Source organism: Patagioenas fasciata, chromosome 14 (assembly GCF_037038585.1).
Source record: "Patagioenas fasciata isolate bPatFas1 chromosome 14, bPatFas1.hap1, whole genome shotgun sequence".
Taxonomy (NCBI): Eukaryota; Metazoa; Chordata; class Aves; order Columbiformes; family Columbidae; genus Patagioenas; species Patagioenas fasciata.
The window spans coordinates 17,641,288-17,709,634 of NC_092533.1; the positions used below are offsets into that span (position 1 = coordinate 17,641,288).

The window sequence follows — 68,347 nt, forward strand, 5'->3', positions numbered from 1 at the left end:
TCCCTGTCATTCAAGATACCAGCTTCAACAACTATCAATCCAGTGTTTTCTTTGGACCTCCTCTTGCTATTAGTGTACTTTAAAAACCCTTTCTTGTTGTCTGAGACACCACTGGCCAGTTTCATCTCTACTGATCTCTGGCCTTTCATGTCTTCTCCCTGCATATAGGAACAAAAGCTCTGCAATCTTTCTGCAAAGCCTGACTTTGCTTCCAGAGATGATACAATTTGTTTTTCCTCATGAACTCTCTGAGGAGTTCCCTGTTTTGCCAAGCTTGTCTTCTGTCCCACTTGTTAAACTTCGATGCTGTGGAATTGCCTGCTAAAAGGTGGTAACTGTACAGAGTTCTGAAAACACATTCATAGTCTTTGAACACATTGTAAGGGAACTCCAAAAGTTGCTTCAAAGGATTTTGTCTGAAGGCAGAATCAAGTTGAACTTGAAAAGGGGCCATTGATTTTGGTCTTATCATTGTTGCTCCCAAATTGTCGAGGGTTTTGATTGCGGGGTGACAGTCAAACCCTGGCAGATGTATTGTTAACCTACTCTCCTCCCCCCCTTCCCCCTTTTGCCCATCTCCCTCTACCCCCTTCCCACTCAGGACAAGCGATCGGGAGGGAAAGAAGAACAGAGAGAAGAGAGTTGGAAAAAATTAAAAATGTTTTACTAATGCTACTACTAATACTAGAGAAAATAATACAAAATATACAAAACCAATCTTGAAAGTCTCAGCAGCTGCAGATTCGGCACCGAAAGTCCTGGACTGGACCCTGCAGCCAACCAGAGCTGGATTCAGTCTGTCACTGGCCTCAGTTCGCAGGGATGACTAGCAAGGTCCTCTCCTAATGTTGGCCATAAGCAAAAGGGAAAAAGGGATGAGATCCTCGTGATCTCCCACTTTTATATTAAGTAATCATGTGAATGGAATGTAATACACAGTTGGTCAGTTTCTTGGTCACCTGTCTTCTATCTACACACAGGAACCAAAGCTCTGCAATCTTCCTGCAAAGCCTGACTTTGCTTCCAGAGATGATACAATTTCTTTTTCCTCATGAACTCTATGAGGAGTTCCCTGTTTTGCCAAGCTGCTCTTCTCTCCCACTTGTTAAATTTCAGTGCAGTGGAATTGCCTGCTAAAAGGTGATAAGTGTACAGAGTTGTGAAAACACATTCATTGTCTTTGAGCGCATTGTAAAGAAACTGCAGAAGTTGCTTCAAAGGATTTTGTTGGAAGGCAGAATTGAGATGAACTTGGAAATTGGCCATTGATTTTGTTCTTATCGTTGTTGTTCCCAAATTCAGTGAGGTCTTGATGGGAGTGGAAAACTGTCCTGAGATGATTTTCTGGGTTTGTAGCAGAGCATTTGCATTCTCATTTTTGCCTGTTCTCCTTCTACTTTAAGAACCATCCTTGAGCATTGTCATACATATTTCTCTTAAGAATGACTCTCACCCGTGGATAATAACAGATTATTTGAATGAAGGCAGTGTAGCACAGATCTGGAAACCCTTATGCTGTGCTGTGCTGCAGTCATAAACTATGCCCTTCTGAACTGCAATAGAGTTATGTGTAAAAGTGAAATAAGAAGAATGCCCATTTGTGTTGAGAGAGTAGTCTTTGTAGAGATGTTCTTATTGGAAAACCTCTGTCAAAGTTTTCAAGAGGCTGGGAGTTTTTTCTCGTTTGGTCCCCTGACTGAGGAAGGTGGAGTGGTTACATTTCTGCAGCCAATAGAGCATTGAGGAAAATTTTGGGGAGGAGGGAATTGTTGGCAGGCCTCTATGGCTTTCCTAAACCCCGAGTTTCTGGCTGTGACACGGAGGTGTAAGTGATAGACTATCCAGTTAACGTGAGTAGGGGTTATAGACAGAGTTGTGAATGAGACTTAATCAGCATGTGTCATTTAGTTAGATGTCAAGGAACCAACCCCTCCTGGTGTAAAACTGCTGCCTCTTGGGTTGTTCCAGCTTGATGGTTCGTGTGTCTCATGTAGTTCATAACTAGATGGCTTATTACTATCTTTACCCTATGAGAGCGAGAGACTATTTTGTGCCTGAACAAGCTGCTGAGGTTTCCCGAGGTGTTCGTCGGAAGTGCCGTTTAGGAAGCAATGGGAATGGCAGGACTTGTCAGAGAGACTCTCCTGAACGCACGCATGTCCCTGACGGTGTAAGCACTTTTGTCAGGGATGCTGGCAAGCGCGGGGCTGCAGCAAGCGATGTTGGCTGAGCAGGCGGCGATGCAGTGGCCTCTGCCCAACGCCAGAGCGCTGCAGTTGCTATCGGCAGATGAGTGTTTCCACCGTTCCATCTAGAGAAGTCCTTCGCGTACCATAATCGTGTGGTGACGGTGAGAGAGCTGTATCGGGAGGAACTTTCGGGGAACAACGTGACGGTGAGGACGGCGGGTCGCCGGCGCTGTGGAGCAGCGCGGTGCTGTGGCTGCGGGTGCTGGACGCGAACGACAACGCGCCAGTGTTCGCGGAGGCGCGCTACAGCGCCCGGCTGCCCGAGAACAACGAGGCGGGCGCGCTGGTGCTGAGAGTGCGGGTGTGGGACGCGGACTGGGGGCAGAACACGCGCGTGCGGTACCGGCTGGGGGAGGGGCGTGTGCGGGGCGCGCCGCTGTCGTCGTACGTGTCGGTGGAGGCGGAGACGGGCGCGCTGTACGCGCTGCGCTCGTTCGACTACGAGGAGGTGCGCGAGGTGGGGCTGTGGGTGCGTGCGGAGGACGACGGCGCTGAGCAGCAACGTGTCGGTGTGGCTGGTGATCGTGGACAAGAATGACAACGCGCTGCAGGTGCTGTAGCCACCGGCGGCGTCGGTTGCGCAGGTGCGAGAGCGCGGGCAGTAGCCGCGTTCCGAGACTGCTTCTCAGGCATCACGCTGCTCTCTCCAGCTTAGATACACTCCTGAGCAGAGAACGAAGCAGTCACCGCTGGCGTCTACCGCTGAGTCGGGGCGGCCAAAGACGAAGAATCGCTGTACAGGTCGCACCCCGCTGGTGACAGGGAAAACGACCCAGGGAGCTCAGCCCCTCCTCCGTCTCAGCCGCTTGAATAGCCGGCCGGCAGGCATGTCCACGCCTAAGCCTTGCTGTGACCCGCCTCACTTCCCGTTCCTCAGGCTGAGATTCCTGAGTCCATGTCTCGTCGAGCCATTTTGTTCCCCGCTTGCTGCCTCGGCTGTGACCCTTGCCTGGTTTCCCCAGACGGGGAAGGCGGCTCCGTCCTTCCGGGCTCAGCCTTCGTCGTAGTGTAGGAAACACCTCGTGTTTGTCGGGCAGAAAGGCACGGATTTGCCGGGCGCTGCATAGAGCAGGGGAAGACGTGACGTAGGCGCCGGCGTTGCGGTGCGCTCGGGCTGACCCGGCGGCCCCATATGGCTCCCACCTCTCCGTCCCTGCGCTTCCCTCCGCGGCGCAGTGTGCGCGCGTCCTGCCGCGGGACCCCAGGCGGGCGAGCGGCCGAAGCCTCGCGTGTGCGCGCGGTTCCGTGTGCTGGTGCGAGGCGGCAGCGCGGACAGCGGGAGGCGGCGGGAGCAGTCTGGCGGTGGGCCGCAGGGTGGCGCTCCCGGCCAAGGCATCGCCGAGAGGTTGCGAGATGGGAGGCGGCCGAGCTCGGTCTGGCCCTGCCAAGCCCAGGTCGGCAGGGCAGCACCGGTGGCGACGAACGGAGGCGAGCGGTGGCCCGTGACATCCGCTGCCAGACCGCGGCAGCCGCCCTCCGAACTCCGCAGCCGGACTCGGCGAGACGCAGGAGGGAGACAAGAAAGGAGACCGCATCCCCCCCCCCCGCCTCCACGCTGCTGCCGGGCGCCGGTTTCCGCGGAGGACTGCGCGGGCGATCCACGAGACGGAAGCTGTACCGCGTCGGGCCAACATGGCTATCGCAAGGCAAGTGCTTTGTGTCTCTGCTTTCCTGTCTCTGTCGCACGCTCGCTCCCAGCCCTTGCGCTACTCCGTAGCCGAGGAGGGGGAGAGCGGCTCGGTGGTAGCCAACGTGGCGGAGGACGCGGGGCTGGCCCCGGCGCAGCTCTCGGCTCGCCGCGCCCGCCTGGCCTCGGAGGACGGCCGGCAGCACTTTCGCTTAGAGCGCGGCACCGGCCGCCTGGTCGTGGCGGAGAGGCTGGACCGAGAGGAGCTGTGCGGGCAGGCTGCTACCTGCACGCTGCCCTTCGAGCTGGTGCTGGCCAACCCCCTGCAGTTCTTTCGGGTCGAGGTGGCCGTGCAGGACATTAATGACCATGCGCCTGTTTTCCCAGAGGAACAAGTCACTTTTAAGATCCCAGAAACCAGCAACCCGGGCTCGCGTTTCCCACTGGAGGGAGCCCAGGACCTGGATGCTGGCAACAACAGCATCCAGGCTTACAGCATCTCTCCCGAGAACGAGTACTTTAGTGTCTCCTTTGGGGCTCGGCGTAATGGTGACAAATATGTGGAACTGGTCTTGCAAAAGCCACTAGACAGAGAGGAACAGGCAGAGATGCATTTCACTGTCATTGCCATGGATGGAGGTGTTCTGCCCAGGAGTGGGACCACACAAATCCATATTGTAGTTCTAGATGCAAATGACAATGCACCAGTCTTCACACAGGATCGGTATGTTGGCCATATTTTGGAAAATGCACCAGAGGGTTCAGTGGTTCTCAGAGTGGTGGCAACCGATCAGGATGTGGGAGTTAATGGGGACATCTCCTATCAGTTCAGCCAAGCCGTGGGCCAGATTCCTTTGGGATTTGTGATTGACCCCATCAGTGGTGAAATTAAACTCACAAAGTCTTTGGACTTTGAGGCTGCACAGAAATACGAGCTCAGCGTACGAGCCACTGATGGTGGTGGCCTCTCAGCAATCTGCAAGGTGCTGGTACAAGTGGTGGATGTGAATGACAATGCTCCAGAACTGGTGGTCAGTTCCTTCAGCAGCCCCCTCCCTGAAAACACATTACCTGGGACAGTGGTCGCCCTCTTTAATGTCAAAGACAGAGATTCTGGAGCCAATGGGAAGATTTCCTGTGCCCTTGAGGACCAGCTGTCATTCTCCCTGCATCCGGCCTATAAGAATTACTATGAGTTGGTGACTGTGAGTGTGCTGGACCGGGAAGAGATTGCACAGTACATCCTGAGTGTCACAGCAGCAGACATGGGGTCACCTCCTCTCACAACCACCCAGACCTTCACAGTGGACATCTCTGATGTGAATGACAATGCTCCTGTCTTCAACCAGACATCATACACCATGTATGTGCGTGAGAACAATGTTCCCACGGTGCTTGTTGGAGCTGTCAGCGCTGCAGATGCTGACACAGGGTCAAATGCCAAGGTGACCTATTCCCTGTTACCAGCCCACCCCACAGAGCAGCCTCCCTGTTCCTGCATCTCTGTGAACTCTGAGAATGGGGATGTGTTTGTGCTGCGCCCTCTGGACTACGAGCAGCTGAAGCAGATCGAGGTCTTAGTGAGCGCTTCTGATGCAGGGTCTCCTACTCTCAGTGCCAACATCACTGTCCGCCTTGTTGTGGTGGATGAGAATGACAATGCACCACTGGTGCTGTACCCCTCACAGGACAGCAACCCACCGCCCAGTGAGCTGGTGCCCATGTCATCTGAGGCTGGGTACCTGGTCACCAAAGTGGTGGCTGTCGATGCTGACTCAGGACAGAACTCGTGGCTCTCGTACCACCTACTGAGGGCCACTGACCCTGGACTGTTTGTGGTGGGTGCCCAAAGTGGGGAGGTGCGGCTGAGGAGGCCCGTGACAGAGAGAGATGCTGTGAAGCAGAAGCTTGTTATCCTTGTGCGAGACAACGGGCAACCACCGCTGTCAGCCACAGCATCGCTGAGTGCACTCCTGCTCAGTGGCTTCTCAGACCTGCACCTACCGCACAGCAGCCTGACCACAGAGGATGATGGTGACTCGCTAACAATGTATTTAATAATTTCATTGGTCTTTGTCTCACTCCTCTTCCTCGCATCCATGGCAGCCTTTTTCACTCACAAGGTTTGCAAGAGAAAGGAGTTGAAGTGTGGGCATGTACTCTATGGTGCTGGCACCTTGCAGGGTGGCCTGGCTGATGCAGCTGCTATGGGGACTCTGCCCCACCCCTATTGCTATGAGATCAACCTCACAACAGGTTCAGGCAACAGCGAGTTCAAGTTCCTGAAACCCATCCTCCCCAGCCTGCCACCACAGCACTGCACCATGGGCAGGGGCACAGGTGAGGAGCAGGATTTCACATGTGACCCTGTTACCATGGAGGACATGGCACCAAACAATGCAGGGACCCTCTCTGCGGAGCAGTTCAATAGTCTTTCCTTTAACTAGTGTGGAGACAGCACAGGCAGAGGCTTCATGTCCTGTGACAGGAAGAGATATGTGCTACAATGTGTGACAATGATTCCTTCAGAGTTAATCTGCATTATCAATTGACAACATTGTTTCCCTTTAAATTTTTAGTTATGTGCAATCTTGTCTCCCCCTTGCAAAATGAACCTAAGGGCTTTGTCAGACAGTTCATAATGTCTGTCAGTTCTGTTGCAACCATTTATGAAATGCTTTAAGAGTCAGGTGAGTTCCAGGGCCCCCAGCAAAGTTCTTGTCACTCTTCCTGTTAGGCAAGACCATGGGCCTCTTATTCTGTAATGTAATGCAATGGCCTGGTCTGGCAGACAAATCAGTTGCTCTCTGAATTGCACGTACTCCTTGTCCTGTTCTGGAGAGCAAGGAAGTTGCGAGTATTGTGTTACAATGTGATGCAATCACGGGGCTTTTTCTGATCTGGGTTCTGGGTGTCTCTGTTTCTGACATGTGTGGGTTCTTTGTGTTTTGCCTTCTGGTCACTATCTGTACAGCCATTCTGTGTCTGCATATGCTGTCCTAGTGCTGCCCAATACAGGAGGGAGTTGCTCACATCCAACCTTTGTGTTTCATGCAATTCCAACTCATCAGGCAAGAAAGATATTTTGGCCCTTGGAGAACAACGTCATCTTCTGTAGGGGTGAACATCAAAATGCAGAATGAGATTTTCCTTTGCTGCATGAGAGAGAGGTGGGTGGAAGGGCTTTCTCCCTGGGATTACCTTGAAATTATAGCAGAACAAACACTGTTGGCATAGACTGTAACTGTACAGAGTTGTGAAAACACATTCTTTGTCTTTGAGTGCACAGTAAGGAAACTCCACAACTCACTTTAAAGCACCTTATCTCAAGGTAGATTCGAGATAAACTTGGAAAGAGCCATTAATTTGATCTCATCTTTGTTTTTCCTGGACTCAGTGTCTTCTTGATGGGAGTAAAAAGCTGTTCTGAGATGATTTTCTGGGTTTGTGTAGAGCTTTTGCATTCTCCTTTTTGTCCTCACCCCTTCTGCTCTGTGAACTGTCTTGAGCATTATCTTACCTATTCCTCTTAAGAATGACTGTCACCCCATGTATAATAGCAGATGATTTGAGTGAAGGCAGTGTGGCACAGAATATTTGGAAACCCTCTTACTGTCTTGTGCTTCATTTATAAACTCTAGTGTTGTGAATTGTGTTGCATTTGTGTGTAAAAGTGAAATAAAAAGGACACCCACTTGAGTTGAAAGAGTAGTCTTTGTAATGTTCTTTCTGGGCAAGCTCTGTCAAAGGTTTCAACAGGCCTGGAGGATTTTTTTTTTTCTTTTCTTTTCTTTTCTTTTTTTTTTTTTTTTTTTCCACTGAGGTGAGTATGAGTGGGTAATTTTCTGTAGTTTGGAGATACAAAAGTAGAGCACTCAGGAAAATTGTTGGGAGGAGGGAATTGGTGGCAGGCTTCTCTGGGTCTTCGAAGCACTGACCTTCTGGCTGGAAACTCAAGCAGTGAATGATCAATTGTCCAGTTAACCCGAGTACAATCATACAGTCATTTAGGTTGGAGAAAGTTAATGATATCATCAAGTCCAGCTGTTAACCTAGCACTACCAAGTCCACCACTAAACCATGTCCCTGAGCACCATGTCCTTGCATGGCAGCTCAAAGACTTCCCTGGAAAGCCTGTGTAACTGCTTGACAATACTTTCAGTGAATAATTTTTTGCTCAAATCCGATCTAAATCTCCCCTGGCACAACTCGAAGCCATTTTTTCTCATCCTATCACTTGTTACTTGGGAAAAGAGACTGACACCGAGCTAACTCCAATCTCCTTTCAGCACGTCTGTGCTCTCTCATGCTTGTTGTTCTGCAGAAATTTTGTAGCAGAGCAATAATCTCAAGTCTGAGGAATGTGCAGGCAACTCTGCTGTGGCAGAGGTGAGAAAGCCACATACGAGCAAAAAATCTGCATGCTAAGTTGTTGTAGTGTGACAGCAGAAATGATGAAGAGATTTGCTTTCCTGCAGGAAAGTTCTATAATAGCTTGAAAAACTGAAATGTGTGCATTCATTTTTCTCTATGACTGGGGTCCGCATGGCATGCTGCGTGATGCTCCTCTGCTCAGGGTTCTCCTCATCTGGTAGGAGGGAGGCTTATCTCTGCTCATTTCTTTCACGAGTGTGAGCTATGAGGGACTGAATTGTGAATGACACTTAAAGAGTTGCGTCTCTCTTACTACCATGAGGAGGAACAAGCAGCTCCTCGTGTACAACTGCTGCCTCTCAGGTTGTTGCAGCTCGAGAGTTTGTGTGTCGGTGGACGGCTGGGAGAGGGCGGGGCGCGCCGCTGTCGTCGTACGTGTCGGTGGAGGCGGAGACGGGCGCGCTGTACGCGCTGCGCTCGTTCGACTACTAGCAGATGCGCGAGGTGAAGCTGTGGGTGCGGGCGGAGGACGGCGGCGCGCCGGCGCTGAGCAGCAACGTGTCGGTGCGGCTGGTGATCGTGGACGAGAACAAAAATGCGCCGCAGGTGCTGTACCCGCCGGCGGCGGCGCTTGCGGCGGGCGCGGGCTGGGCGGGCGTGGAGCTGGCGCCGCGCTCGGCGGAGCCCGGGGCGCTGGTGGCCAAGGTGGTGGCGGTGGACGCGGACGCGGGGCAGAACGCGTGGCTGTCGTACGAGCTGGCCAAGGCGACGGAGCCGGGGTTGTTCCGCGTGGGGCTGCACAGCGGCGAGGTGCGAACGGGAAGAGCCGGGACGGACCTCGAGTCGCCCCGGCGAAATGTCTTTGTGCTGCTGCGAGACTGGGGGCAGCCGCCGCGCTCCGTCACTGGCACTCTCAGCATCGTCCTGGTGCGAGGTTGAATCTTACTCCAGCTCAACCACGCTCCTGAGGGGAGGAGGCAGCAGTAGTTGCAGGTGGCCAAGGGAACCTGCACACCCTCTATTTCATCGCCTTCCTTGGCTGTGACTCCGCGCTCTTAATCCTCTCCGTCGTCGGCTTTTCGGTGGCCAAGCAGAGTCAGGCTCTCTTCCAAGCACGACTTTCGCCGTCCTCTACTCCGCTGCAGCGTTCACGGCGACTTCCACACCGACGGCGTAGACGGGGTTGGCACGGACACTCTGTCTCCGGCTTACCCCTAAGAAGCGTTCCTGACCAGCGGCTGGAGTGGGAGCGAATTCCCGTTACTGAACACGGCTAAAGCAGGGACGGGCAGGGACGAAGAACCACTGCACAGCTTCAACACGCTGACGAGAAGGGAACAGACCGAGGGAACACAACGTTCCTCCCGCTCGGCCACCTGCCTCGCCGGCCGACAGAAGAATCACTCTCATCTCTCCGTCCCTGCGCTTCCCTCCCCAGCTCATGAGGGTCCGTCCTGCCGCGGGACCCCAGGCGGACGAGGGACCGCAGCCGTGCGAGTACGTGCGGGTCCGTGTGTTGGTGAGAGGCGGCACCGCGAGCAGCGGGCGGCGGCGGGTGCAGTCTGGCGGCGGGCCGCAGGGTGGCGCTCCCGGCCAAGACGTCGCCGAACGGCTACGAGCGGGGAGGTGGCCGAGCCCGGTCCGGCCCTGCCCAGCCCAGCCCGGCCGGGAAGCAGCGGTGGCGGCGAGCGGTGCTCCGTGCCTTCCGCCGCCGGGACAAGGCAGCCGCGTTTAGGACCCCCCAGTAGGACTCAGTGAGCAAGAAAGGAGGGAGGGCAGACGACCGCGTCTGCCGCGCCGCTACCGGGCGCCGCTTTCCGCGGAGGACTGCGCAGGCGATCCGCGAGACGGAGGCTGTCCCGGACCGGCCCGACATGGCGTTCGCAAGGCAAGTGCTTTGTCTCTCTGCTTTCCTGTCCCTCGTGCACGGTCGTTCTGAGCTCCTGCGCTACTCCGTAGCCGAGGAGAGGGAGAGCGGCTCGGTGGTAGCCAACGTGGCGGAGGACGCGGGGCTGGCCCCGGCGCAGCTCTCGGCTCGCCGCGCCCGCCTGGCCTCGGAGGACGGCCGGCAGCACTTTCGCTTAGAGCGCGGCACCGGCCGCCTGGTCGTGGCGGAGAGGCTGGACCGGGAGGAGCTGTGCGGGCAGGCTGCTACCTGCACGCTGCCCTTCGAGCTGGTGCTGGCCAACCCCCTGCAGTTCTTTCGGGTCGAGGTGGCCGTGCAGGATATTAATGACCATTCGCCCGTTTTCCCGGAGGAACAAGTCACTTTTAAGATCCTGGAAACCAGCAACCCGGGCTCGCGTTTCCCACTGGAGGGAGCTCAGGACCTGGATATTGGCAGCAACAGCATCCAGGCTTACAGCATCTCTCCCGAGAACGAGTACTTTAGCGTCTTCTTTGGGAGTCACAGTGATTATGAAAAGTACGTGGAACTGGTCTTGGAAAAGCCGCTGGACAGAGAGGAGCAGGCAGATATGCGTTTCAGTCTCATTGCTATGGATGGCGGCTCTCCTTCCAGGAGTGGGACCATGGAAATCCATATTGTTGTTCTAGACGTAAATGACAACACCCCACTCTTCACACAGAGAGTGTACATTGGGAAGGTTTTGGAAAATGCACCAGAGGGCTCTGTGGTTATCAGAGTGGTGGCAACAGATGTGGATGTTGGACCTAATGGGGACATCTCCTATCAGTTTAGCCAAGCAGTGAGCCAGAGTGACTCAACATTTGTGATTGACCCAGTGAGTGGTGAAATTAAACTTACAAAGCCTCTGGACTTTGAGGCTGCAGAGAAATATGAGCTTAGTGTGCGGGCCACAGATGGTGGTGGCCTGTCAGCAATCTGCAAGGTGTTGGTGGAGGTGGTAGATGTGAATGACAATGCACCAGAGCTGGTGGTCAGTTCCTTCAGCAGCCCCCTCCCTGAGAATGCATTACCCGGAATGGTGGTCGCCCTCTTTAATGTCAAGGACAGAGATTCTGGAGCCAATGGGAAGATCTCCTGTGCCCTTGAGGACCAGCTCGCATTCTCCCTGCATCCAGCCTATAAGAATTACTATGAGCTGGTGACTGTGAGTGTGCTGGACCGGGAAGAGACTGCACGGTACATCCTGAGTGTCACAGCAGCAGACGCGGGGTCACCTCCTCTCACAACCACCCACACCTTCACAGTGGACATCTCTGATGTGAATGACAATGCTCCTATCTTCAACCAGACATCGTACACCATGTATGTGCATGAGAACAATGTCCCCACAGTGCTTGTTGGAGCTGTCAGCGCTGCAGATACTGACACAGGGTCAAATGCCAAGGTGACCTATTCCCTGTTACCAGCCCACCCCACAGAGCAGCCTCCCTGTTCCTGCATCTCTGTGAACTCTGAGAATGGGGATGTGTTTGTGTTGCGGCCTCTGGACTATGAGCAGGTGAAGCAGATTGAAGTCTCTGTGCGTGCCTCTGATGCAGGGTCTCCTCCACTCAGTGCCAATGTCACTGTCCGCCTTGTCGTTGTGCATGAGAATGACAATGTGCCACTGGTGTTGTACCCCTCACAGGACAGCAGCCCACCATCCAGTGAACTGGTGCCCATGTCAGCTGAGGCTGGGTACCTTGTCACCAAAGTGGTGGCTGTTGATGCTGACTCGGGGCAGAACTCGTGGCTCTCGTACCACCTGCTGAGGGCCACCGATCCTGGACTGTTTGTGGTGGGTGCTCAAAGTGGCGAGGTGCGGCTGAGAAGGCCCGTGACAGAGAGAGACCCCATGAAGCAGAAGCTTGTTGTTCTGGTGCGAGACAACGGGCAGCCACCGCTGTCAGCCACAGCCTCATTGAGTGCACTCCTGCTCAGTGACTTCTCAGATGTGCGTCTACCACACAGCAGCCTGGCCACAGAGGATGATGGTGACTCCCTAACAATGTATTTAATAATTTCATTGGTCTTTGTCTCACTTCTCTTCCTCGCATCCATGGCAGCCTTTGTTCTCCGCAAGATGTGCAAGAGAAATGAGCTGAAGGGTGGGCATATGCTTTATGGTGCTGGAAACTTGCAGAGCGGCCTGGCTGATGCAGCTGCTGCAGGGACCCTGCCCCACCCCTATTGCTATGAGATCAGCCTCACAACAGGCTCAGGAAACAGCGAGTTCAAGTTCCTGAAGCCCATCCTCCCCAGCCTGCCACCACAGCACTGCACCACTGGTAGGGTCACTGATGATGAACAGGTTTTCCCCAGTGGCCCTATCACCCTGGAGGATGTGGCACCTGCCCATCCAGGGATGCTCTCTGCAGAGCAGTTCAATAGTCTTTAATTTAGTTAAATGTGGAGTCAGCTCAGCCAGGGGCTTCAGGCCTCATGATGGGAAAGGATGTGGGCTACAACATGTGACAATGGTTTCGTCAGAGTAAATCTTCATTTGCAATTGGCAACCTAGATTTCCCTCAAATCTTTATTCAGATTAAAGGTTTTCTTCCCCTCTAAAAAGAAAGAAAAGAAGCTAACAGCCCTGTTACCCTGGAAACAACATGTTCCATTTCTGTTACAGCTATTTTTGAAATTCTTCAAGAGTGGGGTTAGTTCCAGGGTCCTCCAGCTAAGTTCTTGTGTCGCTTGCTGTTAGGCAAGACCATGGCCCTCTTTTTCTGTGCTGTAACACAATGGCATGGGCAGACAAATCACCTGCTCACTGAAATGCACATAGCCCTTCTCCTGGTTCACAAGAGCAAAGTTTTGTGTACTGTATTGCAATGTGGCACAAACACAGGGCTCTTTCTGTTCCATGTTCTGGATGTTTCTGTGTCTGAGATGTGTTGGGTCTGTGTGTTTTGCATTTTGGTCACTATGTCTGTTCATACAGCCATTTTGTGGCTGCATATGCTGCTCTAGTGCTGTCTGGTGAAGCAGGGAGCTGCTGACATTCAACCTGTCATGATGCAATGTAGATATCTTTACCCTTGCAGAACAGCAATCTCGTCTTCTCTAGGGGAGAACAGCAGCATGCAGAATGAGACTTTGCTTTGGCATGTGTGATAAAGGTGCATAGACAGGCTGTCTGCTTGGGATTGGCTTGAAATTATAGCAACACCAACCATGTTGGTAGAGACTATAACTGTAAAGAGTTGTGAAAACACTTTCATTGGCTTTGAGTGCATTGTAAGGAAACTCCACAAGTTGCTTCAAAGGATTTTGTCTGAAGGTAGAATCAAGATGAACTTGGAAAGGGGCCACTGAATTTGGTGTTATCATTGTTGTTACCAAATTCAGAGGCTTCTTGATGGGAGTGGGAAACTGCCCCGAGATGACTTTCTGGGTTTGTGTCTCAGCATTTGCATTCTCCTTTTTGTCTGTACTTCCTCTACTCTAAGAACCATCTTTGAGCATGGTCTTAAATATTTCCCTTAAGAATGACTGTCACCCCATGTATAATAACAGATTTTTTGAATGAAGGCAGTGTGGCACAGGACATCTGAAACCCTCACGCTGTGCTGTGTTGCAGTCATAAACTGTGCCCTTCTGAACTGCAACAGAGTTGTGTGTAAAAGCAAAATAAAAAGAATGCCCACTTGAGTTCTGAGAGTAACCTTTATAGAGATGTTCTTATTGGAAACCTTTCTCAAAGCTTTCAAGAGGCCAGGAGTTTTTTTTTTCATTTGGTCTCCTGGCTGAGGAAGGTGGTTACCCTCGTTGTTACATTTCTGCAGTTTGGAGATGCAGCCAATAGAGTATTGAGAAAAATTGTGGAAAAAAGGGAATTGCTGGTGGGCATCTATGGGTCTCCTAAACCCTAAACGTCCGGCTCTGACGTTGAAGTGGAAATGATTGACTATCCAGTTAACCTGAGTAGAATCATAGAATCATTTCAGCTGGAAAAGGTCCCTGACATGACCAAATCCATCTGTTAAACTGAAGACTACCTAGTCCTCCAGTAAACCATATCGTTGAGCACCACGTCTTGGGGTGGCAACTTCCATGGGTAGCCTGTGCCAATGCTTGACAATACTTCATGGGAATTAAGTTTTCTTAGCATCCAAATTTAAACTTCCCCTGGTGCAACTTGAGGCTATTTCCTGTCATGCTGTCACCTGTTCCTTGGGAAGAGACTGACATCCAGCTCTTTACAATCTCCATTCAGCCACAGGTCTGAGGTGTCCTGTACTGTGTTGTGCTGCAGAAATTTTGTAGCAGAATGATAAACTCAGCTCATTGTAAACAAGGAACATGCAGGGAGCTCCCACCTGGTACAGGTGAGTCAGCCACCTGTGATAAAGAGATATGGGTTTTTTTTTACTGTGACACTCAAAATAATTAAGAGAATTGTTTTCTTGCAAAGAAGCATTGTACTGTCTTGAATGCCTGAAAAGTGGGTGCTGATTCGTTTCTATGACCAGGGTCTGCATGTCACATTGTTTGTGGCTGGAGTTCTGTGTCATGCTCCTCTGCTCAGGATTCTCCACATCTAAAAGGACGTAGGTTTATCTGTGCTAATCTCTCCCAACGGTGTGAGGTATAATCGACAGAGTTGTGAATGAGACTTAATCAGCATGTGTCTCTTAGTGAGATGACAAGGAACCAGCCCCTCCTGGTGTAAGACTGCTGCCTCTCGGAGTCTTCCAGCTCGACGGTTTGTATGTGTCACGTAATTCATAACGAGATGGCTTATTACTGTCTTTACCCTATGAGCGGGGGAGACTATTTTGTGCACTAGAGAGTCTGAACAAGCTGCTGAAGTTTCCCGAGCGGGTCGTCGGAGGTGCCGTTTAGGAAGCAATGCTGTTGACAGGACTTGTCAGAGAGACTCTCCTGGATGCACGCATGTCCCTGAATCTGCAAGCATTGTGGGATGCAGGCGAGCGCAGGGCTGCAGCAGGCGCTGTTGGCTGAGCAGGAGTGGGAGGGCGGCGAGGCAGAAGCCGCTGCCCAGTGCCAGATCGCAGCAGTTGCTGTTAGCGGAAACGAGTGTCCCTCCCGTTCCGTTTGCAGAAGTCCTTCGAGGAGTGTTATTGCTTGGTGATGGCGAGGAAACGGACCGGGAGGAACTGTCGGCCAACAACGTGACGGTGCGGGCGGCGGACGGCGAGTCGCCGGCACTGTGGAGCTGCACGGTGCTGTGTCTGCGGGTACTGGACGGGAACGACAACGCGTCGTTGGTCGCGGAGGCGCTGCACCGCCCGTCTGCCCGAGAACAACCCGGCGGGCGCCGGATGCGGACTGGGGGCAGAACGCGCGCGTGCGGTACCGGCTGGGGGAGGGGCGTGTGCGGGGCGCGCCGCTGTCGTCGTACGTGTCGGTGGAGACGGAGACGGGCGCGCTGTACGCGCTGCGCTCGTTCGACTACGAGCAGGTGCGCGAGGTGAAGCTGTGGGTGGGTGCGGAGGACGGCGGCGCGCCGGCGCTGTCGGTGCGGCTGGTGATCCTGGACGAGAATGAAAATGCGCTGCAGGTGCCTTACCTCCTGCCAACTCCGGTTATGCTGGTGCGAGAGCGCGGACAGCAGCTGCGTTCTGACACTGCTTCTCCGGCATCACACTGGTTTCTCCAGCTCGTTTACACTCCTGAGCAGAGGACGAAACAGTAACCGCTGGTGCCCAGCGCTGTGTCTGGGCGAAAAGTACGATGAATCGCTGTGTATGTCGCAGCCCGCTGTCGACAGGGAAACAGACCCACGGAGTTCAACCCGTCGCCCCACTTAGCCGTTTGTATAGCCGGCCGGCAGGCTCATTCACGCCTAAGTCTTGCCTCCCTTCCCGTTCCTCAGGCTGAGACCCTGAATCAATGTCTCGCTGATCCCTTCCGTTCCCTCCGTGCTGCCCCGGTGGAGGATCTTGCCTGGTTTCCCCAGCTGGGGAAGGCGGCTGCGTCCGTCCGGGCTCAGCCTTCGTCTTACCGACGGAAACACTTTGCGTTTGTCGTGCAGAAAGGATTGACCGGGTGCTGCATAGAGAGGGGGCTGACATAGGGCAGGTGCCGGCGCTGCCCATGCGCTCGGGCTGACGCGGCGGCCCCGCAGGGCTCTCGTGTCTCTGTCCTTGCGAGTGTGTAGAAAGACACGGATTGGCCGGGCGTGGCACAGGATGGGGAAAGACGGGGGGCAGGTACCGGCGCTGCCCGTGAGCTCTGGCCGACGCGGCGGCTCCGCAGGGCTCTTGTCTCTCCGTCCCTGCGCTTCCCTCCCCGGCGCTTTGCGGGCCCGTCTTCCCTCGGGACCCCAGGCGGGCGAAGGACCGCAGCCGCGCGAGTACACGCAGATCCGTGTGCTGGTGCCAGGCGGCAGCGCAGTCTGGCGGCGGGCCGCAGGGTGGCGCTCCCGGTTAAGGCGTCGCCGAGCGGCTGCGAACGGGGAGGCGGACGAGCCAGATCCAGCCCTGCCCAGCCCAGCCCGGCCGGGCAGCAGCGGCGGCGGCGAACGGAGGTGAGCGGCGCAACGTGCCACTCGCTTCCGGACCGTGGCAGCCGCTCTCCGGATCGCTAGCCTGACTCTGTGAGAAACAAGGAGGGAGAGAGTGAGAGAAAGTGACCGCGCACGCCACGCTGCTGCCGGGCGCCGCTTTCCGTGGAGGACTGCGCGGGCGATCCGCGAGACGGAGGCTGTCCCGGGCCGGCCCGATATGGCGATCGCAAGGCAAGTGCTTTGTGTCTCTGCTTTCCTGTCCCTGGTGCACGCTCGCTCCCAGCCCCTGCGCTACTCCGTAGCCGAGGAGGGGGAGAGCGGCTCGGTGGTAGCCAACGTGGCGGAGGACGCGGGGCTGGCCCCGGCGCAGCTCTCGACTCGCCGCGCCCGCCTGGCCTCGGAGGACGGCCGGCAGCACTTTCGCTTAGAGCGCGGCACCGGCCGCCTGGTCGTGGCGGAGAGGCTGGACCGGGAGGAGCTGTGCGGGCAGGCTGCTACCTGCACGCTGCTCTTCGAGCTGGTGCTGGTCAACCCCCTGCAGTTCTTGCGGGTCGAGGTGACCGTGAAGGACATCAATGACCATGCGCCCGTTTTCCCAGAGGAACAAGTCACTTTTAAGATCCCTGAAAGGAGCGACCCGGGCTCGCGTTTCCCACTGGTGGGGGCTCAGGACCTGGATATTGGCAGCAACAGCATCCAGGCTTACAGCATCTCTCCCGAGAATGAATACTTTAGTGTTTCCTTTGGAATTCAGAGTGGGGATGAAAAGTATATTGAACTGGTCTTGGAAAAGCCGTTAGATAGAGAGGAGCAGGCAGACATACATTTCACTGTCATTGCCATGGATGGGGGCTCTCCTCCCAGGAGTGGGACCGCTGAAATCCTCATTATTGTTCTGGATGTAAATGACAATTCTCCAGTCTTCACACAGAAAGTGTACATTGCAAAGGTTTTGGAAAACGCACCAGAGGGCTCTGTGGTTCTCAGTGTGGTGGCAACTGATCTGGATGCAGGACCTAATGGGGACATCTCATATCAGTTGATCTCAGCGCTGGGCCAGAGTGACTCGGTATTTGTGATTGACCCCACCAGTGGTGAAATTAGACTCTCAAAGCCTCTGGACTTCGAGGCAACAGAGAGTCATGAACTCACCGTGCAAGCCAGGGATAGTGGTGGCCTGTCAGCAATCTGCAAGGTGTTGGTGGAGGTGGTGGATGTGAATGACAATGCACCAGAGCTGGTGGTCAGTTCCTTCAGCAGCCCCCTCCCTGAGAACACATTACCTGGGACAGTGGTCGCCCTCTTTACTGTCAGGGACAGGGATTCTGGAGCCAATGGGAAGATCTCCTGTGCCCTTGAGGACCAGCTGTCATTCTCCCTGCGTCAAGCCTATAAGAATTACTATGAGCTGGTTACCGTGAGTGAGCTGGACCGCGAGGAGATTGCACAGTACATCCTGAGTGTCACAGCAGCAGACGCAGGGTCACCTCCTCTCACAACCACCCAGACCTTCACAGTGGACATCTCTGATGTGAATGACAATGCTCCTGTCTTCAGCCAGACATCGTACACCATGTATGTGCATGAGAACAATGTCCCCACGGTGCTTGTTGGAGCTGTCACTGCTGCAGATGCAGACACAGGGTCGAATGCCAAGGTGACCTATTCCCTGTTACCAGCCCGCCCCACAGAGCAGCCTCCCTGTTCCTGCATCTCTGTGAACTCTGAGAATGGGGATGTGTTTGTGTTGCGGCCTCTGGACTATGAGCAGGTGAAGCAGATTGAAGTCTTAGTGCGTGCTTCTGACATAGGGTCTCCCTCACTCAATTCCAATGTCACTGTCCGCCTTGTTGTGGTGGATGAGAATGACAATGCACCACTGGTGTTGTATCCCTCACAGGGCAGCAGCCCACCTTCCAGTGAACTGGTGCCCATGTCAGCTGATGCTGGATACCTTGTCACCAAAGTGGTGGCTGTTGATGCTGACTCGGGGCAGAACTCGTGGCTCTCGTACCACCTGTTGAGGGCCACTGACCCTGGACTGTTTGTGGTGAGTGCCCAAAGTGGGGAGGTGCGACTGAGGAGGCCTGTGACGGAGAGAGATACTGTAAAACAGAAGCTCGTGGTTCTGGTGCATGACAACGGGCAACCACCGCTGTCAGCCACAGCCTCACTGAGTGCACTCTTGCTCAGTGACTTCTCAGATGTGCGCCTACCACACAGCAGCCTGGCCACAGAGGATGATGGTGACTCCCTAACAATGTATTTAATAATTTCATTGGTTTTTGTTTCACTCCTCTTCCTCGCATCCATGGCAGCCTTCGTTGCTCGCAAGGTGTGCATGAGAAGGGAGATCAAGGGTGGGCACGTGCTCTACGGTGCTGGCACCTTGCAGGGTGGCCTGGCCGATGCAGCTGCTGCAGGCACCCTGCCCCACCCCTATTGCTATGAGATCAGCCTCACAACAGGCTCGGGCAACAGCGAGTTCAAGTTCCTGAAGCCCATCCTCCCCAGCCTACCACCACAGCACTGCACCACTGGTGAAGGCACTGATGGTGAACAGGATTTCCCCAGTCACCCTATCAGTATAGAAGATGTAGCACCAGAGAACCCAGGGATGCTCTCTGCGGAGCAGTTCAATGATCTTTCCTTTAAGTAGTGTGGAGTCAGTACAGCCAGAGGTTTCAGGACCCCTGATAGAAAGGGATGTGAATTCCAACATGTGGCAATGGTTCCTCTTCAGTAAATCTGCATTTACAATTTGCAACATTGATTTCTCTCAGATTTTTACTCAGGTGAAAATTTGTTTCCCCCTCAGAAGAAGAAACAGAATCATATAAAGGCTCCCTCAGATAGTTAATAATATTTTCCAGTTCTCTTGGAGACATTTCTGAAATATTTCAAGAGTGAAGTTAGTTCCAGGCCCCCAGCTGAGTTCTTGGTTTTCTGTTAGGCAAGACAGTGGCCCTCTTCTGTGCTGTAAGACCATGGCACAGTCATGCAGACCGGTCACCTGCTCACTGAAATGCACGTAGCCCTTCTCCTGGATGGAGAGAGCAAGGAAGTTGTGAGTATTGTGTTACAATATAAGTCAAGCACGGGGCTCTCTCTACTCTGAGTTCTGGATGTGTTTGTCTCTGGGATGTGTGGCCTGTGTGTTTTGCCTTGTGGTCACTATGTCTGTCCATACAGATTTTGTGTTTCTGCATATGCTGTCCTAGTGCTGTCTGCTGAAGCAAGGAGTTGCTCGCATTGAACCGCTCTGATGCTCAGAGTTCCAGGTCATCAGGCAAGAAAGGTATTTTGATGCATGTAAAAGAGGAGTCCCAGCTTCTGCAGGGGAGACCAGCATCATGCAGAATGAGACTTTGCTTTGGCACATGAAAGGGCAGTGCACAGGTGGGCTTTCTCCTTGCGATTGCCTTGAAATTACAGCAGCAGAAACAATGTTGGTATAGGCTGTAACTGTATAGAATTGTGAAGAGCCATTCTTTGTCTCTGAGTACATTGTAAGGAAACTCCATGTGTCACCTCAAAGGAGTTTGTCTGAATGTAGAGTCAGATGAACTTGGAAAGGGTCGCTGAGTTTGGTCCTGTCATTGTTGTTCCTGAATTCAGAGTCTTCTTGATGGGACTGGAAAGGTATCTTTAGATGATTTGCAGAGGTTGTGCAGAGCTTTTGGATTCACCTTTTTGTCCTTTCTCCTTTGTGTACCATGTTTGACCTCTTCCTCTTAAGAAGGACTGTCATCCCACATACAGTAACAGATTGTGTGAATGAAGGCAGTGTGACATAGCATTTTTAGAAACCCTCAAGCTATCTTGTGTTACAGTTATAAACTGTACCATTGTGAACTGCAATATATGTCTAAAATGTAAATGAAAAGAACAATTTTGGCATAGACTGTAACTGTACAGTTGTAAAAACACATTCATTGTTTTTGAATGCATTGTAAGGAAACTCCAGAATTCACTTCCAAGGAGTTTGTCTGAAGGTAGAATTGATATGAACTTGGAAATGGGCTATTGTGTTTGATCTTGTCATTGTTGTTGCCAAATTCAGAGACTTTTGCTGAGAGTGGAAAGCTTTCCTAAGATTATTTTCTAGGTTTTTGTAGAGCTTTTGCATTCTCACTTTTGCCCTTTCTCCTTCTGCTTTGTGAATTGTATTTGAGCATTTCCTGGCCTATTCTTCATAAGAAGGACTGTCAACCCGTGTATAATAACAGACTGTTCGAATGAATGCAGTGTGGCATGGATTATTTAGAAACACTCAGGCTGTGTTGTGCTGTTTTTATATACTGCACCACTGTTAACCACGATAGAGTTTTGTGTAAAAGTGAAATAAAGAGAACCCCTCAATGCTGTGTGTGGAGACTGTATTTGTAGAGATGTTCTTTTTGGGAAAACTTTCAGGAGGCTGGATTTTTTTTTCTCGTTTTGTTCCTTACTGAGGTAAGTTTGAGCAGGTACATTTCTGCAGTTTGGAGATGCAGCTGATAGAGCATTCTGGAAAACTGCAGGAGGACGGAATTGCTGGCAGGTGTCTACAGGTCTTCAGAGCACTGAGCTTCTGGCTGTGACAGGGCCCAGTTTGATCCAAGTCATGGGAAACACACCCCTGCCCTAAGAGTGACCCCTGGGTGTGCAAAAGCCTCGTCAAAGCAGTGAGGTGGGGGGAGTGACCTTTCCAACTCTCTGGACAGCTGAAGCTGCAGATGTGAACTGGGAGCTGTGTGAACACAAAATGTTTGTGACACTAAATGTGTAGGAGTTTCAGAAGATGGATGGCAGATGAACAGCACACTTGTTCCTTTGAGAAGTATTTGGGGGACTACCAGGAAGTGAGCATTTGGTGGTTGAAAAGAGCTAGCAGGGAGAGAGAGGGTTTGCTCTCAGGAGATGTAAAGAACTACAGCTGTCCCTTCCACAAGGCCCTGATGAAAAGTCCTGAAGACAGACTTCTTAAGGGCTGCTGACCACAACATGATTGCATATGAAGAAGCGAATGGATCACTATCCACCTAACCTCAGTAGAATCCTAGGATCATTTCAGTTGGAAAAGATCCTTGAGACCATTTAGTTCAACAGTAAACAGAGAACTATCAAGTCCATCACTAAACCATGTCCCTGACTGCTACATCAAGTGATGATGACTCAACTGCTTCCCAGGGGTGCTTGTTCCAGTGCTTGACAATCCTTTTACTGAAGAAATATTTCTTATCATCCAATTTAAACTTCTTCTGGCACAACTGAAGCAAATTTACTCTTGTTCTATCACTTGCTACTTGGGAAGAGACAGACATGCACTTGCTTACAGGCTATTTTCAAGCACAGACCTGTGCTGTGCTGTCCTGTACTTTGTTGTGCTGCACAAATCTTGTGGTAGAAGGATAAAAACTCATTGCAACCGAGGAATGTACAAGCATCTCCCACATGGTACTGGTGAGAAAGCCCTCTGCAAGCAAAAATGTCTACATGGGAACTTCTTTTACTGTGACATCAAAAATGAGAATCTCTTTCTTGCAGGAAAGTCCTAAAAGGGCTTGAATGACTGAAAGAGGGGCACTCTTTCTTTTTTATGACAAGGGTCTGCATCTAGATCATTGATGATAATATTAAACAAACCTGGGACTAGACCTGTACCCTGAGGAACACCTGTGATGATCGGTCACCAGCGAGGTGTCACCTCATTCATTACAGCTATTAGAACTCCACACTTTAGCCACTTCTTTACCCAGTGCACCGTGAATCTACTCATCTCACAGTTGGACAATGTGCTCAGAAGGATGCTGTGAGCCTTACTACAGCCACTGCCTTCATCCATGAGGCAGGTGACCTTACCATAGAAAGATGTCAAATTAAACAGGAGTTTCCCTCGGTGAGCTCGTGTTGACTGTGCCTGATTATTGTGTTGTTCTTTAAATGTTCTTTCAGTAGTACCCACTATGGTTTTCACCATAGTTTTTCCAATAACAAAGGTTAGACAAACAGGTCTGTGGTTTCCTGGGTCTGCCCTCATGCCTTTCTTGTAAACTGGAAGAACCCTGGTCAGCTTCCAGTCAGCAGGGACATCTGCAGACTCCCAAGACCTTTGGCAGATGATCAAGAGGGGTCTTTCTGTAACGTCCACCAGTTCCTTCAGTACTCTGGGATGAATCCCATCAGCCCCATGGACTTGTGAACATTCAGCTGATAGAACTGGTCACTTATAACTTCAGTGTCCACCAATGGCAAGTCACTGTTCCCAGACTTGTGGTCCTCTGACTCAGTGGATGAGACAGCACAAGGGCTATCAGTATAATTGAAGCCTGAGGCAAGAAAAGCCTTTAGTGCCTCCACTTCTTCTTCATCCCTGTTATTCAAGTGACCAGCTTCAACAACTATCAATCCAATGTTTTCTTCGGACCTCCTCTTGCTATTATTGTACTTTAAAAACCCTTTCTTGTTGTCTGATACACCACTGGCCAGTTTCATCTCTACTGATCTCCTGCCTTTCATGTCTTCTCCTTGCATAAGGGTACCAAACTATGCAATCTTCCTGCAAAGCCTGACCTTGCTTCCAGAGATGATGTGATTGCTTTTTCCTCATGAACTCTCTGAGGAGTTCCCTGTTTTGCCAAGCTTGTCTTCTGTCCCGCTTGTTAAATTTTGATGTAGTGGAAGTGCCCGCTAAAAGGCGGTAACTGTACAGAGTTCTGAAAATCTGAAAAAGGGACCACTGATTTTGGTCTTATCATTTTTACTCCTAAATTCAGAGGCTTCTTGATGGGAGTGGAAAACTGTCCTGAGATTATTTTCTGGGTTTGTGTCTCAGCATTTGCATTCTCCTTTTTGCCTGTACTGCTTCTACTCTAAGAATCATCTTTGAGCATGGTCTTATATATTTCACTTAAGAATGACTGTCAACCCATGCATAATAACAGATTTTTTGAATGAAGGCAGTGTGGCACAGGACATCTGAAACCCTCGCACTGTGTTGTGCTGCAGTCATAAACTGGGCCCTTTTAAACTGTAATAGAGTTATATGTAAAAGGGAAATAAAAATTATGCCTACTTGAATTGAGAAAGTAGTCTTTGTAGAGATGTTCTTATTGGGAAATCCCGGTCAAAATTTTGGGAGTTTTTTGGAGTTTTTTGGAGATTTTTTTTCTCATTTGGTCTCCTGGCTGAGGAAGGTGGAGTTTGGATATGCTACCAATAGAGCATTGAGAAAAATTGTGGGGAGTACAGAAGAGCTGGCAGGCATCTATGGCTCCCCGAAACTCTGAACTTCTGGCCGTGACATCGAGATGTAAATGACCGACTATAGACTTAATCTGAGTAGATTGATAGAATAATTTCAGTTGGAACAGGTCTCTGTTCAGGAACAGGTCCCAAATCCAACTGTTAACCTTAAGACTACCAAGTCCTGCAGTAAACCATATTGTTGAGCACCACGTCCTGGGGTGGCAACTTCCCTGGGCAGCCTGTGCCAATGCTTGACAATACTTCCTGTGGATGAAGTTTTCCTAGCATCCAATCTAAACTTCCCCTGGTGGAACTTGAGGCTATTTCCTGTCATGCTATCACCTGTTCCTTGGGAAGAGACTGACACCCATCTCCTTACAATCTCCATTCAGCCACAGGCCTGAGATGTCTTGTACTGTGTTGTGCTGCAGAAATTTTGTAGTAGAATGATAAACTCAGCTACTTGTAAACAAGGAACATACAGGGAGCTCCCACTTTGGACTAGTGAGTCAGCCACCTGTGATAAAGAGATATGGGTTTTTTTTTACTGTGACACTCAAAATAATTAAGCAAATTGTTTTCTTGCAAAGAAGCATTGTAATGTCTTGAATGCCTGAAAAGTGGGTGCTGATTCGTTTCTACGACCAGGGTCTGCGTGTCACATTGTTTGTGGCTGGAGTCCTGTGTCATGCTCCTCTGCTCAGGGCTCTCCATATCTAAAAGGACGTAGGTTTATCTGTGCTAATCTCTCCCAATGGTGTGAAGTATAATCGACACAGTTGTGAATGAGACTAAAATAGCACGTGTCTCTTGGTGAGATGACAAGGAACCAGCCCCTCCTGGTGTAAGACTGCTGGCCTTTTGGGATGATCCAGTTTGACGGTTCGTGTGTCTCATGCAGTTCATGACCCGGTGGCTTGTTCCTGTTTCTACCCTATGAGACAGTGGGGACTATTTTGTACACTGAATGGTCTGAACAAGCTGCTGAGGTTTCCCGAGGTGCTCGTCGGAACTGCTCTTTAGGAAGCAATGGGAATGGCAGGACTTGTCAGAGAGGCTCTCCTGAACGCACGCGTGTCCCTGATGGTGTAAGCACTTTTGTCAGGGATGCTGGCAAACGCGAGGCTGCAGCAGGCGTGGTTGCCTGAACAGGCGGCGACGCAGTGGCCGCTGCCCAGCGCCAGAGCGCAGAAGTTGCTATCGGCAGATGAGTGTTTCCACCGTTCGGTCTAGAGAAGTCCTTCGAGTACCATAATCGTGTGGTGACGGCGAGAGAGCTGGACCGGGAGGAACTTTCGGGGAACAACGTGACGGTGAGGACGGCGGGTCGCCGGCGCTGTGGAGCAGCGCGGTGCTGTGGCTGCGGGTGCTGGACGCGAACGACAACGCGCCGGTGTTCGCGGAGGCGCGCTACAGCGCCCGTCTGCCCGAGAACAACGCGGCGGGCGCGCTGGTGCTGAGGGTGCGGGCGTGGGACGCGGACTGGGGGCAGAACGCGCGCGTGCGGTACCGGCTGGGGGAGGGGCGTGTGCGGGGCGCGCCGCTGTCGTCGTACGTGTCGGTGGAAGCGGAGACGGGCGCGCTGTACGCGCTGCGCTCGTTCGACTACAAGGAGGTGCGCGAGGTGGGGCTGTGGGTGCGGGCGGAGGACGGTGGCGCGCCGGCGCTGAGCAGCAACGTGTCGGTGCGGCTGGTGATCGTGGACGAGAACGACAACGCGCTGCAGGTGCTGTACCCGCCGGTGGTGCCGGTTGTACCGGTGCGAAAGGGCGGGCAGCAGCCGCGTTCCGACACTATTTCTCCGGCCTCACACTGCTTTTTCTAGCTCAGCTACGCTCCTGCGCAGAGGACGAAGCAGTAACCGCTCACGTTCAGGGGGACCTGCTCACCACCTACCTCATCGCCTCCCTGGATTACGTCTCCTTCTGGGCTTTTCCTTCTCTCCGTTCTCACCAGTTCTAGAGCCAAGGTTTGCCATGCTTGCCTTCGGCACGGCTTTCGCCCCTCTCTGCCTGTTGTTACTCTCGCAGTGATTTCGAAACCGACAGTGTGGATAGGGCCAGCAACGGGCACTCTGGAGCCGGTTTACCACTGGGAACAGCGTATGAACAGCGCCTCGGACAGGAGCCAATACTCGTTCCTCAGTAGCGCTGAGTCGGCGCGGGCAAGGACTAAGAATCGCTGTGCACGTCGCAGCCCGCAGGCCACAGGGAGCTCAGACCTTCTTTCCAATCAGTCGATTGACTAGCCGGCCGTCAGGCACGTCCACGGCTGAGTCTTCCTGGGACCAGGCTCCATTCACCTTCCTCAGCCTGAGACTCCCGAGTTCATGTCGCGCGAAGAGCTCCCGTTCCCTGAGTGCTGCCCGGGCGGAAGCCCTTGCCCGGTCTCTGCGACCGGATTAAGAGGTTCCGTCCATCCGGGTACAGCATCCGCCGGACGATGCCCGTGGTTAATGCCCTGTATTTGCTTGTCTCTCTGTTTCTCCAGGCTTACCGATTGGTAATCCTGAAGTCAGGCGCATACACCTATTCGCATGCGCTGGGCAGCGAAGACAGGGAGAAGACGGGGGAGGGAAGTGGCGGCTCGGCCCGTGCGCTGGAGTTGACGCGGCGGACCCGCAGGACTCTCGGGAGTCCGTTCCTGCGCTTCCTTCCTCGGTGCGCTGTGCGGGACCCCAGGCAGGCGATCGGCCGCAGCCGCGCGAGTGCACACGAGTCCGGGTGCCAGTGCGAGGCGGCAGCGCGGGCAGCGGTGGTGGCGGGCGCAGTCTTGCGGCGGGCCGCAGGGTGGCACTCCCGGCCAAGGCGTCACTGAGCGGCTGCGAGCGGGGAGGAGGACGAGCCCGGCCCTGCCCAGCCCAGCCCAGCCCGGCCGGGCAGCAGCGGCGGCGGAGACCGGCAGTGAGCGGTGTCCGATGCTATCCGCTCCGGACCACCAGCCGGACTCGGCGAGAAAGGAACGAGGGAGAGAGGGAGGGCACCCGACCACGTCCGCCGCGCTGCTGCCGGGCGCCGGTTTCCGCGGAGGACTGCGCGGGCGATCCGCGAGACGGAGGCTGTCCCGGACCGGCCCGAAATGGCTATCGCAAGGCAAGTGCTTTGTCTCTCTGCTTTCCTGTCCCTCGTGCACGGTCGTTCTGAGCTCCTGCGCTACTCCGTAGCCGAGGAGGGGGAGAGCGGCTCGGTGGTAGCCAACGTGGCGGAGGACGCGGGGCTGGCCCCGGCGCAGCTCTCGGCTCGCCGCGCACGCCTGGCCTCGGAGGACGGCCGGCAGCACTTTCGCTTAGAGCGCGGCACCGGCCGCCTGGTCGTGGCGGAGAGGCTGGACCGGGAGGAGCTGTGCGGGCAGGCTGATGTCTGCACGCTGCCCTTCGAGCTGGTGCTGGTCAACCCCCTGCAGTTCTTTCGGGTCGAGGTGACCGTGCAGGACATTAATGACCATGCGCCCGTTTTCCCAGAGGAACAAGTCACTTTTAAGATCCCGGAAAGGAACGACCCGGGCTCGCGTTTCCCACTGGTGGGGGCTCAGGACCTGGATATTGGCAGCAACAGCATCCAGGCTTACAGCATCTCTCCCGAGAACGTATACTTTAATGTCTCTTTTGGGATTCGTAGTAACGGTGACAAATATGTCGAACTGGTCTTGGAGAAGCCACTAGACAGAGAGGAGCAGTCAGAGATGGGTTTCAGACTCATTGCAATAGATGGGGGCTCTCCGCCCATGAGTGGGACCACACAAATCCATGTTATTGTTCTAGATGTAAATGACAATGCTCCAGTCTTCACGCAAGATCGATACGTTGGGAAGGTTTTGGAAAATGCACCAGAGGGCTCTGTTGTTCTCAGAGTGGTGGCAACTGATCTGGATGTTGGACCTAATGGGAATGTCTCCTATCGGTTCAGCCAAGCAGTGAGTCAGAGTGACTCTGCATTTGTGATTGACCATGTGAGTGGTGAAATTAAACTCTCAAAGCCTGTGGACTTTGAGGCTGCAGAGAGATATGAACTCAGTGTGCAGGCCACTGATGGTGGTGGCCTGTCAGCAATCTGCAAGGTATTGGTGGAGGTGGTGGATGTGAATGACAATGCACCTGAGGTGGTAGTCAGTACCTTCAGCACCCCCCTCCCTGAGAACGCATTACCTGGGACAGTGGTCGCCATCTTTAATGTCAAAGATAGGGATGCTGGAGTCAATGGGAAGATCTCCTGTGCCCTTGAAGACCAGCTGTCATTCTCCCTGCGTCAAGCCTATAAGAATTACTATGAGCTGGTGACTGTGAGTGCGCTGGACCGGGAAGAGACTGCACGGTACATCCTGAGTGTCACAGCAGCAGACGCGGGGTCACCTCCTCTCACATCCACCCAGACCTTCACAGTGGACATCTCTGATGTGAATGACAATGCTCCTGTCTTCAGCCAGACATTGTACACCATGTATGTGCGTGAGAACAATGTCCCCACAGTGCTTGTTGGAACTGTCACTGCTGCAGATGCTGACACTGGGTCCAATGCCAAGGTGACCTATTCCCTGGTGCTGGTCAACCCCACAGAACAGCCTCCCTGCTCCTGCATCTCTGTAAACTCTGAGAATGGGGATGTGTTTGTGTCGCGGCCTCTGGACTATGAGCAGGTGAAGCAGATTGAGGTCTTGGTGAGTGCTTCTGATGCAGGGTCTCCTGCCCTCAGTTCCAACGTCACTGTCCGCCTTGTTGTGGTGGATGAGAATGACAATGCACCACTGGTGCTGTACCCCTCACAGGACAGCAGCCCACCGTCCAGTGAGCTGGTGCCCATGTCATCTGAGGCTGGGTACCTTGTCACCAAAGTGGTGGCGGTCGATGCTGACTCGGGGCAGAACTCATGGCTCTCGTATCACCTGTTGAGGGCCACTGACCCCGGGCTGTTTGTGGTGAGTGCCCAAAGTGGGGAGGTGCGGCTGAGGAGGCCCGTGACGGAGAGAGATACTGTAAAACAGAAGCTCGTTGTTCTGGTGCGAGACAACGGGCAACCACCGCTGTCAGCCACAGCATCACTGAGTGTGCTCCTGCTCAGTGACTTCTCAGATGTGCGCCTGCCACACAGCAGCCTGGCCACAGAGGATGATGGTGACTCCCTAACAATGTATTTAATAATTTCATTGGTTTTTATCTCGCTCCTCTTCCTCACATCCATGGCAGCCTTCGTTGCTCGCAAGGTGTGCATGAGAAGGGAGATCAAGGGTGGGCACGTGCTCTACGGTGCTGACACCTTGCAGGGTGGCCTGGCCGATGCAGCTGCTGCAGGCACCCTGCCCCACCCCTATTGCTATGAGATCAGCCTCACAACAGGCTCGGGCAACAGTGAGTTCAAGTTCCTGAAGCCCATCCTCCCCAGCCTGCCACCACAGCACTGCATCACAGGTGGGGGCCCAGATGATGAACAGGATTTCACCTGTGGCCCTATCACCCTGGAGGATGTGGCACCAGCCCACCCAGGGATGCTCTCTGCAGAGCAGTTCAATAGTCTTTCCTTTAAGTAGTGTGGAGTCAGCACAGCGAGATGTTTCAGACCTCATGATAGGAAGAGATGTGGGTTTCAACGTGTGGCAATAGTTCCTCCAGAGTAAAACTGCATTTGCAACGTTGGTTTCCCTCAGTTTTTTACTGAGGTGAAAATTTGTTTCCCCCTCAGAAGAAGAAACAGAATCATATAAAGGCTCCCTCAGATAGTTAATAATATTTTCCAGTTCTCTTGGAGACATTTCTGAAATATTTCAAGAGTGAAGTTAGTTCCAGGCCTCCAGCTGAGTTCTTGGTTTTCTGTTAGGCAAGACAGTGGCCCTCTTCTGTGCTGTAAGACCATGGCACAGTCATGCAGACCGGTCACCTGCTCACTGAAATGCACGTAGCCCTTCTGGATCGAGACAGCAAGGAAGTTGTGAGTACTGTGTTACAATAAGGTGCAAGCACAAGGCTCTTTCTGCTCGGTGTTCTGGATGTTTTTGTCTCTGGGGTGTGTGGCCTGTGTGTTTTGCCTTCTGGTCGCTATGTCTGTCCGTACTGATTTTGTTTTTCTGCATATGCTGCCCTAGTGCTGTCTGTTGAAGCAGGGAGTTGCTCACATTCAACCACTCTGATGCTCAGAGTTCTGGGTCGTCAGACAAGAAAGGTATTTTGATGCATGTAAAAGAGCAGTCCCAGCTTCTGCAGGGGAGGGCAGCAACATGCAGAATGAGACTTTGGCACATGAAAAGGCAGTGCGCAGGAGGGCTTGTGGTTGCCTTGAAATTACAGCAGCAGAAATAATGTTGGTAGAGACTGTAACTGTACAGAATTGTGAAGAGCCATTCTTTGTCTCTGAGTACATTGTAAGGAAACTCCATGTGTCACCTCAAAGGAGTTTGTCTGAATGTAGAATCAGATGAACTTGGAAAGGGTCATTGAGTTTGGTCCTGTCATTGTTCCTGAATTCAGAGTCTTCTTGAAGTGACTGGAAAGGTGTCTCAAGATGATTTGCAGGATTTGTGTAGAGCTTTTTACATTCTCCTTTTTGACCTTTCTCCTTCTCCTTTGTGAACTGTGTTTGAGTATTATCTTTCCCATTCCTCATAAGAAGGACTGTCACCGCATCTATAGTAACAGTGTGAAAGAATGCAGTGTGGCATGGAATATTTGGAAACTATTGTACTGTGTTGTACTGCACTTATAAACTGTACCGTTATTAACCATGATACAGTTGTGTGTAAAAGTGAAATAAAGAGGACCTTCAATGCCTTGTGTGGAATAGAGATGTCCTTTTTCAGAAGGATTTCAGGAGGCTGGAATATGTTGTTCTCGTTTTGTTCCCTTACTGAGGTAAGATTGAGCAGGTACGTTTCTGCAGTTTGGAGATGCAGCTGAGAGAGCATTCTGGAAAACTGCAGGAGAAGGGAATTGCTGGCAGGTGTCTACAGGTCTTCAGAGCACTGAGCTTCTGGCTGTGACAGGGCCCAGTTTGATCCACGTCAGGGAAACTGGCCCCCGCCCTAAGAGTGATCCTGGCTGTGCAAAGGCCTCGTTAAAGCAGTAAGGGGTGGAGGGGACTGACCTTTCCAACTCTCCTGACAGCTCCAGCTTCAGATGGGAACAGGGAGGTGTTTGAACATAAAGTGTTTGTGACACTAAAGGCATCTGGTGGGTGAAAACAGCTATCAGGGAGAGGCTTGATTGTTGGGAAACGCAGAGGACTACAGCTGTCCCTTTCACAAGCCCTGATCAAAAGGTAAGTCCTGAGGACAGGCTGGTGAAGTGCTGCTGACCACAAGATGACTGCACACAGAGGAGCGAATGATCCACTATCCAGTTAATTTCAGTAGAATCACAGAAACATTTAGGTTGGTAAAGATCCTTGAGACCATTTGAGTCCAACTGTAAACCTAGATGTACCAAGTCCATCATTAACAATGTCCCTGCCTGCTACATCAAGGGATGGTGACTCAACTACTCCCATGGGGAGCTTGTTGCTGTGCTTGACAACCCTTTTGGTGAAGAAATTCTTCTTAACCTCCAATCTAAACTTCTCCTGGTGCTACTTAAGCAAATTTACTCTTGTCCTATCACTTGTTACTTGGGAAGAGACAGACATCCACTTCCCTGCAGCGTCGTTTCAAGCACAGACACTGTGCAGTGCTATCCTGTACTCTGTTGTGCTGCACAAATCCTATGGTAGAAGGATAAACTCAACTCATTGTAACCGAGGAATGTGCAAACATCTCCCACGTGGTACTGGTGAGAAAGCCCTCTGCAAGCAAAATGTCCACATGGGAATTTCTTTTACTGTGACATCAGAAATAACAAAGAAAATTTCTTTATTGGAGGAAAGTCCTTAAAGTGCTTGAATGACTGAAACAGGGGCACTCTTCTATGACAAGGGTCTGCGTTTGGATCATTGATTAAAATATTAAACAGAGCTGGGTCTAGAAATGTACCTTGAGGAACACCTGTGGTGATTGGTCACCAGTCAGACATCACCGCATTCGTTACAGCTCTATGAGCTCTACACTTCAGCCACGACTTCACCAGTGCACCGTGAACCTGCTCATCTCACAGTTGAACAATGTGTCCAGAAGGATGCTGTGAGGGATGGTATCTAAAGCCTTACTAAAATCCAGGAAAAATACAGCCACTGCCTTCCCTTCATCCATGAGGCCGGTGAGTTTATCATTGAAAGATGTCAAATTTAACAGGACTCTCCCTTGGTGAGTCTATGTTGACTGTACCAGATTATAGTGTTGTTCTTTAAATGTTCTTTCATTAGTACCCACTATGATTGTCACCAAAATTTTTCCAATAACTGAGGTTAGACAAACAGTTCTGTAGTTTCCTGGGTCTGTCCTCACACCCTCTTGTAAACTGGTAGAACCCTGGTCAGCTTCCAGTCAGCAGGGACGTCTGCAGACTCCCGAGAACTTTGGCAGATGATCAAGAGGGGTCCTTCTGTAATATCTACCAGCTCTTTCAGTACTCCGGAATGAATCCCATCAGCCCCATGGACTTGTGAACATTCAGCTGATAGAGCTGGCACTTTACAACTTCAGTGTCCACCAATGGCAAGTCACTGTTCCCGAACTTGTCATCCTCCAACTCAGTGGACAGGACAGCACAAGGTCTATGACTATAATTGAAGCCTGAGGCAAGAAAAAAATTCAATGCCTCCACTACTTCTTCATCCCTGTCAGTCAAGTGACCAAAAAACTATCCAATGTTTTCTTTGGACCTCCTCTTGCTATTAGTGTACTTAAAAAAGCCTTTTTTGTTGTCTGAGGCACCACTGACCATTTTTGTTTATACTGATCTCCTGCCTTTCGTGTTTTTTCCTTGCATGTAGGAACTAAAAATCTGCAATCTTCCTGCAAAGCCTGACCTTGTTTCCAGAGATGATACAATTTCTTTTCCTTATGAGCTCTATGAGGAGTTCCCTGTTTTGCCAAGCTGCTGTTCTCTCCCACTTGTTAAATGTTGGTGCAGCGGAATTGCCTGCTAAGAGGTGGTAAGTTTACAGAGTTGTGAAAACACATTCATTGTCTTTGAGCACATTGTAAGGGAACTCTACAAGTTGCTTCAAAGGTCTGAAGGTAGAATCAAAATGAAGTTAGAAAGTGGCCATTGATTTTGTTCTTATCATTGTTGTTCCCAAATTCAGGGGCTTCTTGATGGGAATGGAAAACTGTCTTGAGACTCTTTTTCTGGGTTTGTGTTAGAGCATTTGTGCTCTCCTTTTTGCCTGTTCTCCTTCTACCATCTTTGAGCATTGTCTTACATATTTCTCTTAAGAATGACTCTCACTGCATGTATAATAACAGATTGTTTCAATGAAGGCAGTGTAGCACAGAACATCTGAAACCCTCACGCTGTGTTGTGCTGCAGTCATAAACTGTGCCCTTCTAAGTGCAATACAGTTATGTGTAAAAGTGAAATAAAAAGAACGCCCATTTGGGTTGAGAGAGTAGTCTTTGTAGTGATGTCCTTATTGGGAAACCTCTGTCAAAGTTTTCAAGAAACTGGGAGTTTTTTTCTCATTTGGTCCCCTGACTGAGGAAGGTGGAGTGGGTACATTTCTGCAGTTTGGAGATGCAGCCAATAAAGCATTGAGGAAAATTGTGGGGAGGACAGAAGTGCTGGCAGGCATCTAGGGCTCTCCTAAACCCTGAGTTTCTGGCTGGAACATTGAAGTGTAAGAGATTGAGTATTCAGTTAACCTGAGTAGAATCACAGAATCATTCAGTTGAAACAGATCCCTGGGACCAACAAGTCCAACTGTTAACCTTAAGACTACCAAGTCCACTAGTAAAGCATGTCCTGGGATGGCAACTCAACCACTTCCCTGGGTAGCCTGTGCCAATGCTTGACAATGCTTAATGTGGATGAAGTTTTCTTAGCATTCAAATTTAAACTTCCCCTGGTGCAACTTGAGGCTATTTACTCTCATCATATCACCCATTTCTTGGGAAGAGACTGACACCCAGCTCCTTACAGTCTGCATTCAGGCACAGGCCTGAGATGTCGTGTACTGTGTTGTGCTGCAGAAATTTTGTAGCAAAAGGATAAACTCTACTCATTGTAGACAAGGAACATGCAGGGAGCTCCCACTTTGGACTGGTGAGATCGTCACCTGTGATAGGGAGGTCCATATGGGAATTCTTTTATTTTGACACTCAAAATAATTAAGGGAATTGTTTTCTTGCAAAGAAGCATTGTACTGTCTTGAATGCCTGAAAAGTGGGTGCTGATTTGTTTCTATGACCAGGGTCTGCGTGTCACATTGTTTGTGGCTGGAGTCCTGTGTCATGCTCCTCTGCTCAGAGTTCTCCACATCTAAAAGGATGTAGGTTTACCTGTGGTAATCTCTCCCAATGGTGTGAGGTATAATCGACAGAGTTGTGAGTGAGACTTAATCAGCATGTGTCTCTTGGTGAGATGACAAGGAACCAGCCCCTCCTGGTGTAAGACTGCTGGCCTTTTGGGATGGTCCAGTTTGATGGTTCGTGTGTCTCATGCAGTTCATGACCCGATGGCTTATTCCTGTTTCTACCCTGTGAGAGGGGGGAGACTATTTTGTGCACTAGAGAGCCTGAGCACGCTGCTGAGGTTTCCTGAGGGGGTCGTCGGAGGTGCCGTTTAGGAAGCGATACGGTGGGCGGGACTTTACAGAGAGACTCTCCTGAACGCACACGTGTCTCTGATGGTGTAAGCACTGTTGTCAGGGATGCTGGCAAGCGCGGGGCTGCAGCAGGCGTTGTTGGCTGAGCAGGCGTGGGAGGGCGGCGATGTAGTGGCCGTTGCCCAGCGCCAGAGCGCTGCAGTTGCTGTGTTTCCACTGTTCCTTCTAGAGAAGTCCTTCGAGGAGTGTTACCGTGTGGTGACGGCGAGAAAATAGACTAGCAGGAAGTGTGGGAGTACAACGTGACAGTGTGGGCGGCGGACGGCGGGTCGCCGGCGCTGTGGAGCAGTGCGGTGCTGCGTCTGCGGATGCTGGACGTGAACGACAACGCGCCGGTGTTCGCGGAGGCGCGCTACAGCGCCCGGCTGCCCGAGAACAACGCGGTGGGCGCGCTGGTGCTGAGGGTGCGGGCGTGGGACGCGGACTGGGGGCAGAACGCGCGCGTGCGGTACCGGCTGGGGGAGGGGCGTGTGCGGGGCGCGCCGCTGTCGTCGTACGTGTCGTTGGAGGCGGAGACGGGCGCGCTGTACGCGCTGCGCTCGTTCGACTACGAGGAGGTGCGCGAGGTGGAGCTGTGGGTGCGGGCGGAGGACGGCGGCGCGCCGGCGCTGAGCAGCAACGTGTCGGTGAGGCTGGTGATCGTGGACGAGAACGACAACGCGCTGCAGGTGTTGTACCTGCTGCCAGCACCGCTTCTGCTGGTGTGAGAGCGCGGGCAGCAGCCGCGTTCCGACACCGCTTCTCTGGCATTATGGTGCTTTCTCCAGCTTGGATACGCTCCCGAGCAGAGGACGAAGCAGTAACCGCTGGCGTCCACCGCTGAGTCGAGGCGGGCAAGGACGAAGAATCGCTGCCCAGTTCGCAACCCGCAGGCGACAGGGAAACTGACCCAGGGAGCTCAGCTCCTCCTCCGTCTCAGCCGCTTGAATAGCCGTCCGGCAGGCATGTCCACTCCTAAGCCTTGCTGTGACCCGCCTCCCTTCCTGTCCGTGTCTCGCCGAGCCATTTTGTTCCCTCCGTGCTGCCCCGGTGTAGGCCCTTGCCTGGTTTACCCAGCCGGGGAAAGCGGCTCCGTCCCTCCGGGTTCAGCCTTCGTCCTACCGTGGGAAAGACCACGCGTTTGTCGTGCAGAAAGGCACGGATTGGCCGGGTACTGCATAGAGAGAGGGATGACGTGGGGCAGGTGCCGGCGCTGCCCGTGCGCTCGGGCTGACGCGGCGGCACCGCAGGGCGCTTGTCTCTTTGTCAATGCGCATCCCTCCCCGGCACGGTATGCGCGCGTCCTGCTGAGGGACGCCAGGCGGTCCAGCGGCCACAACCGCGCGTGTGCGCACGGGTCCGTACGGGTCCGTGTGCCAGTGAGAGGCGGCAGTGCGGGCAGCGAGCGGCGGCGGGCGCAGTCTGGCGGCGGACCGCAGGGTGGCGCTCCCGGCCAAGGAGTCGCCGAGGGGCTGCGAGAGGGGAGGTGGCCGAGCACAGCCCGGCCCAGCCCAGCCCAGCCCGGCCGCGAAGAAGCGGGGGCAGCGAGCGGTAGTGAGTGGTGCCCCGTGCCATCCGCTGCCGGACCGCGGCAGCCGCCCTTCGGATCGCGCAGCCGGGGTCGGCGAGAAGCAAGAGGGAGGGCGGCCGCCAGGCGCTCCGTCGCGCGGCTGCCGAGTGCCGCTTTCCGCGGAGGACTGCGCGGGCGATCCGCGAGACGGAGGCTGTCCCGGACCGGCCCGACATGGCGATCGCAAGGCAAGTGCTTTGTCTCTCTGCTTTCCTGTCCGTGGTGCACGTTCGCTCGCAGCCCCTGCGCTACTCCGTAGCCGAGGAGGGGGAGAGCGGGTCGGTGGTAGCCAACGTGGCGGAGGACGCGGGGCTGGCCCCGGTGCAGCTCTCGGCTCGCCGCGCACGCCTGGCCTCGGAGGACGGCCGGCAGCACTTTCGCTTAGAGCGCGGCACCGGCCGCCTGGTCTTGGCGGAGAGGCTGGACCGGGAGGAGCTGTGCGGGCAGGCTGATGTCTGCACGCTGCCCTTCGAGCTGGTACTGGCCAACCCCCTGCAGTTCTTGCGGGTCGAGGTGACCGTGGAGGACATCAACGACCATGCGCCCGTTTTCCCAGAGGAACAAGTCACCGTTAATATTCCTGAACCGGGCAACCCGGGCTCGCGTTTTCCACTGGAGGGAGCTCAGGACCTGGATATTGGCAGCAACAGCATCCAGGCTTACAGCATTTCTCCCGAGAACGAGTACTTTAGTGTCTTCTTTGGGGGTCAGAGTGAGGATGAGAAGTATGTGGAACTGGTCTTGGAAAAGCCGCTGGACAGAGAGGAGCAGGCAGATATGCGTTTCAGTCTCATTGCCGTGGATGGGGGCTCTCCTCCCAGGAGTGGGACTATAGAAATCCTCATTTTTGTTCTGGACGTAAATGACAACTCTCCAGTCTTCACACAGAGAGTGTACGTTGGGAAGGTTTTGGAAAATGCACCAGAAGGCTCTGTAGTTCTCAGAGTGGTGGCAACTGATCTGGATGCAGGACCTAATGGGGACATCTCCTATCAGTTTAGCCAAGCTGTGAGCCAGAGTGACTCAGCATTTGTGATTGATCCTGTGAGCGGTGAAATTAAACTCTCAAAGCCTCTGGACTTTGAGACTGCAGAGAGATATGAACTCAGTGTTCGAGCCACTGATGGTGGTGGCCTGTCAGCAATCTGCAAGGTATTGGTGGAGGTGGTGGATGTGAATGACAATGCACCTGAGCTGGTGGTCAGTTCCCTCAGCAGCCCCCTCCCTGAAAACACATTACCGGGGACAGTGGTTGCCCTCTTTAATGTCAAGGATAGGGATACTGGAGCCAATGGGAAGATCTCCTGTGCCCTTGAGGACCAGCTCTCATTCTCCCTGTGACCGACCTATAAGAATTACTATGAGCTGGTGACTGTGAGCACGCTGGACCGGGAAGATACTGCACGGTACATCCTGAGTGTCACAGCAGCTGACGCGGGGTCACCTCCTCTCACAACCACCCAGACCTTCACAGTGGACATCTCTGATGTGAATGATAATGCTCCTGTCTTCAACCAGACTTTGTACGTCATGTATGTGCGTGAGAATAATGTCCCCACGGTGCTTGTTGGAGCTGTGAGTGCTGCAGACGCCGACACAGCATCCAATGCTAAGGTGACCTATTCCCTGGTACCAGCCCACCCCACAGAGCAGCCTCCCTGTTCCTGCATCTCTGTGAACTCTGAGAATGGGGATGTGTTTGTGCTGCGGCCTCTGGACTATGAGCAGGTGAAGCAGATCGAGGTCTTGGTGAGTGCTTCTGATACAGGGTCTCCTCCCCTCAGTGCCAATGTCACTGTCCGCCTTGTTGTGGTGGATGAGAATGACAATGCGCCACTGGTGCTGTACCCCTCACAGGACAGCAACCCACCATCCAGTGAGCTGGTGCCCATGTCAGCTGAAGCAGGTTACCTTGTCACCAAAGTGGTGGCTGTTGATGCTGACTCGGGGCAGAACTCGTGGCTCTCGTACCACCTGCTGAGGGCCACTGATCCTGGGCTGTTCGTGGTGGGTGCCCAAAATGGGGAAGTGCGGTTGAGGAGGTTCGTGACCGAGAGAGATGCTGTAAAACAGAAGCTTATTGTCCTGGTGCGAGACAACGGGCAACCACCGCTGTCAGCCACAGTATCACTGAGGGTACTCCTGCTGAGTGACTTCTCAGATGTGCACCTACCACAGAACAACCTGACTGTGGAGGATGAGGGTGACTCCCTAACAATGTATTTAATAATTTCATTGGTCTTTGTCTCACTCCTCTTCCTCGCATCCATGGCAGCCTTCACTACTCTCAAGGTGTGCAAGAGAAATGGGCTGAAGGATGGGCACGTGCTTTATGATGCTGGAAACTTGCAGGGTGGTCTGGCTGATGCAGCTGCTGTGGGGACTCTGCCCCACCCCTATTGCTATGAGATCAGCCTCACAACAGGCTCAGGCAATAGTGAGTTCAAGTTCCTGAAGCCCATCCTCCCCAGCCTGCCACCACAGCACTGCACCATGGGCAGGGGCCCAGATGATGAACAGGATTTTCCCCGTGGCCCTATCACCATGGAGGATGTGGCACCAGACAACCTAGGGATGCTCTCTGCAGAGCAGTTCAACAGTCTTTCCTTTAAGTAGTGTGGAGTCAACACAGCCAGAGACTTAAGGCCTTGTGAGGGGAAGGGATGTGGGCTTCAACATGTAGCAATGGTTCCTTCAGAGTAAATCTGTATTTGCAGTTGGTGTCACTAATTTGCCTCAAATGTTTAGTACAATGAAAGATTGTTTCCCCCTCCAAAAATCCCCCAATTCCCCTAATGATTTTCTGAGAGGAAATAATGTTTCAGCTGTGGTAAAACTGTTTCTGAAATGCTTCAAGAGTGGGATTAGTTCCAGGGCCCCAGCTAAGTTCCTGTCTTATTTGCTCAATGTGGGCCTCTTATTCTCTGCTGTAAGACAATGGCACTGTCACACAGACAAATCACCTGCTTGCTGAACTGCACATACCCTTTTCCTGGGTCAGGTGAGTAAGGAAGTTGTGAGTACTGTGTTACAATGAGGTGCAAGCATGGGGCTTTTTCTGCTCTGGGTTCTGGATGTCTCTGTGTCTGAGATGTGTGGGCTCTGTGTGTTTTGCCTCGTGGTCACTATGTCTGTCCATACAGTGATTTTGTGGCTGTATAAGCTGCCCTAGTGCTGTTTGGTGAAGGAAAGAGTTGCTCACATCCAACTGGTCGTGATGCAATGTAGATATCTTGACCCTTGGAAAAAAGCAATCTTGTTTTCTTTAGGAGAGAACAGCAACCTGCAGAATGAGACTTTGCTTTGTCATGTGTGATGAAGGTGCCCAGACAGGCTGTATGCTTGGGATTGGCTTGAAAGCAGAGCAAAACAAACAACCTTGTCATAGAGTATAACTGTACAGTTGTAAAAACCCATTGATTGTCTTTGATTGCATTGTAAGGAAACTCCAGAATTCACTTCAAAGGAGTTTGTCTGAAGATAGAATCAAGATGGACTTGGAAAGGGGTTGTTGAATTTGTTCTCATCATTGTTGTTCGCAAATTTACAGGCTTCACGATGGGAATGCAATGCTGTCCTGAGATCATTTTCTGGGTTAGTTTAGAGCATTTGCATTCTAATTTTTGCCCTTTCTCCTTCTCTTTGTGAATTGTATTTGAGCATTTCCTTACTTATTCCTCATAAGAAGGACTGTCACCCCATGTATAATAACAGACTGCTTGATAGAATGCAGTGTGGCATGGGATATTTGGAAACCCTCAGGCTGTGTTGTGCTGCAGTTATAAACTGTACCATTGTTAACCACAATACCGTTTTGTGTAGAAGTGAAATAAAGAGAACCCCTCAATGCCTTGTGTGGAGGTCGTCTTTGTAGAGATGTTCTTTTGGGGAAAGTTTTCTGGAGACTGGATTTTTTTTTTTTTCCTCATTTTGTTCCCTTTCTGAAGTAAAGTTGAGCAGGTACATTTCTGCATTTTGGAGATGCGGCCGACAGAGCACTCTGGAAAACTGTGGGATAAGTGAATTGCTGGCAGGTCGCTACAGGTCTTCAGAGCACTGAGCTTCTGGCTGCGACAGGGCCCAGTGCAATCCAAGTCATGGGAAACACACCCCTGCCCTAAGAGTGTCCCTGGGTGTGCAAAAGCCTCGTCAAAGCAATGAGGTGGGTGGAGTGACCTTTCCAACTCTTTGGACAGCTGCAGCTGGGAACTGGGAGGTGTTTGAACACCATTTTTTTTTTGTGACATTAAATGTGTAGGAGTTTCAGAAGATGGATGGCAGATGAACAGCACACTTGTTCCTTTGGGAAGTACTTCATGGAGTGCCATGAGGTGGCATTTGGTGGGTGAAAACAGCTACCAGGAGAGGCTTTGCTCTCGGGAAATGCAGAGGACTACAGCTGTCCCTTCCACAAGGCCCTGATGAAAAAGTAAGTATTGAAGACTGACTTCTTAAGTGCTGCTGACCACAAGACCATTGCATATGAAGGAGTGAATGGATCACTGTCCACCTAACCTCAGTAGAATCATAGGATGATTTCAGTTGGAAAAGATCCTTGAGACCATTGAGTCAAATCGTAAGCACAGAACTACCAAGTCCATCACTAAACCATGTCCCTGAGTGCTACATCAAGAGATGGTGAGTCTACTCCTTCCCTGGGGAGCTTGTTCCAGTGCTTGACAATGCTTTTGAAGAAATTTTTCTTAACATCCAATTTAAACTTCTCCTGCCGTGACTTAAGCAATTTTACTCTCATCCTATCACTTGCTACTTGGGAAGAGACTGACATCCACCTCCTTACAGGCTCCTTCCAGGCACAGGCCTGTGCTGTGCTGTCCTGTACTTTGTTGTGCTGCCCAAATCCTGTGGTGGAAGGATAAACTCAGCTCATTACAACCAAGGAATGTGCAAGCATCTCCCATGTGGTACTGGTGAGAAAGCCCTCTGCAAGCTGAAAGTCCACATAGGAACTTCTTTTACTGTGACACCAGAAATGACAAAGGGATTTTCTTTCTTGCAGAAAAGTCCTAAAAGTGCTTGAATGACTGAAACAAGTGCACTCTTTCTTTTCTATGACAATGGTCTGCATCTGGATCACTGGTGAAAATACTAAACAGAGCTGGGCCTAGAAATGTACCCTGAGAAACACTTGTCACCAGTGAGAGATCACTCCATTCATTACAGTTCTTTGCACTCTACACTTCAGCCACTTCTTCACTCGGATGACTGTGAACCTGTGTATCTCACAGTTGGTTAATGTGTAAAGAAGGATGCTGCGAGGGACAGTGTCCACCAATGGCAAGTCACTGTACCCGACTTGTGGTCCCCTGACTCAGTGGATGGGACAGCACAGGGTCTATCAGTATAACTGAAGCCCGAGGCAAGAAAAGCATTCAATACCTCCACTTCTTCTTCATCCCTGCTAGTCAAGTGACCAGCTTCAACAAGTATCAATCCAATGTTTTGTTCAGACCTCTTCTTGCTATTAATGTACTCTAAAAACCCTTTCTTGTTGTCTGACACACCACTGGCCAGTTTCATCTCTACTGATCGCTGGCCTTTCATGTCTTCTCTCTACACACAGGAACCAAAGCTCTGCAATCTTCCTGCAAAGCCTGACCTTGCTTCCAGAGATTATATGATTTCTTTTTCCTCATGAACTCTATGAGGAGTTCCCTGTTTTGCCAAGCTTGTCTTCTGTCCCACTTGTTAAATTTTGATGTAGTGGAAGTGCCTGCTAAAAGGCAGTAATTGTACAGAGTTCTGAAAAGGCATTCATTGTCTTTGAGTGCATTGTAAGGAAACTCAACACATTTCTTCAAAGGATTTTTTTTCTAAAGGCTGAATCAAGATGAACTTGGAAAGGGGCCATTGATTTTGGTCATATCATTTTTGCTCCCCAAATCAGAGGCTTCTTGATGGGAGTGGAAAGCTGTCCTGAGACAATTTTCTGGGTTTGTGTTACAGCATTTACATTCCTCTAGTTGCCCTTTCTCCTTCTCCTTTGTGAACTGTCTTTGAGCATTTTATTACCTACTCCTCTTAAGGACTGTCTCCCCATAATGGATTGTGTGAATGAAGGCAGTGTGACACAGTATATTTGGAAACTCATGTACTGTCTTGAGCCTCAGTTATAACCTCTACTCTTGTGAAACTACAATACATTTATGTCTAAAAGTGAGATAAATTAATGCTCTCTTGAGTAGAGAGAGTAGTCTTTGTAGAGAAGTTCCTTCTGGGAATGCTGTGTCAAAGTTTTCAGGATGCTGGGAGTTTTTTTCTCTTTTTGTCCTCGGAAATGGATTTGTAGGGGTGATTTCTGCCGTTTGGAGATGCGGCTCAGAGCACTCAGAAAAATGTTGGGAGGAGGGAACTGCTAGAATACCCGTGTGGATAGTCTGAGCACAGAGCACAACTTGAAGCCATTTTTTCTCATCCTATCACTTGTTATTTGAGAAAAGAGACTGACACCGACCTAACTCCAATCTCCTTTCAGCACGTCTGTGCTCTCTCATGCTTGTTGTTCTGCAGAAATTTTGTAGCAGAGCAATAATCTCAAGTCTGAGGAATGTGCAGGCAACTCTGCTGTGGCAGAGGTGAGAAAGCCACATACAAGCAAAAAATCTGCATGCAAAGTTGTTGTAGTGTGACAGCAGAAATGATGAAGAGATTTGCTTTCCTACAGGAAAGTTCTGTAATAGCTTGAAAAACTGAAATGTGTGCATTCATTTTTCTCTATGACTGGGATCTGCATGGCATGTGGTGCGTGCCTGCAGTCCTGTGTGCTGCTCCTCTGCTCAGGGTTCTCCTCATCTGGTGGGAGGTAGGCTTTTCTGTGCTAATTTCTTCCAAGAGTGTGAGCTATAAGGGACTGAATTGTGAATGACACTTAAGAGAGTTGCATCTCTCTTACTGCCATGAGAAGGAACAAGCAGCTCCTCGTGTACAGCTGCCGCATCTCATCTTGATCCAGCTCGAGGGCTTGTGTGTCTCACGCCGTTCATAACTAGATGCTTCATTACGGTTTTTAGCCTATGAGAGATTTGGGGCTGTTCCTGCACTGGAGGGCCTGAAAACACCCCTGAGCTTTCCCGAGGGGGTCGTCAGAGATGCCGTTTAGAAAGCAATACGGTAGGCAGGACTTTTCAGTGAGACTCTCCTGAACGCACTCATGTCCCTGATGGTGTAAGCACTGTTGTCAGGGATGCAGGCAAGCGCGGGGCTGCAGCAGGTGCTGTTGGCTGAGCAGGCGTGGGAGGGGGGCGATGTAGTGGCCGTTGCCCAGCGCCAGAGCGCTGCAGTTGCTGTCGGCGGATGAGAGTGTCGCTGCCGTTCCGTTTGGAAAAGTCCTTCGAGGAGTGTTACCGCCTGGTGATGGCGAGAAAATGGACTAGCAGGAGGTGTGGGAGTACAACGTGACGTGCAGGCGGCGGACGGCGAGTCGCCGGTGCTGTGGAGCAGCGCGGTGCTGTGGCTGTGGGTGCTGGACGTGAACGACAACGCGCCGGTGTTGGCGGAGGCGCGCTACAGCGCCCGTCTGCCCGAGAAAAATGCGGCGGGCGCGCTGGTGCTGAGGGTGCGGGCGTGGGACGCGGACTGGGGGCAGAACACGCGCGTGCGGTACCGGCTGGGGGAGGGGCGTGTGCGGGGCGCGCCGCTGTCGTCGTACGTGTCGGTGGAGGCGGAAACGGGCGCGCTGTACGCGCTGCGCTCGTTCGACTACGAGGAGGTGCGCGAGGTGGAGCTGTGGGTGCGGGCGGAGGACGGCGGCGCGCCGGCGCTGAGCAGCAACGTGTCGGTGCGGCTGGTGATCGTGGACGAGAACGACAACGCGCCGCAGGTGCTGTACCCGCCGGCGGCGCCGGTATTGCTGGTGCGAGAGCGAAGGCAGCAGCTGCGTTCCGACACTGTTTCTCTGCCATTACGCTGTTTCTTCTAGCTCAGCTGCTCTCCCGAGCGGAGGACGAAACATTAACCGCTGGCGTCCAGGGGGACCTGCTCACCACCTACCCTGGGCTACGTCTCCTTCTGGGCTTTTCCTTCTCTCCGTCTTCGACAGTTCTTCAGCGAAGATCTGCCATGCTTGCCCTAGGAACGGCTTTCGGCCCCCCTCTTCCTGTTGCTACTCTCGCACGGATTTCGAAAGCGACACTGTGGACAGGGCCAGCAACGGGCACTCTGGAGGCGGCTTACCACTAGGAATGGCGTATGAACAGCATCTCGGACAGGAGCCAATACCCGTTCCTCAGCGGCGCTGAGTCGGGAGTGGCAAGGACTAAGAATCGCTGTGCACGTCGCAGCCCGCAGGCCACAAAGAAACCGATCCAGGGAGCTCAGCCCCTCCTTCTGATCAGCCGCTTGATTAGCCGGCCGTTACGCCATTACGACTTCATGTCACGCCAAGAGCTGCTGTTCCCTGCGTGCTGACCCGGCGGAGGCTCTTGCGGGTTTCTGCGACCGGGTTAAGAGGCTACGTCCCTCTAGGTGCAGCCTCCACCGGATGGTGGCCGTGGTAAACGCTCTGTATTGCTGGGCCCTGTGTTTCTCCAAAGGTACAGACTGGCCTGCCTGGAGCCAGGCGCACACACCGATTCGCGTGCTCCGGGCAGTGGAGAGAGGGGCAAGACGGAGGGCAAGTGGCGGCGCTGCCCGTGTGCTCGGGCTGACCCGGTGGATCCGCAAGTCTTTCGTCTCTCCGTCCCTGCGCTACCCTCCCTGGCGCGCTGTGCACCCGTTCTGCCGTGGGACCCCAGGCGGGCCAGCGGCCGCAGCCGCGAGTGTGCGCGCGGATCCGTGACCTGGTGCGGAGCGCCAGCGCGGGCAGCGGGCTGCGGCAGGCGCAGTCTGGCAGCGGGCCGCAGGGTGGCGCTCCCGGCCAAGACGTCGCCGAGCGGCTGCGGTCGAGGAGGCGGCCGAGCCCAGCCCGGCCCTGCCCAGCCCAGCCCGGCCGAGCAGCAGTTGCGGCGGCGAGAGGCGGCGAGCGGTTCCCCGTGCCATCCGCTGCCGGACCTCGGCAGCCGCGTTCAGTGTCGGCAACCGAACTTGAGAAAGAAACGGGGGAGACAGGGAGAACACCCGACTGCGGCTGCCGCGCGGCTGCCGGGCGCCGCTTTCCGCGGAGGACTGCGTGGGCGATCCACGAGACGGAGGCTGTCCCGGACCGGCCCGACATGGCGATCGCAAGGCAAGTGCTTTGTCTCTCTGCTTTCCTGTCCCTGTCGCACGCTCGCTCCCAGCCCTTGCACTACTCCGTAGCCGAGGAGGGGGAGAGCGGCTCGGTGGTAGCCAACGTGGCGGAGGACGCGGGGCTGGCCCCGGCGCAGCTCTCGGCTCGCCGCGCCCGCCTGGCCTCGGAGGACGGCCGGCAGCACTTTCGCTTAGAGCGCGGCACCGGCCGCCTGGTCGTGGTGGAGAGGCTGGACCGGGAGGAGCTGTGCGGGCAGGCCGCTACCTGCACGCTGCCCTTCGAGCTGGTGCTGGCCAACCCCCTGCAGTTCTTGCGGGTCGAGGTGGTTGTGCAGGACATTAATGACCATGCGCCCGTTTTCCCGGAGGAACAAGTCACTTTTAAGATCCCGGAAACGAGCAACCCGGGCTCGCGTTTCCCCCTGGAGGGAGCTCGGGACCTGGATATTGGCAGCAACAGCATCCAAACTTACAGCATCTCTCCTGAGAATGACTACTTCAGTATATCTTTTGGGAATCGGATTAAGGGCAAGAAGTACGTGGAACTGGTCTTGGAAAAACCGCTAGACAGAGAGGAGCAATCAGAGATGGATTTCAGACTCATTGCCATGGATGGGGGCTCTCCTCCCAGGAGTGGAACTACGCAAATTCACATTGTAGTTCTAGATGCCAATGACAATGCCCCGGTCTTCACACAGGAGCTTTATGTTGTGCAGATTTTGGAAAATGCACCAGAAGGCTCTGTAGTTCTCAGTGTGGTAGCGGTAGATCTGGATGCAGGACCTAATGGGGACATCTCCTATCAGTTCAGCCAAGCAGTGAGCCACAGTGACTTCGCATTTCTCATTGACCATATGACTGGTGAAATTAAACTCAAAAAGCCTCTGGACTTTGAGACAGCAGAGAATCACGAACTCAGTGTTCGAGCCACTGATGGTGGTGGCCTCTCAGCACTCTGCAGGGTGCTGGTGGAGGTGGTGGATGTGAATGACAATGCACCAGAACTGGTGGTCAGTTCCTTCAGCAGCCCCCTCCCTGAGAACGCATTACCCGGGACAGTGGTCGCCCTCTTTAATGTCAAGGACAGAGATTCCGGAGTCAATGGGAAGATCTCCTGTGCCCTTGAGGACCAGCTGTCATTCTCCCTGCGTCTGGCCTATAAGAATTACTATGAGCTGGTGACTGTGAGCGCACTGGACCGGGAAGAGACTGCACGGTACATCCTGAGTGTCACAGCAGCAGACGCGGGGTCACCTCCTCTCACAACCACCCAGACCTTCACAGTGGACATCTCTGATGTGAATGACAATGCACCTGTCTTCAACCAGACATCGTACACCATGTATGTGCGTGAGAACAATGTCCCCACAGTGCTTGTTGGAGCTGTGAATGCTGCAGATGCTGATATGGGACCCAATGCCAAGGTGACCTATTCCCTGGTACCAGCCCACCCCACAGAGCAGCCTCCCTGTTCCTGCATCTCTGTGAACTCTGAGAATGGGGATGTGTTTGTGCTGCGGCCTCTGGACTATGAGCAGGTGAAGCAGATTGAAGTCTTAGTGCGTGCCTCTGATGCGGGGTCTCCTGTTCTCAGTTCCAATGTCACTGTCCGCCTTGTTGTGGTGGATGAAAATGACAATGTGCCACTGGTGCTGTACCCCTCACAGGACAGCAACCCACCGTCCAGTGAGCTGGTGCCCATGTCATCTGAGGCAGGTTACCTTGTCACCAAAGTGGTGGCTGTTGATGCTGACTCGGGGCAGAACTCGTGGCTCTCGTACCACCTGCTGAGGGCCACTGACCCTGGACTGTTTGTGGTGGGTGCCCAAAGTGGGGAAGTGCGGCTGAGGAGGCCTGTAACAGAGAGAGATGCTGTGAAGCAAAAGCTTGTTGTTCTGGTGCGAGACAACGGGCAACCACCGCTGTCAGCCACAGCATCGCTGAGTGCACTTCTGCTCAGTGACTTCTCAGACGTGCGTCTACCACACAGCCGCCTGACCGTGGAGGATGAGGGTGACTCCCTAGCAATGTATTTAATCATTTCTTTGGTCTTTGTTTCACTCCTCTTCCTTACATCCATGGGAGCCTTTGTTGTTCACAAGGTGTGGAAGAGAAAGGAGCTGAAAGGTGGGCATGTGCTTTATGATGCTGGAAACTCACAGAGTGGCCTGGCTGATGTGGCTGCTTCAGGGACCCTGCCCCACCCCTATTGCTATGAGATCAGCCTCACAACAGGCTCAGGCAACAGTGAGTTCAAGTTCCTGAAGCCCATTCTCCCCAGCCTGCCACCACAGCACTGCACCACAGGTGGGGTCACTGCTGATGAACAGGATTTCACCTGTGGCACTATCACCCTGGAGGATGTGGCACCAGCCCACCCAGGCGTGGTCTCTGCAGAGCAGTTCAACAGTCTTTCCTTTAAGTAGTGTGGAGTCAGCACAGCCAGAGGCTTCAGACCTCATGGTAGGAAGGGATGTGGGCTATGGTTTCTTCATAGTTAATCTGCATTATCAGTTACAACATTGTTTCCCTTTGAGTTTTTAGTCAGATTAAACTTGTCTCCCCCTTGAGAAATGAATCTAAAGATTTTGCCAGAAGTTCATCATATGTGTCAGCTCTGTTACGACCATTTCTGAAATGTTTGAAGAGAGATCTTTTTACAGGGCCCCTAGCTAACTTCTTGTCTCACTTGCTGTTAGGCAAGACCATGGCCCTCTTTTTGTGTGCTGTAATGCAATGACAAGGTGAGGCAGACAAATCATCTGCTCACTGAAATGCATGCAGCCCTTCTCTTGGGTCAGGAGAACAAGGAAGTTGTGAGTATTGTGTTACAATATGGTGCAACCATGGGGCTCTTTCTGCTCTGGGTTCTGGATGTCTCTGTTCCTGAGATATATGGGCTCTGTGTGTTTTGCCTTCTGGTAACTCTGTCCATTGTGAGCCTGCATATGCTGCTCTTGTGCTGCCCGGTGCAGCAGGGAGTTGGTTGCATCTAGCCTTTGTGATTCATGCAATTCCAACTCATCAGGCAAGAAAGCTGTTTTGACACTTGGAGAATAGCATTATCTTTTGTAGGGGAGAACATCTAAACGCAGAATGAGTTTTTCCTTTGGTGCATGAGAGAGAGGTGGGTGCAAAGGCTTTCTCCTTCAGATTGCCTTGAAATTACAGCAGCACAAATGATGTTGGCACAGACTGTAACTGGAGAGAGTTGTCAAAACACATTCATTGTCTTTGAGTGCTATGTAAGGAGACTTCACTAGTCACTTCAAAGGAGTTTGTTTGAAGGTAGAATCAAGATGAATTTGAAAAGGAGCCACTGATTATGGTCTTATCATGGTTGTTCCCAAATTCAGAAGCTTCTTGATGGGAGTGGAAAGCTTTCCTGAGATGTTTGAGAGAGTTTTTGTAAGGCTTCTGCATCACACATGTGAACTGTGTTTGTGCAGTATCTTACCTATTCCTCTTGAGAAGGACTGTCACCCCATGTATAATAACAGATGGTTTGAGTGAAAGCAGTGTGGCACAGAGTATTTGGAAACCCTCGTGCTGTGTTGTGCTGCAGTTATAAACTGTACCATTGTAAAATGGCATACCCTTGTGTGTAAAAGTGGAATAAAGAGTACAATCAAATGGATTGAGATTAGAGTGTTATTTCTGGGAAAGCTCTGGAAAAGTGTTTAAAATGCCAGGAGATTTTTCTCATTTTGTGTCATGACTGAGGTTGAACAGGTACATTTGTGCAATTTGGAGGTGTGGCCAATTGAACATTTAGAAAATTGAGGGATAAAGGAATTGTTGGCAGGCCTCTATGGCACTTGTGTGTACTGATCTTCTGCCTGAGCCAAGACCCAGGTTCATCCACGTCAGGAGAAACACACCCCTGCCCTAACAGTGACCCTGGGTGTGCAAAGGCCTCATCAAAGCAGTGAGGTGGCAGGGAGTGACCTTTCCAACTCTCCTGACAGCTCCAGCTGCAGATGGGAACTGGGAGATGTTTGAGCTCAAAGTGTTTGCGACACTAAAGCTGCAGGAGTTTCAGAAAATGGATGGCACATAGACAGCACACTTGTTCCTTTGGGAAGTATTTGAGGGAGCCACAGGAGGTGGCATTCAGTGGGTGAAAACAGCTACGATGGAGAGACTTGATTCTCAAGAAATGCAGAGGACTGCAGCCATCTATTCCACAAGGCCCTGATGAAAAGCTAAGTCCCAAGAACACCCTGGTCTAGGGATGCTGACCAGAAAACCATTGTACATGGAGGAGTGAATATTCTACTATCCAGTTAATGTGAGTAGAATCACAGAATCATTTAGGTAGGAAAGGATCCTAGAGACCATTGAGTCCAACCGTTAACATAGCACTGCCAAGTCTACCACTAACCCATATCTCTAAGTGCTACATCCAGGGATGGTGTGCTTGTTTGGCTGGGACAGGGTTAATTTTCACCAGAAGCTGATAACACTTTTGAAGCTGAAACCAGGACATCAAGTTTCACTGGAAGGTGGGAGTGGACACAGCCAGGACAGCTGACCCGAAGATAGATTTGACAGCATATGACATCATGCTCAGTAGAATCTGGGGGACCTGACTGTGAGAGGAACTTTGGGAATTGATGCTGTCTGAGTCTTTGTTTTCTACTGTTGGTGGTGTGGTGCATTTGTGTTTGAGTATGAAGTGTGTGGGGGCCTCTGGACTTCTGGCATCAGTTGAACAGGACCAGTGTTCAGGATTGCTGCTTAGGAGTGAGCTGGGCATCAATTTTTCCAAGTTGGTTATTGCTTTGTGTATCCCTCACTTGTATAGGTTTTTTTTGTTGTCATTTATCTCTTCCTTTCCTGTTCTGTTAAATTGGTTTTATCTAAACTCATGACTTTTACATTTTGTTTCCCAATTCACCTCCCATCCCACCAGGGTGAGCTAGGAATGAGTGAGTGGCCACATTGACCTATCTACTGGCAGGGGCTAAACCAAGGCAGCTGATGACTAGATCACTTCCCCGGGTAGTCAATGCCAATTCTTGACAATTCTTTTGGTCAATATGTTTTTCCTAATATCCTTTCTAGAGCTCCACTGCCACATCCTGAGGTAATTTCATGTTATCGCTTCTAACTTGGGAAAAGAGACTGAAACCCACTGCCTCACAACCTCCTTTCAGAACAGACCTGTGCTGTCCCATGCTTGATACACTGCACAAATTTGGTAGCAAAATGATAAATTCAGCTGATTGTCACTAAGGAGATAGCAGGGAGCTCCCACTTGGTACTGGTGAGGAAGTCACATGTGAGCAAGAATTCTGCATGCAAACTTACAGCTTTCTTGCAGGAAAGTTCTATAATAGGTTGAAAGTCTGAAACAGAGCACCCTTTCTTTCTATGACCGTGGTCTCCATGGTTTGCTGTGCATGTCTGGCGTCCTGTGTGAAGCTCCTCTGCACCGGGTTCTCCACATATAAACAGATGTAAGTTTGTCTGTGCTAGTCTCTTCCAATAGTATGAGTTCTAACAGACTGACTTGTGAATGACAGAGAGTGAGCATGTCTGTCCTACTGAGATGACGAGAAACCAGCACCTCCTGATGCAAAACTACTGCCTATGGGGTCATTCCAGCTCGAGGGTTCATGTGCCTAATACAGTTAATCACTGGAAGGTTTACTATAGTTAGTCTATGAGAGGGGGAGACTGTTTCATGCACTGCAGGGCCTGAACACACTGTTGACCGTTCACGAGGGACTCGTCAGAGGTGTCTTGGTTAGGAAGCAATGCGGTAGGCAGGACCTGTCAGAGACACTCTTCTGAACGCATGCATGTCTCTGAACCTGCAAGCGTTGCTGTCAGGGATGCTCGCAAGTGTGGGGCTACAACAGGTGCTGTTGGCTGAGCAGGAGTGGGAGGGTGGGGAGACAGACGTCGATGCCCAGTGCCAGAGTGCTGCAGTTGCTGTCAGCAAATGGGTGTTTCCACAATTCTGTTTGGAGGACTCTTTCGAGGAGTGTTACCGTGTGATGACGGCGAGAAAATAGACTAGCAGGAGGTGTTGGAGTACAGCGTGACGGTGCGGGCGACTGACGGCGAGCCGTCGACGCTGTGGAGCAGCGTGGTGCTGTGACTGCAAGTGCTGGACGTGAATGACAACGCGCCGGTGTTCGCGGAGGCGCGCTACAGCGCCCGCCTGCCCGAGAAAAATGCGGCGGGCGCTTTGGTGCCGAGGGTGCGGGCGTGGGACGCGGACTGGGGGCAGAACGCTCGCGTGCGGTACCGGCTGGGGGAGGGGCGTGTGTGGGGAGCACCGCTGTCGTCGTACGTGTCGGTGGAGGCGGAGACGGGCGCGCTGTACGCGCTGCGCTCGTTCGACTACGAGGAGGTGCGCGAGGTGGGGCTGTGGGTGCGGGCGGAGGACGGCGGCGCGCCGGCGCTGAGCAGCAACGTGTCGGTGCGGCTGGTGATCGTGGACGAGAACGACAACGCGCCGCAGGTGCTGTACCCGCCGGCGGCGCCGGTTGTGCCGGTGCGAGAGGGCGGGCAGCAGCTGCGTTCCGACACTATTTCTCCGGCATCACCCTGCTTTCTCCAGCTCAGATACACTCCTGAGCAGAAGACGAAACAGTAACCGCTGGAGTCCACCGCTGAGTCGGGGCGGGCCAGGACGAAGAATCGCTGTGCACGTCGCAGCCCCCTGATGACAGGGAAATCGACCAGGGGAGCTCAGCCCCTCATCCGTCTCAGCCGCTCGAATAGCCGGCGGCAGCCACGTCCACGCCTAAGCCTTGCTGTGACCCACCTCACATCCCGTTCCTCAGGGTGAGATTCCTAAGCCCATGTCGCGCCGAGCCCTTTTGCTCCCTGCGTGTTGCACCGTCGGAGGCCCTTGCCCGGTGTCTCCTGCCGGGGAAGGCTGCTCCGGGCTCAGCCTTCGTCATGCCGTGGGAAATACCTTGTGCCTGTCGTTCAGAAAGGCACGGATTGGCCTCCCGGGAACCAAGCGCAGACGAGACCGGGGTCTGCATGCAGTGGAGGAAGACTGGGGGCAGGTGCGGTCGCTGCTCGTGCGCTCGGGTTTATGCGGCGGCCGCGCAGGACTCTCCCCTTTCCGTCTCTGCTCTTACATCCCTGACGCGCTATGCGTCCGTCCTTCCGCGGAATCCCAGACGGGCGAGCGGCAGCAGCCACGAGTGTGCGCGCGGTTCCGTGTGCCAGTGCGAGGCGGCAGCGGGTGGCGGCGGCGGGCGCAGCCTGGCAGCGGGCCGCAGGGTGGCGCTCCTGGCCAAGACGTCGCTGAGCGGCTGCGAGGTGGCGGAGGCCGGCCCGGCCCTGCCCAGCCCAGCCCAGCCCGGCCGGGCAGCAGTTGCGGCGGCAGCGAGCGGTGCCCCCTGACATCTGCTGCCGGACCACGGCAGCCGCTCTCCGGGTCGCCAGCGGGACTCGGCGAAAAAGAAGGAGGAAGAACACCGGACCGCGTCCTCGGCGCCGCTGCCGGGCGCCTCTTTCCACGGAGGACTGCGCTGGCGATCCGCGAGACGGAGGCTGTCCCGGACCGGCCCGACATGGCGATCGCAAGGCAAGTGCTTGGTCTCTCTGCTTTCCTGTCCCTCGTGCACGGTCGTTCTGAGCTCCTGCGCTACTCCGTAGCCGAGGAGGGGGAGAGCGGCTCGGTGGTAGCCAACGTGGCGGAGGACGCGGGGCTGGCCCCGGCGCAGCTCTCGGTTCGCCGCGCACGCCTGGCCTCGGAGGACGGCCGGCAGCACTTTCGCTTAGAGCGCGGCACCGGCCGCCTGGTCGTGGCGGAGAGGCTGGACCGGGAGGAGCTGTGCGGGCAGGCCGCTACCTGCACGCTGCCCTTCGAGCTGGTACTGACCAACCCCCTGCAGTTCTTGCGGGTCGAGGTGGCCGTGGAGGATATTAATGACCATTCGCCCGTTTTCCCGGAGGAACAAGTTACTTTTAAGATCCCGGAAAGGAGCGACCCGGGCTCGCGTTTTCCACTGGAGGGAGCTCGGGACCTGGACGTTGGCAGCAACAGCATCCAGGCTTACAGCATCTCTCCCGAGAATGAGTACTTTAGTGTGTCTTTTGGGAGTCACAGTCATGATGAGAAGTACGTGGAACTGGTCTTGGAAAAGCCGCTAGACAGAGAGGAGCAGACAGAGATGGGTTTCAGTCTTATTGCCATGGATGGGGGCTCTCCGCCCAGGAGTGGGACTATAGAAATCCACATTATTGTTCTGGACGTAAATGACAATTCTCCAGTCTTCACACAGAGAGTGTACATTGGGAAAGTTTTGGAAAATGCACCGGAGGGCTCTGTGGTTCTCAGAGTGGTAGCGACAGATCTGGATGCAGGACCTAATGGAGACATCTCCTATCAGTTCAGCCAAGCGTTGAGCCAGAGTGACTCCACATTTTTCATTGATCCTGTGAGTGGTGAAATTAAACTTACAAAGCCTCTGGACTTTGAGGATGCAGAGAAATATGAGCTTAGTGTGCGGGCCACTGATGGTGGTGGCCTGTCAGCAATCTGCAAGGTATTGGTGGAGGTGGTGGATGTGAATGACAATGCACCTGAGCTGGTGGTCAGTTCCTTCAGCAGCCCCCTCCCTGAGAATGCATTACCTGGGACAGTGGTTGCCCTCTTTAATGTCAAGGACAGAGATTCTGGAGCCAATGGGAAGATCTCCTGTGCCCTTGAGGACCAGCTCTCATTCTCCCTGCATGCGGCCTATAAGAATTACTATGAGCTGGTGACTGTGAGCGCACTGGACCGGGAAGAGACTGCACGGTACATCCTGAGTGTCACAGCAGCTGACGCGGGGTCACCTCCTCTCACAACCACCCAGACCTTCACAGTGGACATCTCTGATGTGAATGACAATGCTCCTGTCTTCAACCAGACATTGTACACCATGTATGTGCGTGAGAATAATGTCCCCACAGTGCTTGTTGGAACTGTCAGTGCTGTGGATGCCGATGTGGGGCCCAATGCCAAGGTGACCTATTCTCTGGTACCAGCCCACCCCACAAAGCAGCCTCCCTGTTCCTGCATCTCTGTGAACTCTGAGAATGGGGATGTGTTTGTGCTGCGCCCTCTGGACTATGAGCAGGTGAAGCAGATTGAAGTCTTAGTGCGTGCCTCTGATGCGGGGTCTCCTGCCCTCAGTTCCAACGTCACTGTTCGCCTTGTCATGGTGGATGAGAATGACAATGCGCCACTGGTGCTGTACCCCTCACAGGACAACAGCCCATCATCCAGTGAACTGGTGCCCATGTCAGCTGAGGCAGGTTACCTTGTCACCAAAGTGGTGGCTGTTGATGCTGACTCGGGGCAGAACTCGTGGCTCTCGTACCACCTGCTGAGGGCCACTGACCCTGGGCTGTTTGTGGTGGGTGCCCAAAGTGGGGAGGTGCAGCTGAGGAGGCCCGTGACGGAGAGAGATGCTGTGAAGCAGAAGCTTGTTGTTCTGGTGCGAGACAACGGGCAGCCACCGCTGTCAGCCACAACCTCATTGAGTGTACTTCTGCTCCATGACTTCTCAGACGTGCGTCTACCACATAGTAGCCTGGCCATGGAGGATGAGGGTGATTCCCTAACAATGTATTTAATAATTTCATTGGTCTTTGTTTCACTCCTCTTCCTCATTTCCATGGCGGCCTTCATTACTCTCAAGGTGTGCAAGAGAAAGGAGCTGAAGGGTGGGCATGTGCTTTATGGTGCTGCAAACTTACGGAGTGGCCTGGCTGATGCAGCAGCTGCAGGCACCCTGCCCCACCCCTATTGCTATGAGATCAGCCTCACAACAGGCTCAGGCAATAGTGAGTTCAAGTTCCTGAAGCCCATCCTCCCCAGCCTGCCACCACAGCACTGCACCACAGGTGGGGTCACTGATGAGGAACAGGATTTCACCTGTGGCCCTATCTCTATGGAGGATGTGGCACCAGCCACTGCAGAGCAGTTCAATAGTCTTTCCTTTAAGTAGTGTTAAGTCAGCACAGCTAGAGACTTAAGACCTTGTGAGGTGAAGGGATGTGGGCTTCAACATGTGGCAACGGTTCCTTTAGAGTAAATCTCAATTTGTAATTGGTGTCACTGATTTGCCTCAAATGTTAAGTACAAGGGAAGATTGTCTCCTCCTCCAAAAAAAACCACAACCAAAATGGTTCTCTGCTAGGAAACAGTGTTAAGACTGTGGTAAAGCTGTTTCTGAAATGCTTGAAGTGTTGGACTAGTTCCAGTGACCCAGATAATTTCCTGTCTCACTTGCTGTAGAGGGCCTCTTTTTCTCTGCTGTAACACAGTGGCCCCATTGGACAGACAGATCACCTGCTTGCTGAAATGCACGTAGCCCTTCTCCTGGGTCAGGAAAGCAAGGAAGTTGTGAGTACTCTTTTACAATGTGGTGCAAGCATGGGGCTTTTTCTGCTCTGGGTTCTGGATGTCTCTGTGTCTGAGATGTGTGAGCTCTGTGTGTTTTGCCTTCTGGTCACTGTGTCTGTCCATACTGCCATTGTGTGGCTGCATATGCTGCCCTAGTGCTGTCTGTTGAAGCAGGGAGCTGCTCACATCCAGCTGGTTGTGATGCAGTGTAGATATCCTTACCCTTGGAGAACAGCAATCTTGTTTTCTCTAGGGGAGAACAGCAACATGCAGAATGAGACTTTGGCGTGTGTGATGAAGGTGCGCACACAGGCTGTCTGTTTGGGTTTGGCTTGAAATTATAGCAACACAAACAACCTTCTCATAGAGTGTAACTGTACAGAGTTGTAAATACGCATTCATTATCTTTGAGTGCATTGTAAGGAAACTCCAGAATTCAGTTCAAAGGAGTTTGTCTGAAGATAGAATCATGATGTACTTGGAAATGGGCTGTTGAATTTGTTCTTGTCATTGTTGTTCCCAAATTCAGAGGCTTCATGATGGGAGTACAAAGCTCTCTGAGGTGATTTTCAGGGTTTGCTGAGACCTTTTGCATTCTCTTTTTTGTCCTTTCTCCTTCTGCTTTGTGAATTGTGTTTGAGCATTGTCTTACCTGTTCTTCTTAAGCAGGACTGCAACCCTGTGTATAATAACAGACTGTTTGATAGAGTGCAGTGTGGCATGGAATATCTGGAAACACAGGCTGTGTTGTGCTGTAGTGTTCTTAACCACAATACCATTGTGTGTAAAAGTGAAATAAACACCTCAATGCTCTGTGTGGGGACAGTCTTTGTAGATATGTTCTTTTGAAGAAAGGTTTCAGGAGGCTGGATTTTTATTTTCTCACTTTCTTCCCTTACTGAGGTAAAGTTGAGCAGGTACCTTTCTGCATTTTGGAGATGCAGCTGACAGAGCACTCTGGAAAATCGTGGGAGAAGGGAATTGCTGGCAGGTCTCTAGGGGTCTTCAGAGCACTGAGCTTCTGGCTTTGACAGGACCCAGTTCAATCCAGGTCAGGAGAAACACATCCCAGGACTAAGAGTGACCCCGGGTATACAAAAGCCTCGTCAAAGCAGTGAGGTGGGGGGAGTGACCTTTCCAACTCTCTGGACAGCTGAAGCTGCAGATGTGAACTGGGAGGTGTTTGAGCACGAAGTATTTTGCCACTAAAGCTGTAGGAGTTTCAGAAGATGGATGGCAGATGAACAGCACACTTGTTCCTTTGGGAAGTACTTCATGGAGTGCTGTGAGGTGGCATTTGGTGGGTGAAAACAGCTACCAGGGAGAGGCTTTGCTCTCAGGAAATGCAGAGGACTACAGCTGTCCCTTCCACAAGGCCCTGATGAAAAAGTATTGAAGACAGGTTGGTGAAGTGCTGCTGACCACAAGATGATTGCACATGGGGAGGAAATGGTCCAGTATCCACTAAACCTCAGTAGAATCATAGGATCATTTCAGTTGGAAAAGATCCTTGAGACCATTGAGTCCAACTGTAAACAGGGCACTACCAAGTCTATCACTAAACCATGTCCCTGAGTGCTACATCAAGGGATGGTGACTCAACTGGTTCCCTGGGGAGCTTGTTCCAGTGCTTGACAACCCTTTTGGTGAAGAAATTTTTCTTAACATCCAATTTAAACTTCTCCTGCCATGACTTAAGCAATTTTACTCTCATCCTATCACTTGCTACTTGGGAAGAGACTGACATCCACCTCCTTACAGGCTCCTTCCAGGTGCAGGCCTGTGCTGTGCTGTCCTGTACTTTGTTGTGCTGCACAAATCCTGAGGTGGAAGGATAAACTCAACTCAACACGGGAATGTGCAAGCATCTCCCATGTACTGGTGAGAAAGCCCTCTGGAAGCAAGAAGTCTACATAGGAACTTCTTTTACTGTGACACCAGAAATGACAAAGGGATTTTCTTTCTTGAAGGAAAGTCCTAAAAGGGCTTGAATGACTGAAAGAGGGACAGTCTTTCTTTTTTATGACAATGGTCTGCATCTAGATCATTGATGAAAGTATTAAACAGAACTGGGCCCAGAAATGTACCCTGAGAAACACCTGTCACCAGTGAGAGATCACTCCATTCAATACAGCGCTTTGAACTCTACACTTCACCCACTTCTTCACTTGGGCGACTGTGAACCTGTTTATCTCACAGTTGGACAATGTGTCCAGAAGGAGGCTGTGAGGAACAGTATCTAAAGCCTTACTAAAATCCAGGCAAACTACAGCCACTGCCTTCCCTTCATCTGTGAGGCAGGTGACCTTATCATAGACAGATGTCAAATTAAACAGGACTTTCCCTTGGTTAGCCCATGTTATTTCATTAGTACCCACTATGATTGTCACCATAATTTTTCCAGGAACTGAGGTTAGACAAACAGTTCTGTAGTTTCCTGGGTCTGTCCTCACACCCTCTTGTAAAATGGAAGAACCCTGGCCAGCTTCCAGTCAGCAGGGACATCTGCAGACTCCCAAGACCTTTGGCAGATGATCAAGAGGCGTCCTCCTGTAACATCCACCAGCTCTTTCAGTACTCTGGGATGAATCCCATCAGCCCCATGAACTTGTGAACATTTGGCTGATAGAGCTGGTCCCTTACAACTTCAGTGTCCACCAATGGCAAGTCACTGTAACCGAACTTGTGGTCCTCCTACTCAGTGGATGGGACAGCACAAGATCTATCAGTATAATTGAAGTCCGAGGCAAAAAAAGCATTAAATACCTCCACTTCTTCATCCCTGCTAGTCAAATGACAAGTTTCAACAACTACAAATCTAATGTTTTCTTTGGACCTCCTCTTGTTATTAATGTACTTTACCCCTGAGACCCTGGATGAAGCCAGGTTAATGGAGGAGTTTGCTTTAGTCGATGAGGACTGGGTTAGGGAACAATTAAGTAGTCTGGACGTCCATAAATCCATGGGTCCAGATGGGATGCATCTGCGGGTGCTGAGGGAGCTGGCTGAAGTCATTGCTAGACCGCTATCCATCATTTTTGCCAAGTCTTGGGAAACGGGAGAGGTGCCCGAGGATTGGAGGAAAGCAAATGTCACTCCAGTCTTTAAAAAGGGCAAGAAGGAGGACCCGGGTAATTATAGACCGGTCAGCCTCACCTCTGTCCCTGGGAAAGTAATGGAACAGCTTATCCTTGGTGCCATCTCAAGGCACATCAGGGATAAGAGGGTCATTAGGGGCAGTCAGCACGGCTTTACCAAGGGTAAGTCATGCTTGACCAACCTCATAGCCTTTTATGAGAATGTAACAAGGTGGATGGATGATGGCAGAGCGGTGGATGTGGTCTACCTTGACTTCAGTAAAGCCTTTGACACAGTCCCTCACAGCATCCTCACAGCTAAATTGAGGAGGTGTGGTCTCGACAATAGAGTAGTGAGGTGGGTTGCAAACTGGCTTAAAGAGAGAAGCCAGAGAGTGGTGGTCAATGGTGCGGAGTCCAGTTGGAGGCCAGTATCTAGTGGAGTGCCTCAGGGGTCAGTACTGGGGCCAATATTATTCAATATATTCATTAATGATTTAGACGAGGGAATTGAGTGTACTATCAGCAAGTTTGCTGATGACACTAAGCTGGGAGGAGTGGCTGACACGCCAGAAGGCTGTGCCGCCATCCAGCGGGACCTGGACAGGCTGGAGAGTTGGGTGGGGGATAATCTGATGGAATTTAACAAGGGAAAGTGTAGAGTCCTGCATCTGGGCAGGAACAATCCCAAGTTCCAGTATAGGTTGGGGCATGACCTATTAGAGAGCAGTGTAGGGGAAAGGGACCTGGGGGTCCTGGTGGACAACAGGATGACCATGAGCCAGCACTGTGCCCTTGTGGCCAGGAAGGCTAATGGCATCCTTGGGTGTATTACAAGGGGGGTGGTCAGTAGATCGAGAGAGGTCCTCCTTCCCCTCTACTCCGCCCTGGTGAGACCCCATCTGGAATATATTGTGTTCAGTTCTGGGCCCCTCAGTTCAAGAAGGACAGGGAACTGCTGGAGAGGGTCCAGCGTAGGGCAACAAAGATGATTAAGGGAGTGGAGCATCTCCCTTATGAAGAAAGGCTGAGGGAGCTGGGGCTCTTTAGTTTGGAGAAGAGGAGACTGAGGGGTGACCTTATTAATGTTTATAAATATATAAAGGGTGAGTGCCACGAGGATGGAGTCAGGCTCTTCTCAGTGGCAAACAATGATAGGACAAGGGGCAATGGGATCAAGCTGGAACACAAGAGGTTCCACTTAAATTTGAGAAAGAACTTCTTCTCAGTGAGGGTAACAGAGCACTGGAACAGGCTACCCAGGGAGGTTGTGGAGTCTCCTTCCCTGGAGACATTCAAAGCCCGCCTGGACACATTCCTGTGCGACCTCACCTAGGCGTTCCTGCTCCAGCAGGGGGATTGGACTAGATGATCTTTTGAGGTCCCTTCCAATCCCAAACATACTGTGATACTGTGATACTGTGATACTTAAAAAAGCCTTTCTTGTTGTCCGACACACCACTGGCCAGTTTCATCTCTACTGATCACTGGCCTTTCATGTCTTTTCTCTACATATAGGAACCAAAGCTCTGCAATCTTCCTGCAAAGCCTGACCTTGCTTCCAGAGATTATATGATTTCTTTTCCTCATGAACTCTATGAGGAGTTCCCTGTTTTGCCAAGCTTGTCTTCTGTCCCACTTGTTAAGTTTTGATGTAGTGGAAGTGCCTGTTAAAAGGCGGTAACTGTACAGAGTTCTGAAAAGACATTCATTGTCTTTGAGTGCATTGCAAGGAAACTCAACACGTTTCTTCAAAGAATTTTTTTCTAAAGGCTGAATCAAGATGAACTTGGAAAGGGGCCATTGATTTTGGTCATATCATTTTTGCTCCCAAATTCAGAGGCTTCTTGAGGGAGTGGAAAGCTGTTCTGAGACGACTTTCTGGGTTTGTGTTACAGCATTTGCATTCCTCTAGTTGCCCTTTCTCCTTCTCCTTTGTGAACTGTCTTTGAGCATTTCATTACCTATTCCTCTTCAGAAGGACTGTCACCCAGTGTAAAATAATGGATTGTGTGAATGAAAGCAGTGTGACACAGTCTATTTGGGAACTCACCTATTGTCTTGAGCTTCAGTTATAATCTGTACTGTTGTGAACTGCAATACATTTATGTCTAAAAATGAGATAAATTAATGCTCTCTTGAGTAGATAGAGTAGTCTTTGGATTCGTGGGGGTGATTTCTGCAGTTTGGAGATGCAGCTCAGAGCACTTAGGGAAATTGTTGGGAGAAGGGAACTGCTGAAATACCCGTGTGGATAGTCTGAGCACTGAGCACAACTTGAAGCCATTTTTTCTCATCCTATCACTTGGGCAGGACTTTTCAGAGAGACTCTCCTGAACGCACGCATGTCTTTGATGGTGTAAGCACTGCTGTCAGGGATTCAGGCAAGCGCGGGGCTGCAGCAGGTGCTGTTGGCTGAGCAACCGTGGCAGGGCGGCTGCTGCCCAGCGCCAGATCGCTGCAGTTGCTGTCGGCGGATGAGAGTGTCGCTGCCGTTCCGTTTGGAGAAGTCTTTCGAGGAGTGTTACCACCTGGTGATGGCGAGAAAATGGACCGGGAGGAGGTGTGGGAGTACAACGTGACGGCGCGGACGGCGGGTCGCCGGCGTTGTGGAGCAGCGCGGTGCTGTGGCTGCGGGTGCTGGACGTGAACGACAACGCGCCGGTGTTCGCGGAGGCGCGCTACAGCGCCCGTCTGCCCGAGAACAACGCGGCGGGCGCGCTGGTGCTGAGGGTGCGGGCGTGGGACGCGGACTGAGGGCAGAACGCGCGCGTGCGGTACCGGCTGGGGGAGGGGCGTGTGCGGGGCGCGCCGCTGTCGTCGTACGTGTCGGTGGAGGCGGAGAAGGGCGCGCTGTACGCGCTGCGCTCGTTCGACTACAAGGAGGTGCGCGAGGTGGAGCTGTGGGTGCGGGCGGAGGACGGCGGCGCGCCGGCGCTGAGCAGCAACGTGTCGGTGCGGCTGGTGATCGTGGACGAGAACAACAACGCGCCGCAGGTGCTGTACCCGCCGATGGCGCCGGTATTGCTGGTGCGAGAGTGCGGACAGCAGCCGCGTTCCGACACTGCTTCTCTGGCATCACGATTCTTTTTCTAGCTCAGGTAGTATCCCGAGCAGAGGACGAAGCAGTAAACGCTGGCGTTCAGGGGGACCTGCTCACCGCCTACCTCATCGCCTCCCTGGGCTACATCTCCTTCTGGGCTTTTCCTCCTCTCCGTCTTCGACAGTTCTTCAGTCAAGATCTGCCATGCTCGCCTCCGGCCCGCCTTTTGCTCCCTTCTGCCTGTTGCTTCTCTCACAGGGATTTCGAAAGCGACAGTATGGACCGGACCAGCCACGGGCACTCTGGAGCCGGCTTACCACTAGGAATAGTGCATGAACAGCGCCTCAGACAGGAACCAATACCCGCTCCTCAGCAGCGCTGAGTCGGGACGGGCAAGAACTAAGAATCACTGTACATGTCGCAGCCCGTTGGCGACAGGGAAACCGATCCAGGGAGCTCAGCCCCTCCTGATCAGCCGTTTGACTAGCCGGCCGTTACGCGAGTCCACGCCTGCGCCTTCCTGGGACCAGCCTCCATTCACCTTCCTCAGCCTGAGACTCCTGTGTCTATGTAGCGCCAAGAGCTGCTGTTCCCTGCGTGCTGCCCCGGCGGAGGTTCTTGCCCGGTTTCTGTGACCGGGTTAAGAGGCTCCGTCCCTCCGGGTGCAGCCTCCGCCGGACAGTGCCCGTGGTAAACGCTCTGTATTTGCTTGTCCCTGTGTTTCTCCAAAGGTACGGACTGGCCTGCCTGGAGCCAGGCGCATACACCGATTCGCGTGCTCCGGGCAGGGGAGAGAGGGGGAAGACGGGGGGCAAATGGTGGCGCTGCACGTGCGCTCGGGCTGATGCGGTGGCCAAGCAAGTCTCTCGTCTCTGCGTCCCTGTGCTTCCCTCCCTGGCGCGCTGTGCACCCGTTCTGCCGTGGGACCCCAGACGGGCGAGCGGTCGCAGCCGCGCGTGTTCGCGCCGGTCCGTGTGCCGGTGCGAAGCTTTAGCGCGGGCAGCGGTAGGCAGCGGGCGCAGTCTGGCGGCGGGCCGCAGGGTGGCGCTCCCGGCCAAGGCGTCGCCGAGCGGCTGCGAGCGGAGAGGCGGCCGAGCCCAGTCTGGCCCTGCCCTGCCCGGCTCAGCGCAGCCGGGCAGCAGTTGCGGCGGCAGCGAGCGGTTGTGAGCGGTGCTCCGTGCCATCCGCTGCCGGTCCGTGGCAGCTGCATTCATTGTCGGCAGCCGGACTTGTCGAGAAAGAAGCGGGACAGAAGGAGGGCGGCCGCCATCCGCTCCGCCGCGCTGCTGCTGGGCACAGCTTTCCGCGGAGGACTACGCGGGCGACCCGCGAGACCGAGGCTGTCCCGGACCAGTCCGACATGGCGATCACAAGGCAAGTGCTTTGTCTCTCTGCTTTCCTGTCCCTGGCGCACGGTCGTTCTGAGCCCCTGCGCTATTCTGTAGCCGAGGAGGGGGAGAGCGGCTCGGTGGTAGCCAACGTGGCGGAGGACGCGGGGCTGGCCCCGGCGCAGCTCTCTGCTCGCCGCGCCCGCCTGGCCTCGGAGGACGGCCGGCAGCACTTTCGCTTAGAGCGCGGCACCGGCCGCCTGGTCGTGGCGGAGAGGCTGGACCGGGAGGAGCTGTGCGGGCAGGCCGCTACCTGCACGCTGCCCTTCGAGCTGGTGCTGGCCAACCCCCTGCAATTCTTGCGGGTCGAGGTGGCCGTGGAGGACATCAATGACCATGCACCGATTTTCCCGGACGAACAAGTCACTTTTAGGATTCTGGAAACGAGCAACCCAGGGTCACGTTTCCCACTAGTGGGGGCTCGGGACCTCGACATTGGCAGCAACAGCATCCAGGCTTACAGCATCTCTCCCGAGAACGAGTACTTTAGTGTGTCCTTTGGGGGTCAGAGTGAGGATGAGAAATATGTTGAACTGGTCTTGGAAAAGCCGCTGGACAGAGAGGAGCAGGTGGAGATGCATTTCAGTCTCATTGCTATAGATGGCAGCTCTCCTCCCAGGAGTGGGACCACCCAAATCCGCATTATTGTTCTGGATGTAAATGACAATGCTCCAGTCTTCACAAAGAAAGTGTACGTTGGGAAGGTTTTGGAAAACATGCCAGAGGGCTCTGTGGTTGTCAGTGTGGTGGCAACTGATCAGGATGCAGGACCTAATGGGAACATCTCCTATCAGTTCAGCCAAGTTGTGGGCCAGAGTGACTCTGCGTTTTTGATTGACCGTGCAAGCGGTGAAATTAAACTTACTAAGGCTCTGGACTTTGAGGTAGCAGAAAAATATGAACTCACTGTGCAGGCCACAGATGGTGGTGGCCTGTCAGCAATCTGCAAGGTATTAGTGGAGGTGGTAGATGTGAATGACAATGCACCAGAGCTGGTGGTCAGTTCCTTAAGCAGCCCCCTCCCTGAGAACGCATTACCTGGAACAGTGGTTGCCCTCTTTGCTGTCAGAGACAGAGATTCTGGAGCCAATGGGAGGATCTCCTGTGCCCTTGAGGACCAGCTGTCATTCTCCCTGCATGCGGCCTATAAGAATTACTATGAGCTGGTGACTGTGAGCACGCTGGACCGGGAAGAGACTGCACGGTACATCCTGAGTGTCACAGCAGCTGACGCGGGGTCACCTCCTCTCACAACCACTCAGACCTTCACAGTGGACATCTCTGATGTGAATGACAATGCACCTGTCTTCAACCAGACATCATACACCATGTATGTGCATGAGAACAATGTCCCCACAGTGTTTGTTGGAGCTGTGAATGCTGTAGATGCTGATGTGGGGCCCAATGCCAAGGTGATCTATTCTCTGGTACCAGCCCACCCCACAGAGCAGCCTCCCTGCTCCTGCATCTCTGTGAACTCTGAGAACGGCGATGTGTTTGTGCTGCAGCCTCTGGACTATGAGCAGGTGAAGCAGATTGAGGTCTTGGTGAGTGCCTCTGATGCTGGGTCTCCTCCCCTCAGTGCCAATGTCACTGTCCGCCTTGTTGTGGTGGATGAGAATGACAATGCACCACTGGTACTGTACCCCTCACAGGACAGCAACCCACCATCCAGTGAACTGGTGCCCATGTCATCTGAGGCTGGGTACCTTGTCACCAAAGTGGTGGCTGTTGATGCTGACTCGGGGCAGAACTCGTGGCTCTCGTACCACCTGCTGAGGGCCACTGACCCTGGGCTGTTTGTGGTGGGTGCCCAAAGTGGGGAGGTGCGGCTGAGAAGACCTGTGATGGAGAGAGACGCTGTGAAGCAGAAGCTTGTTGTTCTGGTGCGAGACAACGGGCAACCACCAATGTCAGCCACAGCCTCACTGAGTGCACTCCTGCTCAGTGATTTCTCAGATGTGCGCCTTCCGCACAACAGTCTGGCCGCAGAGGATGAGGGTGACTCTCTAACAATGTATTTAATTATTTCATTGGTCTTTGTTTCACTCCTCTTCCTCACATCTATGGGAGCTTTTGTTGCTTGCAAGGTGTGCAAGAGAAAGGAGCTGAAGGGTGGGCATGTACTCTATGGTGCTGGCACCTTGCAGGGAGGCGTGGCTGATGCAGCAGCTGCAGGGACCCTGCCCCACCCCTATTGCTATGAGATCAGCCTCACAACAGGTTCGGGCAATAGTGAGTTCAAGTTCCTGAAGCCCATCCTCCCCAGCCTGCCACCACAGCACTGCACCATGGGCAGGGGTACAGGCAATGAACAGGATTTCCCCCGTGGCCCTATCACCATGGAGGATGTGGCACTAGACAAGCCAGGGATGCTCTCTGCAGAGCAGTTCAATAGTCTCTCCTTTAGGTAGTGTGGAGTCAGCACAGCCAGAGGTTTGAAGCCCCACGATAGGAAAGGTTGTGAGCTTCAACATGTGGCAATGGTTTATCTAGAGTAAATCTGCATTTGCAATCTTCAACATTGATTTCCCTCAGAATTTTACTCAGGTGAGAGCTTGTGTCCCTCTCAAAAAAGGAAACAGGATCATCTAAAGGCTCTCTCTGACAGTTAATAACATGTTCCAGCTTTCTTGGAGCCATTTCTTTAATGTTTCATGAGTAAAGTTAGTTTCAGGCCCCCAGCTGAGTCCTGGTTTTTCTGTTACGCAACACCGTGGGCCTCTTCTTCTCTGCTGTAAGACAGTGGCACAGTCATGCAGTCTAATTACCTGCTCCTTGAAATGCATGTGGCCCTTCTCCTGGGTTTGGAGAGCAAGGAAGTTGTGAGTACTGTGTTACAATATAAGTCAAGCACGGGGCTCTTTCTGCTCTGGGTTCTCCATGTCTCTGTGTCTGACATGTGTGGGCTGTGTGTTTTGCTTTTTGGTCACTATGTCCGCCTATACAGCCATTTTGTGTCTGCATATGCTGCCCTAGTACTGTCTGCTGAAGCAGGGAGTTGCTCACATTCATCCACTCTGATGCACAGAGTTTCAGCTCATCAGGCAAGAAAGGTATTTTGATGCATGTAAAACAGCACCCTCAGCTTCTCCAGGGGAGAGCAACAACATGCAGAATGAGACTTTGTTTTGGCACATGAAAGGAGGATGCGTGGGAGGGCTTTCTCCTTGGGATTGCCTTGACATTACAGCAGTACATACAATGTTGCTAGAGACTGTAACTGTACAGAATTGTGAAGAACCATTCTTTGTCTGAATACATTGTAAGGAATCTCCACAAGTCACCTCAAAGGAGTTTGTCTGAACGTAGAATCAGATGAACTTGGAAAGGGTCACTGAATTTGGTCCTGTCATTGTTGTTCCTGATTTCAGAGATTTCTTGAAGTGACTGGAAAGGTGTCTCAAGATTATTTGCAGGGTTTGTGTAGAGCTTTTTGCATTCTTGTTTTTGCCCTTTCTCCGTCTTTGTGTACTGTCTTTAACCTATTCCTCTTCAGGAGGACTCTCATCCCATGTACAGTAACGGATTGTGTGAATGAAGGCAGTGTGACACGGAATTTTCAGAAAACCTCAAGCTGTCTTGTGTTGCAGTTATAAACTGCCATTGTGAACTGCAATACAGTTATGTCTAAAACTTAAATAAAAATAACTATGTTGGCATAGACTATAACTCGACAGAGTTGTGAAAACACATTCATTGTCTTTGAGTGCATTGTAAGGACAGTCCAGAATTCACTTCAAATAAGTTTGTCAGAGGTAGAATTGATATGAACTTGGGAAGGGGCTGTTGAGTTTGGTCTTGTCATTGTTGTTCCCAAGTTCAGAGGCTTTGTAATGGGAATACAAAGCTGTCCTGAGATGAAATTCTGGGTTTGTGTAGAGCTTTTGCATTCTAATTTTTGCTCTTTCTGCTTTGTGAACTGTGTTTAAGTATTATCTTACTTATTCCTCATAAGAAAGACTGTCACCACATGTGTAGTAAGAGACTTTGAAAGAATGCAGTGTGGCATGGAATATATAGGAACACTCTGGCTGTGTTGTGCTGCACTTATAAACTGTACCATTGTTAATCATGATACTGTTGTGCATAAAAGTGAAATAAAGAGAATACCTCAATGCCATGTGTTAAGACAATCTTTATAGAGATATTCTTTTGGGGAAAGGTTTCAGGAGGCTGGAATTTTTTTTTCTCATTTTGTTCCATTACTGAGGTAAGATTGAGCAGGTACATTTCTGGATTTTGGAGATACAGCCGATAGAGCTTTCTGGAAAACCGCGGGAGAAGGGAATTGCTAGCAGGTATCTACAGGTCTTCAGAGCACTGAGCTTCTGACTGTGACAGGACCCAGTTCAATCCAGGTCTGAGGAAACTGGCCCCTGCCCTAAGAGTTGCCCTGGGTGTGCAAAGACGTCATCAAAGCAGTGAGGTGGGGGGAGTGACCTTTCCAACTCTTTGGACAATTCCAGCTGCAGATGTGAACTGGGAGGTGTTTGAGCACAAAATGTTTGTGACACTAAATGTGTAGAAGTTTCAGAAGATGGATGGCAGATGGACAGCACAATTGTTTCTTTGGAAAGTACTTGGGGAAGTGCCAGGAGATTTACATTTGATGGCTGAAAACATCTACCAGGGAGAGCCTTTGCTCTCAGGAAAAGCAGAGGAATAAAGCCATCCCTTTCACAAGGCCCTGATGAAAAGGTAAGTCCTGAAGACAGACTGGTGAAATGCTGCTGACTGTAAGACCATTGCACACGGGGTAGTGAATGATCCACTATCCACTTAATCGAAATAGAATCACAGAATCATTTAGGTTCCAAAAGGTCCTTGAGACCATTTGAGTCCAACTGTAAACATAGAACTACCAAGTCCAATACTAAACCATGTCCCTGAGTGTTATGTCAAGGGATGGTGACTCAACTGCTTTCCTGGGGAGCTTGTTCCATTGCTTGACGACACTTTTGGTGAATATTTTTCTCTTAATATCCAATCTAAACTTCTCCTGGTACTACTTAAGCAAATTTACTCTTGTCCTATCACTTACGACTTGGGAAGAGCACGGGCAGCTGCCACCCTCCGACACTGCTTCTCCGGCATCACGCTGGCTTCTCCAGCTCAGATACGCTCCTGGACAGAGGACGAAACAGTAACCGCTGGCGTCCATCGTTGAGTCGAGGCGGGCAAGGACGAAG

At 52.3% G+C, this 68,347-nt stretch overlaps 8 protein-coding genes across 8 annotated transcripts; all 8 read left to right on the forward strand.

Moving 5' to 3' along the window:
- The first annotated feature begins 3,538 nt into the window (after positions 1–3,538).
- LOC136107795 (protocadherin beta-15-like) lies at positions 3,539–7,582 on the forward strand. The gene has a single exon (XM_065849112.2). The coding sequence runs from the start codon at positions 3,882–3,884 to the stop codon at positions 6,321–6,323; it is 2,442 nt and encodes an 813-aa protein (XP_065705184.1). The 5' UTR covers positions 3,539–3,881; the 3' UTR covers positions 6,324–7,582.
- A 2,312-nt stretch (positions 7,583–9,894) lies between these two features.
- LOC136107878 (protocadherin beta-4-like) lies at positions 9,895–16,274 on the forward strand. The gene has a single exon (XM_065849258.2). The coding sequence runs from the start codon at positions 10,125–10,127 to the stop codon at positions 12,555–12,557; it is 2,433 nt and encodes an 810-aa protein (XP_065705330.1). The 5' UTR covers positions 9,895–10,124; the 3' UTR covers positions 12,558–16,274.
- Positions 16,275–16,447: 173 nt separating this feature from the next.
- Positions 16,448–23,696, forward strand: LOC136107828 (protocadherin beta-15-like). The gene has a single exon (XM_065849169.2). It carries the CDS (start codon positions 16,852–16,854, stop codon positions 19,291–19,293), a length of 2,442 nt encoding a protein of 813 aa, XP_065705241.1. The 5' UTR covers positions 16,448–16,851; the 3' UTR covers positions 19,294–23,696.
- Positions 23,697–26,547: 2,851 nt separating this feature from the next.
- Positions 26,548–30,617, forward strand: LOC136107897 (protocadherin beta-15-like). Its single transcript, XM_065849284.2, has one exon. It carries the CDS (start codon positions 26,943–26,945, stop codon positions 29,382–29,384), a length of 2,442 nt encoding a protein of 813 aa, XP_065705356.1. The 5' UTR covers positions 26,548–26,942; the 3' UTR covers positions 29,385–30,617.
- Positions 30,618–35,975: 5,358 nt separating this feature from the next.
- On the forward strand, positions 35,976–39,939 carry LOC136107847 (protocadherin beta-15-like). The gene has a single exon (XM_065849201.2). The coding sequence runs from the start codon at positions 36,267–36,269 to the stop codon at positions 37,431–37,433; it is 1,167 nt and encodes a 388-aa protein (XP_065705273.1). The 5' UTR covers positions 35,976–36,266; the 3' UTR covers positions 37,434–39,939.
- A 5,043-nt stretch (positions 39,940–44,982) lies between these two features.
- Positions 44,983–49,088, forward strand: LOC136107854 (protocadherin beta-15-like). Its single transcript, XM_065849209.2, has one exon. The coding sequence runs from the start codon at positions 45,263–45,265 to the stop codon at positions 47,702–47,704; it is 2,442 nt and encodes an 813-aa protein (XP_065705281.1). The 5' UTR covers positions 44,983–45,262; the 3' UTR covers positions 47,705–49,088.
- A 3,516-nt stretch (positions 49,089–52,604) lies between these two features.
- LOC136107896 (protocadherin beta-15-like) lies at positions 52,605–58,506 on the forward strand. Its single transcript, XM_065849283.2, has one exon. The coding sequence runs from the start codon at positions 52,823–52,825 to the stop codon at positions 55,247–55,249; it is 2,427 nt and encodes an 808-aa protein (XP_065705355.1). The 5' UTR covers positions 52,605–52,822; the 3' UTR covers positions 55,250–58,506.
- Positions 58,507–61,669: 3,163 nt separating this feature from the next.
- On the forward strand, positions 61,670–67,273 carry LOC136107883 (protocadherin beta-4-like). Its single transcript, XM_065849264.2, has one exon. It carries the CDS (start codon positions 63,128–63,130, stop codon positions 65,567–65,569), a length of 2,442 nt encoding a protein of 813 aa, XP_065705336.1. The 5' UTR covers positions 61,670–63,127; the 3' UTR covers positions 65,570–67,273.
- Positions 67,274–68,347: the final 1,074 nt, after the last annotated feature.

Excerpts from the sequence above, each read along its gene's own strand:
- LOC136107883 (XM_065849264.2), top strand. The coding sequence starts at position 63,128 with ATGGCGATCACAAGGCAAGTGCTTTGTCTCTCTGCTTTCCTGTCCCTG.
- LOC136107854 (XM_065849209.2), top strand. The coding sequence starts at position 45,263 with ATGGCGATCGCAAGGCAAGTGCTTTGTCTCTCTGCTTTCCTGTCCCTG.
- LOC136107878 (XM_065849258.2), top strand. The coding sequence starts at position 10,125 with ATGGCGTTCGCAAGGCAAGTGCTTTGTCTCTCTGCTTTCCTGTCCCTC.
- LOC136107896 (XM_065849283.2), top strand. The coding sequence starts at position 52,823 with ATGGCGATCGCAAGGCAAGTGCTTGGTCTCTCTGCTTTCCTGTCCCTC.
- LOC136107847 (XM_065849201.2), top strand. The coding sequence starts at position 36,267 with ATGGCGATCGCAAGGCAAGTGCTTTGTCTCTCTGCTTTCCTGTCCGTG.
- LOC136107897 (XM_065849284.2), top strand. The coding sequence starts at position 26,943 with ATGGCTATCGCAAGGCAAGTGCTTTGTCTCTCTGCTTTCCTGTCCCTC.
- LOC136107795 (XM_065849112.2), top strand. The coding sequence starts at position 3,882 with ATGGCTATCGCAAGGCAAGTGCTTTGTGTCTCTGCTTTCCTGTCTCTG.
- LOC136107828 (XM_065849169.2), top strand. The coding sequence starts at position 16,852 with ATGGCGATCGCAAGGCAAGTGCTTTGTGTCTCTGCTTTCCTGTCCCTG.